The 60,948-nt window shown below is 39.3% G+C and overlaps 1 protein-coding gene across 2 annotated transcripts; it reads left to right on the forward strand.

The window, feature by feature from the left end:
• The first annotated feature begins 27,542 nt into the window (after nt 1–27,542).
• CNRIP1 (cannabinoid receptor interacting protein 1) lies at nt 27,543–60,696 on the forward strand. Of its 2 annotated transcripts, XM_086326289.1 has the most exons (4): nt 27,543–27,740; nt 29,818–29,968; nt 54,397–54,515; nt 58,575–60,696. In XM_086326289.1, exons 1-4 carry the CDS (start codon nt 27,562–27,564, stop codon nt 58,591–58,593), a joined length of 468 nt encoding a protein of 155 aa, XP_086182415.1. In that variant the 5' UTR covers nt 27,543–27,561; the 3' UTR covers nt 58,594–60,696. The 2 variants fall into 2 exon arrangements, with proteins under 2 accessions (XP_086182415.1, XP_086182414.1); XM_086326288.1 differs by lacking the exons at nt 54,397–54,515; nt 58,575–60,696 and adding an exon at nt 51,987–52,983.
• Nucleotides 60,697–60,948: the final 252 nt, after the last annotated feature.

Below are 60,948 nucleotides of genomic sequence, written 5' to 3' on the forward strand. Positions count from 1 at the left end.
CACAGCTGCTTGGAATTGCAGTTGTCGCCCATCCTTCTTACATTTCTTGCCTGTGTCCAGATGAGCTAAGAGGCGCTAAGTGTAGCTGAGGTCACTGAAAAGACTTTTAAATAAGCTATTTTAAAAGTTACTGACATCATCAGCTCAGAGCTGTTATTCCTGGGTCAGCAAAATGTCTTCACTGCAGCAATGCTGATCACTGCCTGACTGCACAGGACCACAGTAGGTACCAGATCTCAGTGGGTGCCAAGAACACAGTGGGATCACAGGCCTTCTAGAAGTTAACCTTCCATAAAAGACAGAGGAAACTATTTCCCAACAAAATTTAAACCAAGTGTTATATCAGATTATGGCTTGGTCCTGAAAATATTTGACACTTTAGAAATAGTAAGTATATATTTCATTCTGATTCAAACTGACTTCTCATTTCTTTAAAAGATGCCTTAGTCTCACAGGGAAAAAAGTTAAAATTGAGGTTTATTTAAATATTTAGTGAATAACTCTGGGAAGGAAAACTGGATCAGATAACATCCAAATTATTTTTTGACACCTAGATTCTGTAATTCTATGAAATGGATAGGATTCACTCACATTTGCTTTGTTTAACTTTTTCAAGTCCCCATTTTCTGATGTTAAGGATGATAGCAAAAGAGAAATAATTCATCTCTTCCTGGGAAGGACAGAGGTCAACACATCTAAGACTTGTATTAACCTTCCAAATGCTATAAACCATTTTTTAAATGGCAAACTTCTAAACATTTGATCAACTTGAATCAATAACAATAATAATAAGCTAAGTTTTATAGAATGCTTACTATGTTTTGGCATTGTGCTAAAGCCTTCATTTATTTTAATCTCGTCTAATCCTCCCAATCTAACAAAGGCAAATGTGATTATTATTCCCCGCTTACAGATGAGGCAGCCAGCACAGAGATGTTAAATGACTTGCCCAAGGACCTACAGATTGTCATATTAAGTGAAGTAAATCAGACAAAGACAAATATAATATGATATTACTTATATGTAGAATCTTATCTGGAGTAGGAAACGGCAATCTACTCCAGTATTCTTGCCATGGACAGAGGAGCCCTATCACTTCATGGCAAATAGATGGGGAAACAGTGGAAATAGTGTCAGACTTTATTTTGGGGGGCTCCAAAATCACTGCAGATGGTGATTACAGCCATGAAATTAAAAGACGCTTACTCCTTGGAAGGAAAGTTATGACCAACCTAGGTGGCATATTAAAAAGCAGAGACATTACTTTGCCAACAAAGGTCCGTTTAGTCAAGGCTATGGTTTCTCCAGTGGTCATGTATGGATGTGAGAGTTGGACTATAAAGAAAGCTGAGCACCAAAGAATTGATGCTTTTGAACTGTGGTGTTGGAGAAGACTCTTGAGAGTCCCTTGGACTGCAAGGAGATCCAACCAGTCCATCCTAAAGGAGATCAGTCCTGGGTGTTCATTGGAAGGACTGATGTTGAAGCTAAAACTCCAATACTTTGGCCACCTGATGCGAAGAGCAGACTCATTGGAAAAGACCCTGATGCTGGGAAAGATTGAGGGTGGGAGAAGGGGACGACAGAGGATGAGATGGTTGGATGGCATCACCAACTCAATGGACATGGGTTTGGGTAGACTCCGGGAGTTGGTGATGGACAGGGAGGCCTGGCATGTTGCCATTCATGGGGTCGCAAAGAGTCAGACACGACTGAGCAACTGAACTGAAATGAACTGAATGGGCTACAGTCCATGGGGTCACAAAGAGTCAGACACAACTGAGTGACTAACACACACACTAACATATATATAGAATACAAAAAAAGATACAAATGACTATTTACAAAACAGGAATAGACATACAGACACAGAAAACAACGTACAGTTACCAAAGGGGAAAGAAGGGAGAGGGATAAATTAGAAATTCAGGATTAACAGATACATACAATTATATGTAAAATACATAAGCAACAAGGTCTGACTGTAGACTATAGGGAACTATATTCAATATCTAGTATTAGCTTATAATGGAAAAAAATGCATATATAACTGAATCACTTTGCTGTACACCTGAAGCATTGTAAGTCAAATATACTTCAATAAAAATACTTAAAGGACAAACATTATTCATAAAAATAAATGAGAAAATACATACATACATACATACACAAATACATGGCTTGCCCAAGGCAGCTCAGCTCATGAGAATGATGGGCTGAGATTTGATCCAGGTCTACCTCTTTCTAGAGCCTAAAGCTCCATACAACACCTGGCATACAGTCACCTTAAGCTCTGGTGCTTGGCAGCCAAGAGAAATCAAGCATTAAATTCACATCAGCCTCCAAAAAGAGCCACCATTTCCACAGAAGGAAAAAAACTTCACTGATTCTTTATTTTTAAAAAATGCTTACTGTGTATTTTTCTATCAGTTCAGTTCAGTCACTCACATGAATCCAACTCTTTGTGACCCCGTGGACTGCAGCACTCCAGGCCTCCCTGTCCATCACCAACTCCCGGAGTCCACCCAAACCCATGTCCATAAAGTCGCTGACGCCATCCAACCATCTCATCCTCTGTCATCCCCTTCTCCTTCTGCCTTCCATCTTTCCCAGCATCAGGGTCTTTTCCAATGAGTCAGTTCTTCGCATCAGGTGGCCAAAGTATTGGAGTTTCAGCTTCAGCATCAGTCCTTCCGATAAATATTCAGGACTGTTTTCCTTCAGGATGGACTGGTTGGATCTCCTTGCTGTCCAAGGGACTCTCAAGAGAATTGGAGAACCAGTACCACAGTTCAAAAGCATCAATTCTTTGGCACTCACCTTTCTTTATATAGAAGTCCCTGAATAAAATATCCCTACAATAAATGCAATCTTATGTTCTGGATAGCAATTTCTTAAAATTTCTCAACAAATCTGAGGTACAGAAATACTCACCTTCAAAAAGGTGTTAAAACAGTAGGAGTTATATATAAAGCTCTCTGCCATAATCCAGAAATAACACTTGAAAACACACACATGCACACACACACATATATAATCTGAAAGGAATATCTTTTAAGCAATTGTGCATGTAAATCATCTTTCATTAAAGTGCTTAAGATAAAAATTTGAGATTTTAGTCTTTGGCAAAGGACTTAGTGTATATATTCTAGTTGGTCAATTAGGAGCAGATGTATAAGCAGAAATAAGTCATTATTCAATAAATCAAAGTGGTGATAGCCATATAGAAAAAAACAGATACATTTAGATTCTACATTTCACACCTTATATCCCAATGACTTCCAGATGGATCAAAAATATAAATATTAAAAATGATATCAATAAAGTCTGATCAGAAAACACAAGATAAAATTATTTTTATCATCCTAGAGTGGTGATGCCATAAGAGATTGATGGATTTAATTACATAAAAGTTTTTAAAAATTGTGTGTGAGAAAAGCATCACATACAAAGCAAAAAGATGTGTCAAGTCAAAAAACATTGTGCTACACATCCCAGACAAAAGACATTTCCTTCAGACAAAGAAATAAAATATAGAGACCACAGAAAATGGGCAGAGAACATAAAGAGGAAAGGGAGTTCAAATGATTTCCTAAACTTATGAAAAATATGTGAAGCCATAAAAGGAATCACCAAAAAGAGATGAGATGCTATTCTTTACCTATCAGATGGCTCAGAGTCGAAACTTAGATAGCAGCTTGTGTTGATAGAGGTGTGGGGAAATAGGCACGTGGCTGGTAGGAGTGTAAAGGAGAGCGAGCTCCACAGAAGGAAATTCAGCTATATTTATGAAAATTCCCCAAAGCATATACTCTTTGACCCAGCAAATCTGTTTCTGAGCAAAAATCCTATGGATATATTTCAGTTCAGTTCAGTCACTCAGTCGTGTCCGACTCTTTGCGACCCCATGAACCGTAGCACACCAGGCCTCCCTGTCCATCACCAGCTCCTGGAGTACACCCAAATCCATGTACATTGAGTTGGTGATGCCATCCAGCCATCTCATCCTCTGTCGTCCCCTTCTCCTCCTGCCCCCAATCCCTCCCAGCATCGGGGTCTTTTCCAATGAGTCAACTCTTCACATGAGGTGGCCAAAGTATTGGAGTTTCAGCTTCAGCATCAGTCCTTCCAATGAACACCCAGGACTGGTCTCCTTTAGGATGGACTGGTTGGATCTCCTTGAAGTCCAAGGGACTCGCAAGAGTCTTCTCCAACACCACAGTTCAAAAGCATCAATTCTTCGATGCTCAGCTTTCTTCACAGTCCAACTCTCACATCCATACATGACCACTGGAAAAACCATAGCCTTGACTAGACAGACCTTTGTTGGCAAAGTAATCTCTCTGCTTTTCAGTATGCTATCTAGGTTGGTCATAACTTTCCTTCCAAGGAGTAAGTGTCTTTTAATTTCATGGTTGCAATTACCATCTGCAGTGATTCTGGAGTCCCAAAAAATAGAAGTCTGACACTGTTTCCACTCTTTCCCCATCTATTTGCCATGAAGTGATGGGACCAGATGCCATGATCTTCGTTTTCTGAATGTTGAGCTTTAAGCCAACTTTTTCACTCTCCTCTTTCACTTTCATCAAGAGGCTCTTTAGTTCTTTTTTGCTTTCTGCCATAAGGGTGGTGTCATCTGCATATCTGAGGTTATTGATATTTCTCCCGGCAATCTTGATTCCAGCTTGTGTTTCTTCCAGCCCAGCGTTTCTCATGATGTACTCTGCATATAAGTTAAATAAGCAGGGTGACAATATACAGCCTTGACGTACTCCTTTTCCTATTTGGAACCAGTCTGTTGTTTCATGTCCAGTTCTAACTGTTGCTTCCTGACCTGCATACAGATTTCTCAAGAGGCAGGTCAGGTGGTCTGGTATTCCCATTTCTTTCAGAATTTTCCACAGTTTATTGTGATCCACACAGTCAAAGGCTTTGGCATAGTCAATAAAGCAGAAATAGATGTTTTTCCAGAACTATCTTGCCTGTATGCAAATAAGAAGTATGCAAGGCCTCTGCTCATTGAAGTATAAAGTAGCACCTTGCATTCTCTCTTTCTCCTTCTTGGTCATCATAACACTTAGTAACACTGTTCTTACAATACTCTAATCTGTTTTGTGTGTCTCCCCCTTAAGTGTGTGCATGTGAAGAAAAGGTGACCAGCAGGCTTGCTTGCAGAACTGATTCTGGGTTTGCTTTCTCACAGGGCTACTTCCTTTCATAAACATGGACTATTACATACTATGTTTTTGTTTTCTGTCTTGTTTACTGAGAGAGAAGCAGGCACTCAAGCCTTGGACTGACATATCCAGAATCATATAGAGAGACAAGAAGGGAACTAGAGCAGAAAAGTTTCTGTTTCAGGATGAATCACACATCTCCTGACCTTGTTCATGGAAACTGTTTGCACTCCCTGTTGGATCACTGATCAACCCGAAGATGCTTTGCGTGTTGCTTTCCATGACCTGTCTCTATGGACAGAGTAAGCTTAACACTAGACTCAATCCCATTGAGTCCAGCCAGTTGGATTGCCAGTCTGAACCTGGAACTTCTCCTGGTAGAAGGACAAAGAACCAAAAAGCAGGCTGTGTGCCCAGCATCTAGAACAGCACCTGGCACATATTAAAGTTTTATAAATAGTACGTAAAGAATAAATGAATAGATGAATGAATATACTGGTAAGTGAAAAAGTGCAGGGTACACAATGGGGACACTGCATGCTGTCCTTTGTGCAAAAAAATTATATTGGTCCCATCTGCACAAGCTAGCTTCTGCATTTGGTGGTTGCAGAATGTTTTAATGTCAGGACAGAGATTCTTCTTGGAAAACAGTTGTTGGTCTATTATTCTTCCAAATATACAAATACGTAAATGACTAATCGAGGTTGTGTATCAGAAGCAATAATGATTTTGAACTAGAAAAGTCTCAAAGAGGATATTACTAGGATAGCTCTGTGATTTGCTTTCAGGAGTATAGTGTTCTAGTTCTCTGAGGGCATGAACATGCCACAGAAAGAAAAATTTTAAAAGGCTCTGAACAAAGCTGGGAGTGGGATGCAGTAGATAGGCAGATATGTAACAACATAAAGTCAAAGTGATCCCACCAAGACAGCAGATTGGAAAGTAATATACCAAAAGTGACTAATCATATTGGTATTCTCTAAGAAATTGTTGAATGTCAGTCAATAAGTTTTGAGGGAAGGGACGCTGACAAAAAGTAATTGCTTTTAAGGAGCTTGTATTAAGCTTTCTGATCATAGAGAACAAAAATCACTGCTATTTCTTAACAACTAAAAGTATATCTATTGTAGCAGAGAAAGATTTTTTTTCTATTTCCTACATAACAAATGGGACAGATGAGGAGAAACTTACAGATGATCCAAGAGTTGTGAGAAAATCATTCAGAAATAAACTTTAAAGATAGGGTTAGAGCATTGCCTATCTTTATATCACTCAGAAAGATCATGTGATTTGATAGGTTCCTACTAACTGGTTATCATAGGATGAGGTCTTTAATCAGGCTCTAGGAATCAGCGAACTGAAATGGACTGGAATGGGTGAATTTAACTCAGATGACCATTATATCTACTACTGCGGGCAGGAATTCCTCAGAAGAAATGGAGTGGCCATCATGGTCAACAAAAGAGTCCAAAATGCAGTACTTGGATGCAATCTCAAAAACAACAGAATGATCTCTATTCATTTCCAAGGCAAACCATTCAATATCACAGTAATCCAAGTCTATGCCCCAACCAGTAATGCTGAAGAAGCTGAAGTTGAATGATTCTATGAAGACCTACAAGACCTTTTAGAACTAACACCCAAAAAAGATGTCCTTTTCATTATAGGGGACTGGAATGCAAAAGTAGGAAGTCAAGAAACACCTGGAGTAACAGGCAAATTTGGCCTTGGAATACAGAATGAAGCAGGGCAAAGACTAATAGAGTTTTGCCAAGAAAATGAACTGGTCATAGCAAACACTCTCTTCCAACAACACAAGAGAAGACTCTATACATGGACATCACCAGATGGTCAACACCGAAATCAGATTGATTATATTCTTTGCAGCCAAAGATGGAGAAGCTCTATACAGTCAGCAAAAACAAGACCAGGACCTGACTGTGGCTCAGACCATGAGCTCCTTATTGCCAAATTCAAACTCAAATTGAAGAAAGTAGGGAAAACCACTAGACCATTCAGGTATGACCTAAATCAAATCCCTTATGATTATACAGTGGAAGTGAGAAACAGATTTAAGGGCCTAGATCTGATAGATGGAGTGCCTGATGAACTATGGAATGAGGTTCGTGACACTGTACAGGAGACAGGGATCAAGACCATTTCCATAGAAAAGAAATGCAAAAAAGCAAAATGGCTGTTTGGGAAAGCCTTACAAATAGCTGTGAAAAGAAGAGAAGCAAAAAGCAAAGGAGAAAAGGAAAGATATAAACATCTGAATGCAGAGTTCCAAAGAATAGCAAGAAGAGATAAGAAAGCCTTCTTCAGCAATCAATGCAAAGAAATAGAGGAAAACAACAGAATGGGAAAGACTAGGGATCTCTTCAAGAAAATCAGCGATGCCAAAGGAACATTTCATGCAAAGATGAGCTCGATAAAGGACAGAAATGGTATGGACCTAACAGAAGCAGAAGATACTAAGAAGAGATGGCAAGAATACACCAAAGAACTGTACAAAAAAGATCTTCAGGGCCCAGATAATCACGATGGTGTGATCACTGACCTAGAGCCAGACATCCTGGAATGTGAAGTCAAGTGGGCCTTAGAAAGCATCACTACAAACAAAGCTAGTGGAGGTGATGGAATTCCAGTTAAGCTATTCCAAATCCTGAAAGACGATGCTGTGAAAGTGCTGCACTCAATATGCCAGCAAATTTGGAAAACTCAGCAGTGGCCACAGGACTGGAAAATGTCAGTTTTCATTCCAATCCCAAAGAAAGGCAATGCCAAAGAATGCTCAAACTACCGCACAATTGCACTCATCTCACATGCTAGTAAAGTAATGCTCAAAATTCTCCAAGCCAGGCTTCAGCAATATGCGAACCGTGAACTTCCTGATGTTCAAGCTGGTTTTAGAAAAGGCAGAGGAACCAGAGATCAAATTGCCAACATCTGCTGGATCATGGAAAAAGCAAGAGAGTTCCAGAAAAACATCTATTTCTGCTTTATTGACTATGCCAAAGCCTTTGACTGTGTGGATCACAATAAACTGTGGAAAATTCTGAAAGAGATGGGAATACCAGAACACCTGATCTGCCTCTTAAGAAATTTGTATGCAGGTCAGGAAGCAACAGTTAGAACTGGACATGGAACAACAGACTGGTTCCAAATAGGAAAAGGAGTACGTCAAGGCTGTATATTGTCACCCTGCTTATTTAACTTATATGCAGAGTACATCATGAGAAACGCTGGACTGGAAGAAACACAAGCTGGAATCAAGATTGCCAGGAGAAATATCAATAACCTCAGATATGCAGATGACACCACCCTTATGGCAGAAAGTGAAGAGGAACTCAAAAGCCTCTTGATGAAAGTGAAAGAGGAGAGTGAAAAAGTTGGCTTAAAGCTCAACATTCAGAAAACGAAGATCATGGCATCCGGTCCCATCACTTCATGGGAAATAGATGGGGAAAGAGTGGAAACAGTGTCAGACTTTATTTTTATGGGCTCCAAAATCACTACAGATGGTGACTGCAGCCATGAAATTAAAAGACGCCTACTCCTTGGAAGGAAAGTTATGACCAACCTAGACAGCATATTGAAAAGCAGAGACATTACTTTGCCAACAAAAGTTCATCTAGTCAAGGCTATGGTTTTTCCTGTGGTCATGTATGGATGTGAGAGTTGGACTGTGAAGAAAGCTGAGCACCAAGGAATTGATGCTTTTGAACTGTAGTGTTGGAGAAGACTCTTGCGAGTCCCTTGGACTGCAAGGAGATCCAACCAGTCCATTCTGAAGGAGATCATCCGTGGGATTTCTTTGGAAGGAATGATGCTAAAGCTGAAACTCCAATACTTTGGCCACCTCATGTGAAGAGTTGACTCATTGGAAAAGACTCTGATGCTGGGAGGGATTGGGGGCAAGAGGAGAAGGGGACAACAGAGGATGAGATGGCTGGATGGCATCACTGACTCAATGGACGTGAGTCTGAGTGAACTCTGGGAGTTGGTGATGGACAGGGAGGCCTGGTGTGCTGTGATTCATGGGGTCGCAAAGAGTTGGACACGATTGAGTGACTGATCTGATCTGATCTGAAATCAGACAATGCTTGTCTATACAAGTTTTCTATAGACTTTGGCCCATTAACTGCTTGCTTCCACAAAGTCAAAGGTAAAGTCCAACCAAAAAAAAGCAGCAAATATTACAAGGTTCTTCCAATCTGGCTGGTAGCAGTGCAAACCACTCCTGCACCCCCGCACCCCCACCCCAACCACCGCCCTTGAGCTCCAGGAATTATTCAGCCTTCTGCTTTCTGGTGGTTCTGTCCTAGTCTCATGGGATTTCACTCCGCACAGATTCAATCCATCAGCCAAAGATTCTTGAGGACTGCCCTGCAGATATCCAGAGTATTCTCTCTCACTCTCTCCCCAAACCTTTCCTCACTGATATTCTGTACTGTAAATTCTAGCCAGTTTCCACTAATTCTGATCTCTGCTCCTCAGTCCCACTGGAGGCCACTAAGCACTCTTTCCATTCTCCTTCCAGCTCCATGGCCTGGAAGTGGCTGTAGACAGCAAGCTGGGACAGCCGTTGAGCTTGCCTTGTGTGTATTTCACAGTCTTATGCTCCCTGCCAATCCACTGTCTGGAAACAGTGTCATATATTTTGTTTAATTTTCTACCTTTTTTTCATTACAGGAGGAAAATTCTTGTTGCAGTTAAATCTCCTTGAGAGGAAGTACATGTCAATTTTATTCTTCATAATTTCTCCAAGAGTATCTACTAGATCAACTTAAATGATATAATGATATTGTGGTCATGTTTTATACACATAGACACACCAATTCTTATCTTTTAGGGCTTCTGACTAAGTGATATAATTTCTGGGATTCGTTTCAAAAATATGGGTGAACGTGAAGTTGCAATGGGGTGAACACTATGAATGGATAATTATTGAAGTTGGGTGATAAGTATGTAGTGTCTACTTTTTAATGTTTAAAATTTTCCATAATAAAAAGTTTTCTGAGATCAATTATAAGAACCTCTATGTTTAAGGCCCACTACACAACTTCTACTATGTCAGCTGAGTAAGAACAAAGGAGCTGAGAGCAAGCCTTTATGGTCAAAAGGGGCAGAACACAAAGGAACATGGGGTGAATAAAAAAGAAACTGAAGGAAAAAGAAACAAGCTAATGGCAGTCTTCAACTGCTGTATCTTATCAGTTCAGAAGAAACCCCTCCTGAAAGGGTATAAATGAACTTATCTACAGAAAAGAAGTAGAGTTACAGATGTAGAGAAGAAATTTATGGTAACCAGGGGATAACGGAGTAGGGAGGGATAAATTGAGAACTGGCATATACACCCTACTATACATAAAATGTGGGCTTCCCTTTTGGCTCAGACAATAAAGCGCCTGCCTACAATGTGGGAGACCCAGGTTCGATCCCTGGGTCGGGAAGTTCCCCTGGAGAAGGAAATGGCTACCCACTCCAGTATTCTTGCCTGGAAAATCCCATGGACAGAGGAGTCCGGTAGGCTACAGTCCATGAGGTCATAAAGAGTCGGACACAACTGAGTGACTTCACTTCACTTCATATACACAATGGGTTTCCCTGGGAGCTCAGCTGGTAAAGAATCCGCCTGCAATGTAGGAGATCTTGGTTCAATTCCTGGGTCAGGAAGATCTCCTGGAGAAGAGATAGGCTGCCCACTCCAGTATTCTTGGGCTTCCCTGGTGACTTAGCTGGCAAAGAATCTGCCTGTAATGCAGAAGATCTGGGCTCGACCCCTGGGTTGGGAAGATCCCCTGGAGGAGGGGACAGCTACCCACTCCAGTATTCTTGCCTGGAAAGGAGCTTGGCAGGCTACATATATCTACACATATCTATATATGTATATATCTATACATGCTGCTGCTGCTGCTAAGTCACTTCAGTCGTGTCTGACTCTGTGTGACCCCATAGGCAGCCCACCAGGCTCCTCTGTCCACGGGATTCTCTAAGCTAGGGAGTGGGTTGCTATTTCCTTCTCCATATATCTATACATATCTATATATAAATTATATATATATATATATATAAAAGATAATTAGTAAGAACCTACTAATACTCTGTAATGGCCTGTAAGGGAAAAAAATATCTAAAAAAAGAGTGGACATTTGCATAACTAAATCACTTTGCTTTGTAGCAGAAACTACCACAACATTGTAAATCAACTGTACTCCAATAAAAACTTAAAAAACAAACAGAAGACAGCCCCTCCTGATCAACCCACACGTCCAGGACCTGGCACTAAGCCAGGCTGACAATAGCTTCCCCACTTTATGTGTGACTGGGAGGTCGCAGAAGCTCTACCCAACACCTTGTTGTTACTGCTGCCACCACTGCCTGGTCCTTAATTTAGAGAGTGAGATTTCACAAATCACAAAACCAATCTGTCCTGTTACAAACTCTGGCTAAATAGAACCTGGATCACCATGGTAACAGCAAAAGCAGGCGAGGGGGTGGAGAAGGGATACTACTTCATTACAGAGACAAAAAGGCTGGTGAAAAGCAAAAGTCAGAGAAAGCATCCCATCCATGCCTGAGGATCCATCCCAGAATTCTGTCCCCCTTTCAACCCTCCATGGCCTCCCTTATATAACTAGGTTTATAAAGAGCCTAGTCCGTGCACCGGGAAGCTATCATTATCTCCATTTTGCAGAAGGGAAAACTGAGGCTCAGTAAGGCCAAGAAATTCTCTAAAGGCTATTAGGTGCCAAAGCTAGGACTGAAGCCCAGATCTATCTAGTGCCAGGACTTATGTTATCCCATCCTGACCCTGTAGCATTTAGCACTTGAGACTGTCCATTTTGAAATTATCCATATAAACCTATAAGTCATCCCTTATTAAAAAAATACACAATGGAAAACAAAAAAAGGCAAAAAGTAGACATAAAAATAATTCTTAAGCATTTAAAGGTCCAGAGTGTTTTCAGAACTCATATTTCATTTCCTTGCTCTCCCAAATTTCAACCATATAAGAATGAAATATTAGAGTATAATAATAAGAGGAAAGTCTCTTTCCATCATAGAAACCTGAAAAGAGACACAGAAACAAAGAGCTGAATTAAGGGTTGGCCAAACAAGCAATATTCTAAGACATTGAACTGTATTTAAAAATCATTGGGATAAATAAAAATTATACTATTCAGTTCAGGTCTTCTCATATAACTCCTCAAAGAGTACAATGTAAGTTAGTCTTATTCTTGTTCAGGGTCTATAATAAATCCTTTATTTAAACATTTGAAAAAGTGGTAGAGAAAAGAATATTTATCATCACAAACTGGTTTCTACAGAAGGTATTTGTATTTGTTGTTGATGTTATTTTGGGGAATTGTTTGCTTGTGGATTTTTTATGTTTTGTTGAGCACAAATACAATTTTTATCTTCAGTATAGTTGCCTTGTCATACATGAAGAGAGAAATCTAGGTGTTCCAGCAGGAATTCCATGGCCAAGAGGCTGCTAATATAGAACATCCAACACCAACCACTCGTACAGCTGATGAATTCTCATCATGTTTTAGTTTTTGCATCATCCATTCTAGATTTAAATCTAGAAAAGTTTTATTTTTTAAGTTTATTTTACTGAAGTGTAGTTGCTTCACAATGTTGTGTTAATTTCTGTACAGCAAAATGATTCAGTTATACATATATATATATTCTTTTTCATATTCTTTTCCATTATGGCTTCTCACAGGATATTGAATATAGTTCCCTGTACTATACAGTAGGGCCTTGTCCTTCCATCCTGTATGTAACAGTGTGCATCTGATAACCCCAAACTCCCACTCCATCCCTTCCGCATCCCCGCTCCCTTCGTAACCACAAGTCTGTGGTCTCTATGTCTGTGACTCTGTTTGTTTCCTAGATAAGTTCATCTGTGTCATATTTTAGATTCCACATATAAGTGATACCATATGGTTAAATCTTGAAAAAAATTAAGACCTATCCCTCACACTTTTCATAAAAAGTAACTAAAAACAGATAACAGCTCTAAACGTGAAGCCTATGGACAGGGAAGCCTGGCATGCTGCAGTCCATGGAGTCACAGTCAGACACGACTGAGCGACTGAACTGAACTGAAAACTAAAAAACTTGCAGAAGAAAAATAGGAAAAAACATTTTGAGACCTTAGATTAGGCAAAGATTTCTTAAATATGGCAGCAAATCATGATCTGTAAGAAAAACAGATTGGAATTCTTCTAAATTAGCAACTCTCCTCCTCAAAAAACACCGTTAAGAAAATGAAAAGACAAAGCTCATAACAGAAGAAAATATTTGCAGAGCACATTTCTGTATTAAGTCTAAAACATGCGAAGAACTCTCAAAACTTAATAACAAATGCAAAAATTGTCCCAAAAAATTTAATCACTTTACAGTAGGCTAAACAATGGCTTCCCAAAGATGCCCACATTCTAATCCCTAGAGTTTGTGAATATGATACTGTTATCTTGCATGGCAAAAGACACCCCGCAAGAATATTTAAATTAAGGATCTTGAGATGGGAGATTATCCTGGATTATTCAGCTGGGCCCAGTGTAACTACAGGAGTCCTTGTAAAAGGGAGGCAAGAAAAAGCGATGTGACAACAAAAGCAGAGACATTGGAAGATGCTAGGCTGCTGGTTGGGAAGATAGATATTGTGTCCACGAGCCAAGAGTGCAGGCAGCCTCTAGAAGGTGGAAAAGGCAGGGAAATGGATCACTCAGAGCCACCAGAAGAAACACAATCCTGCCAACACCTTATTTCAGACTTTTGACCTCTAAAGTGAAAGGCCATAAATTTATATTGTTTAAAGCCACTAACTTTGCTGTAATTGGCTACAGCAGGAAAAGGCAGTAAACACATATGTATACATATATATACGTACACGCATATACATGTATACACACATTCTTTTCATAATTTTTCTTTAAACTGTTTATATGTATTATTCACCATTCTTTGTGGTAATATACACATATATATGTATATATGTATACACACATTTTAAAGAAAAACATTAAAACGTTTGTATATGTATGAGTAAAATATGTAAACAGTTTAGAGAAAAGTTACAAAGTGAATATGTATGTAATCATCACTCACGTCTAGAAATAGAAGATCACCAGCAGCCTAGAAATTGCATACACTCCTCCCTATGGTACACTTCTCCTCCTCCCAGAGATTATCATTATCTTGACTGCTTGATAATAATTGTGTTTTCCTTTGTATTTCCTTATATGCACATAGAAATTCACATAGAAGTGCATCTCTAACTAGTACAGTAATTTTGCTTGTCTTCTAAAATTTTTTAAAATATAGGTAAAATACACTGTTACATTGTAAAATACATGTAACATAAAATGTTCCATCTTAACCATTTCTAAGTGTACATCACTGTACAACAGAGCTCCTGAATGTTTCATCTTGTTAAATGGAAACTTTATACCTGTTAAACAAGGACTCTCATTCTCCCTTTCCCTTAGTCTTGGTAAACCACTGTACTTTGTTTCTGTGATTTTGACCACTTTAAATACTTCATATAAGTGAAATGATACAGTATTTGTTTTTTTGTGGCTAGCTTATTTCATAAATCGTAACACCCTCAAGTTTCATCCGTGTTCAATATGTCAGAATTTTCTACCTTTATAAGGCCAAACAATATTACATTGTATGTCTACACCACATTTTGTTTATCTGATTATCTGTCAACAGGGCATTTGAGTTGCTTTCACCTTATGGTTATCATGAATAATGTTACTATGAACATGGTTGTACAATTATCCCTTCAATACCCTGCTTTTAGTTCCTTTGGATACATACCCATATTGTGGGGCTACCCGGTAATTCCAATTTTTTGAGAAACACCATATAAGATATATGATTTACAAATATTTTCTCCCATTCTATGGGTTGCCTTTTCACTTTATTGTCCTTTGACACAGGGAAGTTTTTAATTTTGATGTAGTCAAATTAATCTATTTTTACTTTAATTGTCCATGCTTTTGGTATTATAGTCAAGAAATCATTGTCAAATCCAGTGTCATAGAAATTTTCCCTTATGCTTTGTTCTACCAGTTCTATAGTTTTAAGCCTTACACTTAAATCTTTGACCCATTTTTGGTTAATTTTTTATGGCTTTAGTTAAGAGCCCAGCTTCTTTCTTTTGGATGTAGAAAGCCAGTTTTCCCAACACCATTTGTTGAAAGACTATTCTTTGCCCCACTGAAAATCATTTGAGCGTGTATGCAAAGGTTTATTTCTGGGCTCACTATTCTATCCCATCTGTCTGTATGTTTGTCTTTATGCCAGTACCACATGGTTTTGATTACTGTAGTTTAATTTTGCTTGTTTGAGAACTATATGGAATCTTATTATTTGTATTCTTGAGGAGCTTGTTTCTTTGATTTGGCATTGAGAGATGGATTTGTATTACTGCTACAGTTCTAGTTTTTATTGAAGTATGGTATTCTATTCTCTGAAATGTATCCATTCTATTGCTGGTGAATATTTGATTCTTTCCCCCCAATTTTTATTTATTTATTTTTTTGGCAATGGATTGCTGCTGCTTGGTCTCAGTGACTTTTAAATTCTTTTTTTTTTTTTTAAGTTTTATTAAAGTATAAAGGAGATAGAGAAAGCTTCTGACATAGGCATCAGAAGGGGGTAGAAAGAGTACCCCAAGTTTTAAATTCTTTTTCATTGCCACCTGAGTCTATTTTGTAGCAGTCTCTTTTGACCTACCACATCAATGTGATTTTATCTTTTTGTTTCTTTAAGCATTTCATCCATAGCTATTTTATAGTTCCTGTCTGGTATTCTAAAATCTGCAGTTCTTGGTGGTCTAAACTTGTTTATTGTTTGTGTGGAATCTCGTTATTTTTTCATTTATCTATGTGGCTTTGGTGATGTTTGATTGTAAGCTGACATTTGGTTGATACTTATCTGCTTGAAATCTGTGGCTCAAATTGAGGATGCTTCCTCCAGATATGGTTTTTATTCATTCTTTCAGGAGGCTGGGACTGCTGCAAACCTGCAAGCATTTCTAACCCGTATTTGGAGCATCAGGAGTCGTAGACATCCCTGCCTTTCCATCCCTCCTCCATCGTGTCGCTGACCCAACAGCTTGGTTTCTGGATTGTAGGACAGATCCTGTCCTTTCATTTGCCTTCTCAGAGGCATGAGATTCATTGAGCTGTTGTTTTTTCCTTTGGAAAGTTCTCTATTTGCTGTGACACAAGCAATATAACAAAACTGTGTTTTCTGTACATTCTAGGTGTTTTGTAAGAGATTATCTGGTCCATTGCCACGTCAAAAGCAGAAGGCTTCCAGGTCTCATTTCTTGATAGGTTGGTAAGGCACTAGAGTTGTGCTTGAGAACAATAAATGGAAATCATTAGACTAACCAAACAAGGCTAATTTTTTTTTAATAAAATAGACAAGAGCTGGCTTGTTCTCAGCTGAGGAAAAAAGCTAAACCTGGAAAACAGAGAGGATTTATAGTAATTTGGGGAAGAGAAGAAGAAAAAGCGGTAACTGGAAAGAGAAACAAACTCTATGGGATGAGTCTGATTTAAGCTTTTGCTGTTTGGTGAGAGATGTGACTCATAAACCAACTGCAAATACGTCTATGTTTTACAATAATGTGAATTCGTATCAACTTTGGAAAAAGCAATGAAATTCTGAATTTGGCTCTGAGGTAGGTGAGAGTGAGAGTCATGGTCTACTACCTACAGTTGATCATATCTGGAGAATGAAACTTACCTTAATCTTCTTATTTTGGTCTCTTGCAGAAATGTCTTCACTATATTAAGATGTAATATAAGTCTCATAGTTTTTACAGAATACTAATATAAAAGTTCATTTGAAGAATATTCTGTCTTTTACAAAAACACATTTTAAGATATCTATTAAATTACTCAGTGTACCTTAAACAGGAACCCACACATACAAAATTTCCCCTCAAATTCAGTGCCAGGAAAAATTTTGCCTTGTTAGAAAAATATGTTTGCTTCTTTTTATCAGACTAAATAACCCATATGTTTCCTGTCTCAATTCATTTTCCTTAACTCCCAAAAAAGTCAGATCTAAGCTAAGCTCACTTGGGTGCCTGGCCCATCTCTGTCTCTGATCCTGCTTGTGTTAAAAGTAGCTTGATTCATATTAAATCATAAGAGTAACACATATTCATTATTCACTGTAGAGAATAGAGACACAGAAAATGAAAAACAAAAAACAATTGCTACTTTTGAGACCTTACTGTAGATTCTCTGGTTATACCATCCCCGCCCCCACCATCCCTGCCCCCACTCCAACTTTATTATTATTATTTGATGTCCAGAAGGAAAAACTGACTTGCACTTATGCGGGGGAAGGAATTTTTCTTTTTCTTCTACCCACTTAGGTTCACTGACTGGGACCCTGCAAATTAGACTGACAAAAGATAAGTTAACAAGGGAAAACAAACAACGGCATATTAACAAGTACATCACAGACTTGGGAGAACCCGGTGAGATTATAAAATATCTTAGCAAAGAACAATAATTTTGTAGAGAAGTGACAAGATAAAACGACTTTTAGTTTCTGGTGGAAACAGATTACAGGAAGGCAAACAGATGGGGAAATGAATGGTGGATAAGAGTTCATTTCAGCCAGGTTCGGTATAGAGGTAACTCTAGTGCCTTCTCTGGGCTGATAAGGGTCTACAATGGCCTCAGTGATTAACTTCTGACCTTTCTGATAGAGAGGAGTGGGGGTACATATTTATGAATTTACATCCTGCATTTAGGCAAATAGGGGAGGACAGAGAGCTTTTCTTGTATCTGCTCTTTTCAGATGCCTTCAGCTCAATGCCAAAGTGGCATATTTGAGGGTGGCAAATCCTGCTACCCTTCAGTTATTTAAACAATAAAAGGTATTTATTAGAAAGATCTGGTAAGCACCGAGTTCAACTGGAACACTCAGGCCTCAGAATGCACAGGAACCATGGTAGTCTTCAGAAAATGGAAATCACAGACAATCTCCCTGGGACTCATCTCCAGACTGCCTGTCAGCCAGCACGGAGCACTGTGTTTGCAATCCCACCAAGACTGCAGGGAATCAGGCAGGGACTAAGAGCCGGTGCAAGTGAGTGTGGGATGCTTCTGTTACCACCAAAGTGAACTGGATAAAAAGGAGTGCTTTCGAACCACCTGTTTTTCCTCCTTTCTGTGGGGTCACAGCCAAGTGTTCATGAATTTATGTTGCCCCACACCTACCACCACTGCTTGTGGGAAAGAAACCCTGGGCTCTCTCTCATTCTGGTGGGTTTCTGAACAGATATCAGTGACTGAGGACTGTGGTTTTCTGCTCCCTCCAGGCTCCTCCTACCCTTTATCCTGCCAAAGACAACTGGGTGATGAGAGGAGTGAGAAGAGAAAGTCCACACTGGACTGGAGGGTGTAGTCCCCGTAAGTACATTACACATATGCATGCTAAGTCGCTTCAGTTGTGTCCAACTCTTTATGACCTCATGGACTGGTCCTCTGTCTGTGGGATTCTCCAGGCAAGAATTCTGGAGTGGGTTGCCATGCCCTCCTCCAGGGGATCTTTCCGACCCCGGGATCGAACCCACGTCTGTTATGTCTCCTGCATTGGCAGGCAGGTTCTTTACCACTAGCACCACCTGGGAAGCCCATATTACACATAATTAAAGCAAAATAAAAGCTGATTCTATTTATTTTAAAAATTATTAGGTGATCGGAGTCTATTCTACACTTTCAACAAATGAGAAATGAAAGGCAATATCCTCAGATGTGCATCTAAAGCAGTACTTTGCAATACTTATGGGCACATTCATTTATAGAATGCTAGTGCACTTGGTGATATTAATATTAATTTTGAGGAAGGAGTTTTGGCAGTCAACTACATTTGGGAAACATTGTATACTATGTTATATTTTTGGATATGCAAAGTGCCCTGTATCAAACTAAAAGCTCTAGGAAATTCTAGAATTTCTTTGCTGTCTCTCTAATATATAAATATATACACTAAAATTATACAGTGATTATATTCCACAGGGTAAGTAAAACTGCAGACATTTTTCTTTGTTTTGCTTTTCCTTTTATTCTGATTTTGATATTATATTCCAATTTTGATATTACATTCTGATTTTTATGTAACACATACATTTTAAAAGTTAACAATTTATACAAAATATATGACAATTTAAAGATTATTTTAAAACTAAAGATTAAATAGCTGTTAAATACAACAAATAAGGAGAATTTATTCTCATCAAACACCAAAAGTGTTTGATAATGTCTCCCATTATCTATTAAAATATAGCACACTGTCCATTAAATATCTGAATTGGATACGTGCTGAATGAGCATAGCAATATCATAATGTCTATAAGATTAATGTAGTATCCCTATATCGTTACACAAATACTCATCCATAAGATATACTGCATTATCAATTTAAAAGGTCTTCATATTCTTTTACCATTATGAGTAACAAGGACATTATTTTAAATATCCTTTGAAACCAGCGATTGGCAAATTTTTTATATAAAGAGTCATATGGTAAATCTTTTAGAATTTGCAGGCTAGAGAGTTGGACTGTAAAGAAGGCTGAGCGCCAAAGAATTGATGCTTTTGAACTGTGGTGTTGGAGAAGACTCTTGAGAGTCCCTTGGACTGTAAGGAGATCCAACCAGTCCATTCTGAAGGAGATCAGCCCTGAGATTTCTTTGGAAGGAATGATGCTAAAGCTGAAACTCCAGTACTTTGGCCACCTCATGTGAAGAGTTGACTCATTGGAAAAGACTCTGATGCTGGGAGGGATTGGGGGCAGGAGAAGAAGGGGACAACAGAGGATGAGATGGCTGGATGGCATCGCTGACTCGATGGATGTGAGTCTCAGTGAACTCCGGGAGTTGGTGCTGGACAGGGAGGCCTTGCGTGCTGTGATTCATAGTGTCACAAAGAGTCAGACATGACTGAGCAACTGATCTGATCTGATCTGAACTGATAGTCTCAGTTGCAGGGCTTCCCAGGTGGTTCAGTGGTTAAGAATCTGTCTGCTAAAGTAGGAGACACAGGAGACGTGAGTTCCCATTCCTGGGTCAGGAAGATCCCCTGGAGCAGGAAATGGCAACCCACTCCAGTATTCTTGCCTGGGAAATCCCATGGACGAGGAGCCTGGTGAGCTACAGTCCATGGGGTCACAGAGAGTCGGACACGACTGAGCATGCATGCACTACCACAATCTCAGTTGCAATTACCCAACTCTGCTGTCTCAGTTAAGTGCAGTCACAGACAATACCTAAACAAGTGTGTACAGGTGTGTTCCAGGAAAGCATATTGATGGACACTAAAATCTGAATCATTTTCTTTTTGTATGTTATTAAGTATAATGACATTTTAATTTTTTTCCAATCATTTGAAAATGTAAAACCATTCTTACTTCACGGGCCATGTGTAATCCCCGCCCATATCACAGTAGCACATGGGAGAAGTGATGCTACATAATGTCTAAGATGCGGTTTTAAGGACCATACGTTTCTGTCTTGGATGCATGCTCTCTCTCAGGTCTCTGCCATGTTGTGTGGTGAGGCCCACAAGGCAAGGAGCCAAAGCCACTACCCAATGTTCACAGATGAACCGAGGCCTCCTGAAAACACACATGAGAGTAAGTTTGGAGGCAGATCTTCCTCTTCCAGTCGAGCCTTTAGATGACTGCAGCCTTGGCTAACAGCTTGCACACAACCTCATGGGAGATTCTGCAATAAAGTCACCCCACTAACTCTCCTAGAATTCTAACATCACAGAAACTGTAAAACTGTGTATTGGGCTTCCCTGGTGGCTCAGTGGTAAAGAATCCACCTGCCAAAGCAGGAGACACGGGTTTGATCTCTGGTCTGGGAAGACCCCATCTGCCACAGAGCAGCTAAGCCAGTGCACCACAACTACTAAGCCTGTGTTCCAGAGCCCGGAAGCCCTGACCACTGGAGCCCATGCACCCTAGAGCCTGTGGTCTGCAACAAGAGGAGCCACTGTAACGAGAAGCCCCTGTGCCACAACGTAAGTAGCCCCCGCTTGCCGCAACTAGAGAAAAGCCCGCACAGCAATGAAGATCCGCACAGCCGAAAAAACAAACAAACAAAAAGTGTGTATTCTTTGTAGCTGCTAAGCTTGGGGGTAATTTTTTATGATTCATAAATTAGTACAGTACGTATATTCGACCAAGGTCTGTTGGGCTCCTAACACTAACCCTTCACATATCGCTGCTCTCAAGAACACTCTGCTCTGACTCAAACCCAACAGCTTGTGCGGGTGCCCAGTCTACGAACCTTGCTGTACTAAGACACTCGCTGAAACCAAGCCTTAACTCCAGCCTTTGGAATGTCTGTGTGTTACATGTGGAAGTAGTAAAAGAAGAGGGGGGGAATGTTCCTACACATTATTTTCCATAAAACACTGGTCAGATTTTCTGAATCTTGTGGTTTAAAGTATCCTTCCCTCTCAAGAAAAAACAAGAAATTTAGTCACTGCTTCTTAACCTGCTATATAAATCTCCAGCTCTCCTCAATCACCCTTTTCAGTATCTTTCCACACAATACATTTTGTCTTTGAGAATTGTGCTTTATTTTTTGATCAGTCACCTGATTTTCCTTTAAAATGCACAATCGATTCCACTGTTTATTGCTTCTTACTTGTCAGTATTAAAGGTCCTGTGATTGTTCAAGATGACATTTTGTAAAACATAAGGCAGGAAAAGCAAGAAAATAATACTCTGCCAAGTCAATCACATGATCCTGACAGAAGCTTGGAGCCAGGCCTGTCGTCATTAGCAGGAAATCATCTTATTGTATTTTGTGGTTTCAGCGCAGTGGAATGTTCATAAACCCCTTCTATACATTCAGAACGTGACTGGGATTGTGCATTCTGTTTCATTGTGAAGGGGTTTGTTAGTCCTGAGCATGTGGGCACGTGTATGCAGGAGGCAACAAGAGACAAGGAGTGGGAAGTGGGAAATACCCAGTTGTTCTAACTTCCCTTGTTCAACGTGTTTCTTAATTAATCAGAGAACTCTAAATTCAGAACAAACATCAAGAGGTCTTTAAGAGGGCTTCCCTGGAGGTTCAATGGTTAAGAATCCACCTGCCAATGCAGGGGACATGGTTCGATCCCTGGTCTGGGAAGATCTCGCATCGCAGGGGGTGGGGGATGGCTGAGGCAACTAAGCCCATGCAGGGCAACTACTGAGCCCTCACACCCTAGAGCCTGTGCTCCGCAACAGAAGGCACTACAGTGATAAGTCTGTGCAGTACCTTCACTGGTCCTTCTTTGGGAAACAGCACCCTTTATTGGGGGAAATGGTTCTCTCTCCAAGCATTCAGTTTTAAAAATTCTAGTTCCAATGATTCCTGAGGTTCAGCTGAGCCTCTCCCTTTGCTACATATGGCTTCATTCACTCTTCATTTTGTTACATAATATACCCAGCTTTCCCTAAACTGGTTAGAACAGAGTTACTTTGCTAATGAATCCCAACTAATTCAGGTGTTGTGTTGTGATATAAATAAAAGAATAAGAAACACAAGGCATATTAAAAAGAAAAAAGTAGCGAATTGTGTAAGAGAGTGTATAAATATAATTACCTGCTGGTGCATCATGTGGTTTTCAGCTAAAGTGAATTTGAAAAAACAGTATTATATTTATGACAAAAATTATTAAAATTGCCATAACACCTGCATGCTAAAAGACATCTATTAGTAAGTAAAATATGCCCAGTACTAAACTTCTTACCAGTCAGATACAACCTATAATACTGTGTTACAGCCAGACATTTTGCCATTGTTCTGTGCATTCACAGAGTAAGAAAGTTTGAACTGGGGATGATGAAAACATTCTGGAGATGGATGTGGGTGATGGTTGCACGAACAATGAATGTGTGTAATGCCACAGAACTATATTTGTTATTGTTAGTTTAGTTATTGTTGTTGTTTAGTTGCTAAGTAGTGTTCGACTCTTTGCGACCCCATGGACCATCGCCCAACAGGCTCCTGTTTATCAGTTTCCAAAAAAAATGGTAATAATGGTTGCCTTGTTGATTAACAACATTTAAGGTCATCAGTTCGAGGTAATAATACCAGACAACTTAAAACTATAGTTTTGTTTCAGACAAAAAAAAAATAGCTACAATGTATTGAGTTTCTATACATGACGGATACTCTTGTGGGTTTTATATATTCTCACTTGATTCTATCATTGAACAAATGATTTTAAAAAATAAGGGGGTTCTGATAGGCTAAATACCTTAGTTTGTTCAAGGTCAGCCAGCTTGTAATCAGCAGAACTGAGATACAAACACATCCATTAAACTCCATTCCCACTTTCTTTGCAAATTTATATCAATGACAAGAAATTTTCCTATTACTTTGACATTTATTAATTCTATCTTAAGAAGTTGCATTTTATTGTTCCACAAATGTTATTCCTAATGCAAGCTGCCCAGCATTTGTAAAACTTCATATTTGGAAAGTGATTTATTTTTTCAAATGCTTTCCCTTTTCTCATTTAATTTTCATGACATTGGGAAGGAAGTGTTTTAATTCCCATCTTGCAAAAAATGAAAAATGAAATGCAAAGATTGAAGTGCTTGTGTAAAAGAAACCAATTAGTGACTGAGCCAGGATTCAAACTGAAATACTCTTACTCCATGTTCAACACCATCTTCAATATCTAGGTGGAAACTAGCTAGAGACTGTGGGGCTATTGAACAAAAAGTTAAGAAAAAAAGTGAAAATTTAAAAAGACTTTCAAACAATTCCAAAAAGTTATCTTCTTCTTCCCAGCCCCATCCACCAAAGTAACTAACATTAAGTTTGCTGTACACCCTCTAATTCTTTAATATGCTAATAAAAGCATATATAAATTTATTTGTGGTTTTATTAGTGTTTTTAAATACTATCATACTATAGATGTTATTTGAAATTATATATTTTTTCTCTTTATTATTCTACATAAATCATATGTATATAACTACTTTTCAAGATATGGAAAAAACATATAAGGACATGTTTAAAATAAGACAGAAATTCAATTCAACAAATACAGAGTACCTACAATGAGCCAGGCACTGTTCTGTGCATTCTGGGGATGCAACAAAGAACTTAGCTTAGTCACTCAGTTGTGTCCAACTCTTTGCAAGCCCATGGACTGTAGCCCACCAGGCTCCTCTGTCCATGGAATTTTCCAGGCAAGAATACTGGAATGGGTTGCCATTTCCTTCTCTAGGGGATCTTCCTGACCCAGGGATCGAACCTACATCTCCTCTGTCTCCTGTGTCTTCTGCAGGAGGATTCTTTACCACTAGTGCCACCTGGGAAGCCCTAGATAAAAATGCATGCCCGCAGGCTTCCACAGTTTGCCACTGTGTAGCTGCCCCATCTTTATCATTAATAGTTTAAAACATATGTTTGCCAATACAACAAGCAATTTATTATGTTAACAGTGGTACAAATTCTATAGTATGGATATATGAGAAGCTTTTTCAGTCATTTATTCATTGGTTAACATTCAATTTATGCTTGGTTTTGATTTTCACAATCAGAACTGCAATAAGCACCCATAACACAACAACAACTACACATATCCAATTATATACAATGATGCCTTTATTTCTTCTGAAGGATAGGTTTTTTAAAGTAGGATTTCTAACTCTATATATACATATATATGGTTTAATAAAGTTGGAATAAATTCATCAGATTACTACTAGGAGGCCTGATTTCCCCACATCTTTACCAACACTGAATTTAAAAGCCTTTAAAAATTTTTCCTACTGATAGGCCAAATAGTTTGATATTACTGATTCAATCTGCATTTTTCTGACTCTTCTACTAGAGATGGTGAGCATCCTTGTGTGTGTGTTAGTTCCTCAGTCGTGTCTGACTCTTTGCAACCCCAAGGACTGTAGCCCACCAGGCTCATCTGTCCATGGAATTCTCCAAGCAAGAATACTGGAGTGGTTTGCCATACCCTTCTTCAGGGGATCTTCCCGAACCAGGGATTGAACAGGATCTCCAGCACTGCAGACAGATTCTTCACTGTTTGAGCTACCCAGGAAGCCCAAATAGTGCCTATTTGCATTTCCACCTAATAATAGTTGTTAATATTAGATTCAGCACTGGAATGTGCATTATCTCATTTGATCCTCACAACACCCATATCAAAGAGATAGCATCTACTTCCCCCTCCCTTATTTTACAGATGAGAAAACCATTTCCAAAAGGTAGTGAAACTTACACAAGGTTACACAACTAGCAAAGTGGTCGAGCGTGGATTTTATGAAGTCCGATTGTAGTGATTCTGGGCTTAATCACTGCACCACCTGCTTCTGCTGCCAGGAACATTTTCAAGCCATTTCCTCCAGCATTACTCACTCCCTTCTAGTGAAGTCTGAACAAGTTGGTTAAATTAGCAAAAACTTGAAGAGTCCTTTTGCCGAAGACAGTATGGTAGACGCTATTGGGAAATCTGAAGAGGCAAAGATCCTGTGCCAAAATCTTCTTAGGGAACCAAAATACACTACATATAAGAAGCATATGGGTTCCCCGGTTCCTCAGACGGTAAAGAATCTGCCTGCAATGCAGCAGATCCTGGTTCAATCGCTGGGAGGGGAAGATCCCCTAGAGAAGGGAATGGCTACTCACTCCAGTATTCTTGCCTTCCAGGCTCCTCTGGGCATGGGGTCACAGTCAGAGAGGGACTAACACTTTCATTTTCACTTTTTTAAACAAATTAATATATATATATGGATATATATCAGTATTTTTAGAAGGAAAATAACAGTAATGTTAGTAACTGTGGTGTGGTGGGCAAATCTATCCAATGTCAGGGAAACAAATGGCCATACCCAATTCTGCAGCTCTACAGAATTTAATAACCTTCAAAGAGTAGTGTGGGGAATATTGCAGACCATCCTGAAATGAGAATTAAAGCTGATTTATTTTTTTTTAGATGACCAGGTTTTGTTCCTTTTAAAAAACAAAACAAAACAAAAAAGCTGATTTATATTTGTAGAATGTAGGAAACAAATCACCTTCGAGATGGAGCTATTTCTAAAGAAAATATTACTACCGTGAGTGAGCAAAAACCACCGAACGGACTCATCCCGCCCCTTCGTCCTCACTAACCTGCTTCTCCATTACCCAGGTGTGCTCTGCGGCCCTGGTACTATCCACGAAGTGGTGCTGAAGCAGGTGATCATTCCTGGCTATCTGAAGCCATTCCCAGTGGAGCCATAACACCCTTGGTCTCCCCTTGCCTCCAAAATCTCGAGCTGTCAACCGACTTATGCATGCTTAATATGCAAACCTGAACTCTGCGGGTGTCGCACCAGATGCCCTGCCAACAATTTTTTTACTGATCCCTCCTCTTGGCCACTGTCACCATGCCTTAGACCCATGCCAGTTCCTTTGACAGGGTTATAATAGCTCATCCTACAAGATCAGTGAAAATGTATGTGATTCATTATACGCTTTCATTCTTGAGACAAGGATATGCATAATGGAAATACACACCCAAGAGAAGATGTAGCTCCTTGAATATGTATTGGTTATTTCTTTTTCTTTTCTTTTTTTTTTTTTTTTTTGCGCGCATTACTAATCCAGGATGGTTTGCAATCCACATTACATGGAATTGCGAGTATCCTCAGCCTTGTCCCCTAAGCTTTGGAAAAACATGTTTCCTGAGATTAAAATCACTAGCTAACGGTTTCCTGCCCCGCTTTGGCCCCTCAGCTTCCTCCTGCCTGGCTGGGGCCAGATCCGCGAGCAACGGTGTCCACAGCTCTTCGCTGTGCGAGGGGATATCCAGATCCCGGAGTCCTGCGGCTGCCTCTTAAACCCAGGATCTACCCTGTCCCTCCCCATCCTCCCCTCCGCCCGCCCCGCGCTGCCCTAGGAGGAGCCTAAATGTCCGCTTCCCCCGCTGAAGGGGATTGTAATGCGTAAACAGGATTAACTCTCTCTCCTCCAGTTGCGCAGATCTGCCCGCGGCCTGCGGGCCGGAGTGAGCCCCATGGGTGCGCGGAGCGCGCGGCTCGGGGAGTGGGGGATGTGGGAGCATCAGACCTCGGAGCTGTCCCTGGGGCCCGCTTCTTCGCCGAGAGGGGCTGGGGACTACAGCCTGCGGAGCTGCTCCTGGGAAGCCGGGGCTGACGGCCGCGACAGCTCGGGCTCCTAGCGGCAGCCTCCGCTCCGCCACCTCCCTCTCCCTCCCCGCGCTTCCTCTCCGCCCACCGCGCTCCAGCCTCCTGGTCGCCGCCGGCTCAGTCCTCCGCCCCCCTGGAGCCGCCGCGCCCGCCCGCCCCAGCCATGGGAGACCTGCCGGGCCTCGTGCGCCTCTCCATCGCCCTGCGCATCCAGCCGAACGACGGCCCGGTTTTCTACAAGGTGGACGGGCAGCGCTTCGGCCAGAACCGCACCATCAAGCTGCTCACGGGTTCCTCCTACAAGGTGGAGGTGAAGATTAAGCCCACCACGCTGCAGGTCGAGTGAGTGCGGGCGCGCGCCGCGGCTAACCGGCCCGTCTCGGGATACGCTGGGTGGAACGAGGTCCCCGGGACAGCCAGAGCCTCTCCCGGGCACCTCTTGCCTCTCACCTCGCCCGGAGGGCCCAGGAGGTTTTGTTGGGGGGAGGTATGAGGTCAGCTGTCTGCTCCCTAGGTCATCTCCTTCGCTATTCTCGCTTCCCTCCACGCCTTAAGGGTGAGGTGTTTAAAACTGCAACTGGAAGCCAGGGGATTGGGGTTTTTTTCTTGTAAATTTCTCATCCCTTCTGTCCAGCCATTGATGCGGACCCTCAGGCGGCCGGGGTGGGGCGGAGGGGAGAAGCTCGCCCTGGGCTTCACCTACCGCAATTCCGGTTCATCTCCGCCGAGTTCTGCGAGACTGAAGGAGGGAAAGAGGCTGAGTTATGAGGTATAAAATTGGGGGTGGCTGATTACTGGGGCTTCTTAAGGATGCTCGCCACTCATCCATCAGCCATTATGAGCCTGGAATCCCGGGGCTGGAAGAGCAAGCCTGAGGGCAGCCTTCCCCACTTAGGCCTAGTTTTCTTTGCCTGGTGTGTTTCTTTTTCTCCTGAATTGTCTGTTTCAGCCTGATGATGGGATTAGCAGCATCCTTACAACAAAAGGATGGTGGTGTGTGTGTGTGTGTGTGGCAGAAACTATCTCGTCTCTGCTATCAGAGGTTGATGTATCCAGTAAACCTCGGGCTAGAAAGTCAGTGTAGAAGAGTGCAGGAACGGGGAAGTATCCTTTACCATAAGAGGTGGAGTCCTTTACCTCTCAGCTTCTGCCTAAGCATGGTGGAAAGAGGAAAGAAACCACCCCGTATTGTATCTACTACCATTTGCTGAGCTCAAAAGGTGGGGTGGAGAGAAAGGGCTGATAGGTTAAGTCTCCCCCAGTACACCTTAATTCAACAAAGTTGTATCGGCCAATAGACTTTAATTCAACAAAGTTGTATCCACCTTCTAGGTGCCAGGCTCCAGTTGAAAGACCTAGAATCAAACCTGGGTTGATTCTGATGCTCTTGGTCTATTTACTTGTCAGCATCCCCAGCAGCTCCAAGCATCCATTATCCTCACATTTCCCAGTGTTCTATGCATCTAGATATGATCTAGACTTTTCCTTTCCCTTTTTTCCTGGCAAACTCTTCTACCAAGTTACCTGGTCTAGTTCCCTCAGGATAGTTCTCTATTTTTCAAGTTAATCTAAAAACAAATTTGTGTTAATGATAAAACTTTTTTTTTCCTGTTATACTTTAATTTTTTCAAAGCGCTTCAATGCCCTAACTAGTGGTTCTCAAACCTGAGTGTACATGAGAATCACCTAGAGGGCTCTTTAAAACACAGATGACTAAAAAAAAAAAAAAAAAACACAGATGACTGAACCTCACCTTAAGTAGATGTAGTAAACTCTAGCACTAGAGTGGAGCTTAAGAATTTGCTTTCTGATAGGTTGGCAGGTGATACTGACATTGCTGGTCCAGGGATGAGACTTCAAGAACCATTACCCTAACATGAGGAATGATGCAGTGAGAACTTTTGGTATATGCCTGGCTTGAGGAAGTGTACCCCCCAAATCATGGACCCCTAATGTTCTATTGTTGCAACAGAAAAAAAAAATTATTAGAGAACTTGTTCAGTGGTTCTGAATTCTACCTGTGCATTAGAATCACCTCTGCAATGTTAAAATAAATTTACAAATGCCCAAACCACACCCCAAGCCAAGTGTTTGAAATAGGCTGGGTATAGCTAGATTTTTAAAAGTTCCACGGATGAGAAACTAAAGAGGAAGACCATTGACAGAATCTGACTTAGCCTTGTACAAGTATTCTGGATGAGAATACTCATGTCAATCCAGAGAGATTAAGCATTGATCTAGGTTCACATGACTGGTTAGTTGGGAAAGACAAGCTCCCTAAAGTTTCAGAACTTTCTATCACACCACAGTGTCTCTGTTAGCCAACCCTGTATGGTTTCTGCCCAGGGTTATGGTCCAGACCAGGACAGGGTGCCTAAGCTAATATCTACCATATATGATCAACTCAAGTCCGTTGCAGGAACATTTCCATTGGTGGTGTGGTTGTCCCACTGGAACTGAAGTCTAAAGAGCCCGATGGGGACAGAATCGTATATACAGGAACATATGACACAGAAGGTGTGGCCCCAACCAAGAGTGGAGAACGGCAGCCCATCCAGATCACCATGCCGGTAAGGTCTACTTGGGAGTGTTGGGGTATGATGCCAAAGCAAATGGAAACCATGTAAAGGAAAATAATCACTATTTTCCCTTAAGAAAGGATATAAAATCAAATATTATGAAATGTTATATCAGCTCATAGTTTCATATATTTGTTCATAATGTCCCAGTTGTTGTTCTAGTCTCTAAGTCATGTCCAATTTTTTGTGACCCCATGGACTCTAGCCTGCCAGGTTCCTCTGTCTATGGGATTTCCCAGACAAGAATACTTCCCAACCCAAGGATCGAACCCACATCTCCTGCATTGGCAGGCAGATTCTTTACCACTGAGCCACCTGGGAAGCCCAGTGTCTCAGTACAGTTAATTAAATAATCCATGCTTCTCCAGTGATCAGTTTTATAGTAATTTCTTTGTGGCAAAAAATGAATTCTCTCGCTACATTTTTGTTATCTGTTCCATTGATCTGCCTATACTTAATGCCACTGCTGCACTGTTTTTACAGTACATGTTTGTGTATTTTATAATTGGCCACCTTACTGAACTTGCTTACTAAAATTCTTCATTCAGTTATCTTGGATTTTTCAGGTAGATAGTCACAATCTATTAATTCATATCATAGTGTCATTTTCTGGGTTTTTTTTCCTGCCCTTATTGCACTGGCTAATGTTTCTAGAATAATGTTTTCTACTAATAGCGGTAATCCTTATCTCCAACATTTCACTATTAGATATACTGTTGGTTTCAAATATTTGTCTTGTTAAAGCATCCTTTTTCTGGTTCATTAAGAGATAATTGGGAGATGTGTTGAATTTCATTTCATTCCTTTACCCATCTATGGAAATAATATAGAATACTAAACTTCTCATTTCTTCAAAGAAACCCTACTTAATGTCACTTATCATTTTTAATATATTGTTACATTGAAAATGCTAATATTTAAGGGTTTTAATTTTTAATTTTATTATTTTTTTTGTTTGGCTGATTTATCAGCAAATATGTAAAGACTTCCTCTATATATCAGGCATTGGGGGAAGAGTGGTGAACAGAATAGATTTCCCTGGCTTCATAGGGCTTCTAATCTAGAGGAGGAAAACATACTTTATACAAGATTATCAATAATAAAGTAAATAATTATTATTGTACAAAATGTACTAAAAAAGTAGTGGTACCCTTGGGACATATACCAGGGGTCTTAGTCTAGCCCAAGATTTAAGGGATGGCTTTCTTAAGAGCTGACAGAAGAGGGAACACTTGAGGAAAAAGGAGCTACAACGATCAACAGCTGGAGGACAGCAAAATGTGTTTCAAGGAATGAGTAGCCCAGCATAGCTTGAGCAGACAGTGAGGTACAGACTGATTTAAGATTAAGATGGATTTAACACAACATTGTCAGAGAAGGCGATGGCAACGCACTCCAGTACTCCTGTCTGGCAAATCCCATGGACGGAGGAGCCTGGTAGGCTGCAGTCCATGGGGTCGCTAGGAGTTGGATACGACTTAGCGACTTCACTTTCACTTTTCCCTTTCATGCACTGGAGAAGGAAATGGCAACCCACTCCAGTGTTCTTGCCTGGAGAATCCCAGGGATGGGGGAGCTTGGTGGGCTGCAGTCTCTGGGGTCGCACAGAGTCAGACATGACTGAAGCGACTTAGCAGCAGCAGCAGCAGCAGCAACCCAAGATTGTAAATCAACTATATTCCAATAAAAATTTTTTTTAAAAAAAGATTAAACTGGAGAGGTAAATAGAGCTTAGATGTTACAGGGCCTGCTTATTGAATTTATCTTCATGCCTCTGGGAATCCATTGAAAGTTTGTTAGTCAACTTTGGTATACAATTTACATAAAAATTTTATGTAAATATATTCACCAGGCTAGATTACTGGAGTGGGTAGCCTTTGCCTTGTCCAGGGGATCTTCCCAACCCAGGGATCAAACCCAGGTCTCCCACATTGCAGGCAGATTCTTTACCAGCTGAGCCACAAGGGAAGCGTAAATATATTAATACACCAATTTAAACTGTACAGTAACATAGATTTTGACTAGTGTATAATCACCACCCCAATAAAAATATAGAACATTTCTGGTCATCCTGAAAATTTCCTCCATGCCTATCTGTAGTCAGTGCCCCCAGTCTTAGCCACTCTGAGCTTTTTGTCTCAATAACAGTTCTAATGGTTCTAGAATTTCATGTAAATAGAATCATGGCATTGTGGCTGATTTCTTTCACTTAGCATTATGTTGTAGTATAATGTTTTTGTTTAAATAGTTGGTTCCTTTTGTTATGAGTAGTATTTCATGGTAAGGATATATAAGAGTTTATTTATCCCTTTACCAATAAATGAACAGCTGGGTTGTTTGCAGCCTTTGGAGTTATAAATAAAATTGCCATGAATATTTGAGTATGAGTCTTAAAGTGAACATGTTTTCATTTCTCTTGAGTAAACACCTAAGAGGAGATTTAACAAATCACATGGTAAGTATACGTTTAACCATATAAGAAATATCCTGATTGTTGTACCATTTCATATTTTTATCAGCAATGTATAAGAATTCTAGTTACTTTACATAGTTAATTATATCAGTCTTTTAAGTTTCGAAATGCAAAAGACCTACAAGAGCTAAAACATTTCATTTCATGATCTATATTTTAGTCTTTAAATTGGATAGCCTAAATCTTTCAGCTTTGTTTATTCAAAGTCATTTTGACTATTCTAGGCCCTTGGCATTGTTATATAGATTTTAGCATGAACTTGTCAGTTCATTCTCCAATTCTCCAAGAACTGGAATATTAATTGGGTTTGCAAATTGGGCAGTTTGGGAAGATTTAAATATTGAGTCTTCGGATACATAAATACATCTGTTTATTTAGGTCTTAAAGCTTTAATTTCTCTATATAATGCATTACAGTGTTTCCTGTACAGATTTTATATATATGTTGTTAAATTTTTCATTAAGTATTTCATATTTAAATACTATTATATATGGTGATTTACTATTTATAGAAATAAAATTGATTTTTTTCTATATTCATCTTGAATTCTGAGGCCTTGCTAATCTCACTTGTTAATCCTAATAGTTGTTTGGGATTTTTTTTTTTATAGAACACTTAAGCTTTTCCATGTTTGATATAATGTCTTCTGCAAAGAAAAAGTTTTTCTTCTTCTTTTTCAATTCATATTCCTTTTATTTCTGTCTTGATGGCAATGCCTAGGACCTCCAGTTTGATGCTAAGCAGAACTGATGAGAGTGGACATCTTTGTTCCTTAATCTCAGGAAGAAAGCATTCAGTTTTTCAACACTAAGTACGATGTTAGCTGTAGGGTTTTTTATTAAATGCCTGTTATCAGGTTAATGAAGTTCCCTTCTATCACTAATTTATTGAAATTTTACTGAGAGGTTTAAAAAATATGAATGTGTAATGTTTTCAAATATTCTTTCTTTACCTACTGGGATGATCATATAATGTCTTCTTTATTCTCTAGTAGATTTTATTGTTTATTCAATGTTGAAACAACTTTGAGTTATTGAATACTAGGATAAATACCAATTGGTCAATGGTATGTTCCCTGTATATTTGACTGGATTTGATTCATTAACATTTTATTGAGGATTTTACATCTGTGTTCCTGAGAAATATTGGTCTGTGGTTTTCTTTTTTTGTATTGTCATTGTCTAGTTTTGGTATCAGAATAATAATAAAATTATTTGAAAGTTGTTCACTCTTCTGTTTTCTGGAAGAGTTTATATTATTATTATTAAAATATTATTTTTATTTAATGTTGGATAGAATTCACCAATGAAGGCACGCATTTCATTTTGTTTAAAGGCTTTTAGTTACAAATTCAACTTCCTTCTTTGATAACGGGCTATTCAGGTTTTATTTCTTGAGTTAATTTGTATAATTTGTCATTGATATCATTGATTTATTTCAACTAAATTGTCAAATTTGTTGGCACAAAGGTGTTGGTAATAATCCTCCACCATCCTTTGATGTGTTAGGATCTCTAATAATGTCCACTCATTCTTTATGTTTACAATTTGCCATTCCTCCCTTATCCCCAACCAGTCTAGCTAGAGATTTACCAATTTTATTGGCTTTTTCAAAAACCCAGTTTTGTTTTCATATGCTTCACTGACCCATTTTTCTGTTTCATTGATTTCCAATCCTATCTGAATTATCTCTTTCTTTTGCGTGCATTAAAATATTTTAATTTAGGTTATACACACAGAGATAGAATTTGAGTCTATAATGTTCTTACCAAATTTGAGTTATTTTTAATTTTTATTTTGCCTCAAATTCTTTCCAACTTTACTCTCTCCTTTTCTTGTAGTGCTTCAATTACACATTGGACAGTTTGGTATTATCCTATAGGTCTTTAAGATCTTGTCCAATTGCTTTTATGGATCTCCAAATTATATACTTTCTATGGAGAAGGTAATGGCACCCCACTTCAGTACTCTTGCGTGGAAGATCCCATGGACAGAGGAGCCTGGTGGACTGCCGTCTATGGGGTCCCGAAGAGTCGGACGACTAAGCGCCTTCACTTTCACTTTTCACTCTCATGCACTGGAGAAGGAAATGGCAACCCACTCCAGTGTTCTTGCCTGGAGAATCCCAGGGACGGGGGAGCCTGGTGGGCTGCCGTCTATGGGGTCGTACAGAGTTGGACACGACTGAAGCGACTTAGCAGTAGCAGTATTGATATATACGCAAGTTCACTGTTTTTTTCATCTGCCCCAATTTACTCATGCTTGTTTTCTGATTTTTTTTCTATCATTATATTTTTCAGCTCTAGAATTTTTATCTGTATCTTCTATAGTTTCCATTTCTCAAGGTTCCTGATCTGTTTGCCCATTTTGACCATATACCCCTTTACCTCTTTGAGCATATTTATAATTGCTGGTCTGAAATATTTATTTGGTAAATCTGGTATCTAATCCCATTTAGAGCAGGAATGACTTTTTTCCTGAATATGGGTCATGCTTTCCTCTTTTGTTACTTGTTTGATAATATTTGATTAGAAACTAAACATTATAGATGGTATATTATTGATTTTAGTTTATTTTATTCTTCTGAGGATTATTCTCTTTTTGAGTTACATTCCTGGACTGAAGCAGCAAATTCTGTCTTTCCAGTAGGATAGCAGCTGAAGTCTCTGCTTACTTTTTTTCAACTTCCAGTTGCTGCTCTAGCCTAGTCCCCTTTGTCCCAGTGGAGTTTAGCAGTCAGGTAAGGAATTGGACAGTTTATACTAAGATTTTGGTATCATCCACCCTCAGGTTCCTCTAAATTTCCAGTTTCTCTGCCAGTCCTGAGCCCTTTGCTTTGGTACTTTCAAGCCATTAAGGCTTCAACTTCTCAGGTTTGGGAATGCATTCAATTAAAAAAAAAAAAAAAAGGCAGCAAACTTCCAAATCTTATTCAGCATAACTTTCTCTTTCAAAAAGAGACGCTTCACTTAGATGAAATCAACCCTGCTAACACCCTGATCTGGGGACATCTGAGGAGCCTGACGTCCTATAGTCCATGGGGTCGCAGAAGAGTCAGAAACGACTTAGCGACTAAACCACCACCAATCTCTTGAACTATGAAACAATAAACTTCTGTTGTTTGGTGGGGGGAAATAGACTCTTTACTGGTTTGTCTGCTTTTTCAAGCAGGAAAAACCCCCTCCCAGCAGCCTATACGTGCGATTAGCCTGTAGAATTATGGCGTAGTCATAGTCAAGATTTTGGGTCTCACCTCTTCTGTAGCTCTCTTGCTTCCAGGATTTTCTCCCTAAATTTCCAGCTGCTCTTCCAGCCCAGGACACTCTTCTCCCTTTTCCAGTAGATAAAACTGCTGTTTCCTTCTGCGAGAACTGCCTGGGATTGGGGAGCACCCTCAGGCAAAAAACCACAGGGACAGTTCTTAATTGTTAGAATTGAGATCCTTCAAGAGGAACTGATTTCTGTCTTGTTTTCAGTTGCTTTTTAAAGGCATCAAATAGCTTTTGTTTGCATTTTGTCAGTTTCTTACAAACTTAACATCTTTGTAAGTTTCATCTAACAGTTCCACTCCACTATTATCATCATTTTAAAAAAACATTTCAATGTAGGACTTCCATTTCCTGGTAACGGTGATAAGATTTGCCAGTTGTTAAAAATCAGTCTAGTAGCAATGTGTAGATTAGAAAGGGAAATGGGCAAAGGACAGAAGGTCTTCACAGTTTAAGATGGGTTGTTAGAGTTAATCGCTTTATAAAATGAATTGGGCACATTTTCATAGTTTGTGCTCTGAAACTGTTTACATGGTGTATGATTTAGCTGTTATTTGAAAGTCTGACAGAATTTCCCCATGAAAGTCAGGATCCAAAGTAAAGATATTTGGAAAGAATATCCATAACTTTCAACTTAGTCCATTAAGTTTGCCTTTGGAGAGGCTTTGAAGATTTTATTGAGTCCATTTTAGTTGGTTTTCTGAGAAAACTATCCATTTCTACAGAAACACATTTTAAAAGGTATTTTTAGACTTCTAAAAAAATATTTGAAGATCACATATCCAGTAAAGGGCTGGTGGATCAAAATAGATTTCTTTTGTATCAAACAAGTATGCTTCTATTCTAGTGTATCAAGAATAGCATATGTATCAATAATTAGAGTTAAAGGAATGATTAACTGGAAGCAGAATTGCAAATGCTTATCAGAATTTTATTTTTGTTAATTTTTTTTTAATTTTATTGAAGTTTAGTATATTTACAGTGTTGTGTTAATTTCTTCTGTATAGCTAAGTTACTCGGTCATATATGTTTATATTTTCCAGAAAATCCTGGAAGACTATATATATATATAGTGTTTTTCATAGTCTTTTCCATTATGGTTTGTCATAAAATATTGAACATAGTTCCCTGTGCTATACAGTATGACCTTGTTGGTTTTCTATCTTATATATAATAGTTTGCCTCTGCTAATCCCAAACTTCCTTTCCTTCCCTCCCCTACCCTCTCTCCCCCTTGGCAACCACAAGTGTGTTGTCTATCTCTGTGACTCTGTTTTTCTTTCATAGATATGTTGATTTGTATAGTATTTTAGATTCCACATGTAAGTGCTATCATATGGTATTTGTCTTTTTCTTTCTGACTTACTTTGCTTAGTATGATAATCTCTAGGTCTATCCAAGTTGCTGCAAATGGCATTATTTCATTCTTTTTGATAGCTGAGTAATATTCATTGTATGTGTGCACCACATCTTCTTTATCCATTCATCTGTCAAAGGACATTTAGGTTGTTTCCATGTCTTGGCTAAATGGTGCTGCTTGAACATAGTGATGCATGTATCTTTTAAAACTTTTATTTTTGTCTGGGCATATGCCCAGGAGTGGGATTGCTGAATCATATGGCAACTCTCTTTTCAGTTTTTTGGGGGAAACTCCATACTGTTTTCCATAGTGTCTGCACCAGTTTACATTCCCACCAATGGTGTAGAGATCTCCGCCCCCTGTCCAGCATTTGTTATTTGTAGACCTTTTAATGATAGCCATTCTGACTGGTGTGAGGTGGTACCTCATTGCAGTTTTGATTTGCATTTCTCTAATAGTGATGTTGAGCATCTTTTCATGTGCCTATTGGCCATCTATCAGAATTCTAATGAGAGCTCAAAAGGCCATAGAGCTGACTTTAAGTTGTTCATTCTTTCACTGAACTGGTACTGAGCCCTGGATTAGGTACAGAGGCAGTCACAGTAGATGAGACTGTATCCCGTTCCAGGTGGTCACCGGACAGGAGAGGAGACCTCCCCTCCCCACCTTCTCCCTGGAGCCAGTATGGGCAGAGCTATAACTTCCTGGGGTTTTAAAAGGGTGTGGAGTCACACTTCTTTTGCTGCAAGTGTAAAAACAACACTAGGGAGAACAATTAACAAACAATTTAGAACTTGGTTAAAAACTTAATTGGATTTGTAAACTAAGAACATCTACATTATTTTGAATGAGACTGAAACACAGTATTTTTTTTAATGTGAGTATAATTTAAACACATCCATAAAAAGAAAGATTTTATTATTCACAGTAAGTCTGGATTGCCTGTCCAGGTACCTGCTAAAAGGCTGGAGAGCTTTTAAGTTACTCAGTGCCTTTGGGGTGTGTTTTGGGGAAAAGAATCTCTACGCTCTAACTCAAGAATCCTGAGTTCCATCTGTAAAGCCTAGATTCTTCCATATAATTTCCACTCTAGAAGAAGCAGGTGATTGATAGTTGAATGTTCCAGCAGTGATCACATAGCGTTAGGTTTGAGCATTGGCCATGCATTTGTGTTTTATTTGTAGTAGGCTGATTCTCAGGAAAACAATGGAAATTAGAGGTTTTCTGTATGTTAGCAGCTCTGGTATTGAATTCAAATGTTCATTCTAGTGGTGAAGCTTTCAGCTAGTTTCATCATTATCCTGTGACATTTTTAAGTTACCATTATTATGACTCAAATTTTAAAAAGTGTAGACATACCATATTCTCATAGGCAACACCAAAACCGTGAACTATCCAGGTAAATACAGTCAGTTAAGCAGCAAGTTCCTGGATTATTAAAATTACATACTTTATCAAGGGAAACATCAGTGGTGTGGGTGCCTGAGGAAACCTCTAGAATGTGAGAATTCAAACTGGAAGTTATGAAGGTATTAGGAGGCCATCTTCTTCTATAATTAACTGTGTGTTAGTCCCTCAGTTGTGTCCGACTCTTTGAAACCCCATGGACTGTAGCCTGCCAGGTTCCTCTGTCCATGGGATTCTCCAGGCAAGAATACTGGAGTGGGTTGCCATTCCCTTCTCCAGGAGATATTCTTGACCCAGGTCTTCTGCATTACAGATGATTCTCTGTCATCTGAGCCATGAGGGAAGCCCCATAATTAACTGTGATTCCAGGCAGTGGGATCCCAGGCTTAACTCAGTGGGCCTGTTTCTTTAATACAAATAGGTGGATTCTACTCTTTGATCACTAAGACCACTGTCAGCCCTAACAGGGTATAAAAATTATAAACTTACCCATAGGGTATGATACTAGTTATTTGCTGAAGAAGTCAGATTCTCAAATACTGTCATTTAGGATGACACCAACTAGGACTGAAACCCAACAAATCCATATAGGATTCCTTCCTGGTTGGGTACAGGCATGCCGGGAAGTGTGGCAATGCATCCCAGCGTATCAGGGGATTTGCATGTTTCTTTAAAAAACTGTGAAATATCAAGACAAGATTCAGAAATGTGAGCAAACTTTTTTTTTTTTTTGACTGAACTGAACATTTATATTCATGTAACATATCCCAGAATTTCAGCTTTTTCAATTATACTTAAAATAATTATGATTAGAATCTGTTCCTGGCTCAGACCTCTACTGCTGCCACAGCCAGACTAAGGCAGGATTCTCTGGTTTACCTATTCCTAATCATCAAATGGTTCTCAGTACATTGTGAACTAAGGCTTGCAGTAACTAAGAATCTGCACTCCAAGAAAGAATAATTTACATTGTTTTATATTCAAAAATATTCTGGAGTCTGAATACTCACTAGCATTCGTGGCTTATCTTTATACATAAAAATGACAACACTAATCCACCACTAGTAGAATAAATAGTATACTGAATTTATCTTTCAACTGCATATAAGATTTGGCTGATGTATTCTTTTTTTTCATCTATCTCCTCCCTTGAGATCAACAAAACTATGCAAATTGGGTAGGGATGAAATAAAGTTAACTAGCCCTCCCAGAAAGATCTCAGTTAAGCTCATACACACACTAACTGTCTTAAACACAAGCTCTCAATTCTTAGTCTGCTGATCTCACAATTTGATCTGAATCTGGGAGACAGAGAAGAAAGTCCATTCTTCCCCTTACTAACACGCTGTTGCTTCAAGTATGCCTGGTAAGCAGACATTGATCAGAAAACTACAAACCTAGCAGAAATCAAATAGACTCCTCATAAATCTACAAACAATGGAAAAATACTAATTTGAATAACATTGAACTCCCCTCCCCAAAAAAACCCCTCTACATTAGAAAAACAGGAAATCTGACAGCCCAGTCTTCTTTACCATGAAATCTATTTCACCTAAATTTCAAGAGAGAGAGAGAAAATAAGGTACATCAAGGATTTCTTCATATCTTTTCGCCGTTCTCTTTAGATCATCTTCTTTCTCTGCAATTTTTTTATATAACTGATTTGTCTCTTCTTGATGGCTTTCTAAAAGTTCAGCCTCCACTTCCTGGGCTTTATCGATGGTCTCCTTTATGGTCATTTCCAGTTCCTGTTCCTTTTGTGCCAGCTGTGTATGAAACTCTCTCATCAGCTGTTTTAATGTGGAATTGTGCTTCAACTCAAGATCTTCCTGCTCCTGTTTGATTTTCTCTTCCATTTCTTTTTCATACTCTTTCTTTATTATATCCAGTTCTTGCTGATGCTCCTTCCGCAGCATTCGAATATCTTTCTGCAGTTTAACCACCTCCTGGCTCAGCTTCCGCTTCTCCTGCTCCGCCCCTGCTAATTTAAACTCCAGGTCATTGTGATCGGCCTCCATGTTACTAAGCGAGCTGGGCTGAACCACGTGTGATGTGGACTTTCCTTCAGCACCTTCTTCCAAAACTTCTGTGGGTTTACTTTTTCCATTCATCTGTTGTAGAGCCTGTAAACTTTCAAGTTTTGAGGTCAGCTCTTCGATTTCAATTCTGTGTCCTTCCCTCTCTTTCAATAAGCAGGAATCCAGCTCTTTCATTTTTTGCTCCAAGATCTGACAGGTCAAGTCCTCCCCCTGGAGCGTTTTCTGGACATTGTCAACCACATTTTCCAAGTTCTGCTTTGCCCCTGTGTTATTTTTGTCTCCTTCTGCTTCCAAATGCTGGGAAGAAACCAAGGAGTGTTTCTTGTTTTTTCCTTCAAGTTCTTCTTGAAGCTGATTTATCATCACTCGATCCTCATGTTGTTTTGCTTCGGCCTGTTCTATCTTTATTAAGAGCTCCTGGTATTTGCACTGTATTTCAGAATGAGAGGAAATTATTTCTTCTTTTTCCTGCTCCAGCCTCTGCACTAGCATTTCCTTTTCAATTAAATTTCTTTGTAAGACACCGAGTTTTTCTTCACATGCATTATGCACACAGCCTTGGGAATCTGCTTCTTCTTGCTCAGTACACACTGCCACATTTTCTGACAATCTGGGTACAACTGACGTTTCAGATTGTGGTGAACTTTCCGCGGACTTCAGTTTTTCTTCCAAGATGTGAATTTCTCTGTCTCTTTCCTGCAGTTTTGTAGTTAGCTCACTCAGATGGCTTTCTTTGTCTTTTCTGTATTGCTGTTCTTTCTCTTCCATTTGTGATAACAACTGCTTCTTGATGGCAGCAATCTTTTGTTCAGCTTTTTTCTCCAATTCTGCTAATTTCGCAGCACCTTCTGTGAGCAAACTTTTAAAGCACCAGGTAATCCCTACATTTTTATTTGGTTCATTTTCAGATTAACTTCCACATAAATACATTCTATAGTTGCAATCATTTTTAATATATATTGTCCAACTTTCTACATATTTTTAAAATTTTAATGGTAATATAAGACTCTATCACAATGTATCACGATTAGATTTACCCAGATATTAGATATATTGATTGTCCCATCATAAAAAGTGCTATAGTGTAAAATTTTATATATGTATATACATATATATCTACCTCAATCTGAGTAAAAATATTTGGTCAAAAGAACTGAATCTTTAAGGCTGTTCTCCAATATGGCATTTTGGTGTTTGTTTTTTTTTTAAGTTGTACATACTATTTTACAATGTTGCTAGCAATGAAGAAGCCTACTGACTTTGTTATAATTATGACATCACCAAGAATCACTTCAAATGTAATAGATTTTCCAGTTTACTTTTCACTATCACAAGAATGAACATTTCTACATGTCAATTTAATTTTGTTTCTTCTGTAGATTGTTCTTTCATGTTTTGTCAATGCTTCTGTTGAAAATTATTTTTTTAAATCACAGACTCCTAATAAAGAAAAAAATCTGTCATACCTATCCTATTTCTCTTACTTTTGCTCTGTTTTATTTTCCATTGTATAGGAATACAATTACACTAAAATTTTTCATTTTTTATTATGATTTCTTCTTTTAAAATGAAGATGGTTATTTTTTCATAGTCAACAGTCTATTTTGGCTTTCCCATAATTTTAGATTTTATGTGATTTAACTTTCCTCTAATTCAAACTTGATTTATGTTTATATTGTACATCATTTCCAAAAGATTTAAAATGGTATTTCACATTTTATGGGTCCAAGCAGTAAAGCCTAGGTCCTTAAATATAATTTCTACTCTAGAAGAAGCAGGTGATTGATTGTTCCAACAATGATCATACAGCTTTTGGTTTGTGCATTAGTCATGCATCTGTATTTTATCAGTCATAGGCTGATTCAATTACAGTTGAAATTAGAATTATTAACTGAAATTAGAAGTTTTCCTGATCAAGTATGCAGCTGAAATGTTAAGTGAAAATTTCATTTTAGTGATGAAAGCCTTGCATATGCTTTAACACTATCCTATGACAAACCTTTTGTCAAGCTTAAATATTACACATTGCTGGCACAACCAATTACACAAGTAATAATGAAGTCTTGAGATGTCCAGGTAAAGTCAATTAATCAGGTAGGTGAAGCTACCAAGGAAAGCTGAATTAAAGGGACACCAAAACAACTTCTTATAAGTCTAAGGTTACCTCAAAATAGTTTCTCAGATTTTTAAACGTTGGATAAATGATGCTAGGATAAATTGGCTATTTGGGAGGCTCTGTTCTTCTTTCCTGATGCCTTTCCTTCTTTCGTGATCAAAAAATATTTCAGATGGATTATGAGATTATCTCTAAAGCATCAACTTTGTAAAAAAAAATCAAAATGAAAAGAATCTATCTAAACCTAAAAGAAATGGAAGAAATTCAAAGGTAAAAATGGAAGAAATCCAAAGATTAAAAATGGAAAACTCTGATTACATAAATGTAGGTTTCCTATTAAACATTGTAAGCAAAGTTAAACTAAATTTTCCTTAAAAGGCAATTTAAACTAAAAGGCAAATGATACTTGGTGACACGTGAAAAGCTTATTTATAACATGGATGGTTAAGCAGTGTTGCCTCGATTTACCACTGCCTGTGCAGACAAATGCTGCAGCCCTGAAGCTGAACTCAGGATGTTATCAAATGCCATCTGACTTAGATTAGTGGCAGTGATCTCTTTATTCACATAATTCCAGAGGCCCTGGTACAAGGAATTAATGAATGATACCCAACTCTAAGTCCTTCGCTGACAGCTCAGTGGTAAAGAACCTGCATGCCAGTACAGGAGACAGAGGGGATGTGGGTTCCATCCCTGGGTGGGGAAGATCCCCTAGAGAAGGAAATGGCAACCCACTCCAGTATTATTGCCTGGGAAATCCCACAGACAGAGGAGCCTGGTGGAGGGCTACAGTCCATGGAGTCACAAAAGAGTTGGGCACGGCTTAGTGACTAAACAACAACACCCAACTCTAAAAGCTCTCCACCCCCATTTCAAAGAGTATTGCTGACTTGTACTTTAATGGGACTAATTCTCCACTTAGTCCCTTCAAGGAGAGAGCTCAAAGGGAGATTCTGTCTGCGTTATGATAGTCATCACATTATTCCCCTTTTGTCTGGCCCTCTTAGACAGGAGACTGGGGGGAGTTTGGAGGAATGAGGCAAGCAGTACATGAGCCTGTTGTGAACCTGTGTTGTGCCGCTTACACATACGTTCCCAAACGTAAAATGTGTTCCTCATGTCAACTCTTTCTAATATTTTGGCACAATCTGTTACTTCATATATAAAGAATTCTTAGAAACCAGTAAGGAAGAGAACCTTACTGGACATAGGAAATTGAAAGAGAAGGACATGGGAAATTGAAAAATAAGCAAAAAGTAAAGAGGCTAAAGGAATGCAAATCATCAATAAATATTAAAAATGACAATTTCACTATTGATAAATATATATATATAAATAACACAAGGCCAATTTTCACCCACAAAATTTTCCAAATAGTAAAAATAATACTACTAATTCAGTGCTAGTGTATTTCTTTATGAAATATGATTTACTCTAAATTGATTTTGGGTCCTGCAAACTTGCTGAATTTGCTTGTTAATTGCTTCATAGTTTTTGCACACATATTTTTATTGTGAATTGAAAGTTTTGTTTCCCTTTTTCCCCCTCTTGCCTTAAGATACTGACTTAGAGCCACTAATACAATGCTGAACAGGAATAGAAGCAACTGCTCTCCTTGCCTTATTTCCATCTTATAGGGAAAGGACTCAGTTCACTTAACGTTGAAGGTGATGTTAGCTATTGTTTTTTTATTGGTGGCCCTTAATCAGACTGAAGAACTTTTCTTCTATTCCTAGTTTGGTGAGAGTTTTTATTATATATATGATAATAAAGTATAAGGATGGTAAAAGGTATAAATAAGGATGGTATAAGTATAAATAAGGTATAAGGCAGTTGAATTACCACATGTTCTTTCTGCATTTATTGATATGATTACATAGTGTTTCTTCTTTATTTTGTTAATATGGCAAATTACATGGATTTTCAAATATTGAACCATCCTTGAGTTCTGAAGATAAACCTCCAATGTAATATCCTTTATTATGTATTGGTGGATTTGATTTACTAATATTTCAAGCAAATAAAATTATATGTAAATTTTATGCATAAATCCATGAGGAATTTTTGTCTGCAACTTTCCTTTACCCGTAATATCCTGGTCAGGTTTTGGTATCAGGGTAACAGTGGCTTCACAAAATGAATTGAGACGTATTCCTTCCTTTGTTACGTAGAATCAGTATTTTCCCCTTAAGTGTATGAATTTATCAATGAAGGCACTGAGCCTGAAATTGTCTTCCTGGGAAGAATTTTAATTACAAATTCAATTTCTTTAGTAGTTAGAGATTTAGTGATAGTTTGTGTCTTTCAAAGAATTTGTACATTTGTACACCAAATGTATTGGTATATATTGTTGTTTAGTCTCTAGGTTGTGGCCAACACTTTTGCAACCCAATGGACTGCACCCTGCCAGATTCCTCGGTCCTTGAGATTTCCTAAACAAGGATACTGGAGTGGGTTACCATTGCTTCTCCCAGGGATCTTCCCAATGCAGGGATTGAACCCATGTCTCCTGCATCGGCAGGCAGATGTTTTTACCACTGAGCCACCAGGGAAGCCCATTATTGGTATACCATTGTTCCTAATCTAAGGATCCCATGTTGTTACCAATATAGGATCAATAGTGATAGCATCTTTCATTCCTAATATTGGTAATTTGCCTTCTTTTTCCTGCTCAGTTTTATCAATTTTAAAGAGTTTTTAAAGAAGATTTTAGTTTCATCAGTTTTTCTTTACTGTTTTCCTTTTCTGTTTCATTCGTTTCTGCTCTTTATTGCTTTTCTTCTTCTTACTACTATACAGTTAAAATTAAAAGAACTGGCAATGTCAGCTTTTGGAGAGAATGTATCAATAGAACAACTGAAATTCATATTGCTGGTGGGAAAGTAAAATGGCACAATCACTTTGGGAAAATTTAGCAATTTCTTATGAAGTTAGGTATACTTATAAGACTTAGAACTTTTAACCCTATCTATTCAGCTAAGAGAAATGGAAAATAAGGATTTACTAATAAAACTTCAAACGATACAGGAATAGAGATGTTCAGAATCCGGTAGGAATTGGTAGATCATACCACAGTAAAAGTTATAGATGCTTATTTACACTGAAATAGTTTACTAATGAAGTAACATCTATCAATACAGTAAGTTCATTCTGTGCTCCTAAGTCAATGAATTTCTGAGTCACTTTATTCTTGATGAATTTCACAAGTCACTGGTGAAATTGAGTAGAATGGTGAATAGAGAGAAGTACTCTGGGGATTCTAGGTCATATGGTTGTAAGACCACCACAGAAATTGTTTAAAACAAATTCTTCAGGACTTCCTTGGTGGTACAGTGATTAAATATCTGCCTTCCAATTTAGGAGACATGAGTTCAATCCACAAATCGGGAAGATTCCATATGCCATGGGGCAACTAAGCCCATGTGCTACAATTACTAAACCCACACTCTAGAGCCCATGAGCCACAACTACTGAACCCATACAACAACTACCGAGCCCAAGTGCTGCAACCCAGAGCCTTTGTGCCGAGAGCCTTTTCTCTTCAACAGGAAAAGCCACCACAGTGAGAAGCCCATGTACCGCAACTAGAGAGTAGCCCCTGCTCTCCTTAGGGAAAGCCTGCACAGAGTAACAAAGACCCAGCACAACAGAAAAAAAAAATTAATAAAATATTTACTGTTTATTAACAAGTCAAGACTCCTCACTTAGTACTGAGGACAACAAATGATTCTCCTCTCCTTAGAATCTGATGGGTTCCCCTTCACATTGGTTGTGAAATTAAAGTGTACCAAGGCTTGTAACTTGTAAGAACACTAAAGTAAATAAAATGTCCAGGTGTATAGTAGAGTGTCAGTTTCAGAATACGATAAACTGGGTGGCTTAAACACCAGATATTTATTTCTCACAGTTCTGGAGGCTGGAAATCCAAGATCAAGGTGCCAGCAGACCTGGTGTCTAATGAGAACACTGTTCTGATTCATAGACAGCTTCTTTCTTAGCATGGGAGAAACAGATAAGGAACAGAGAAACAGATCATCCCTCTCATGTCTACTTTTATAAGGGCACTAATTCTATTCATGAGGGCTCCATCTTCCCACTGTAATTACTTCTGGAGGATCCCACTTCCAAATACCGTCACTGGGGATTTAGGCTTCACCATATGAGTTTTGGGGAGATACAATCAGTCTGTAGTGGCGTCCTAAAACATTCTACACATGACAATTCATAGATGTTCTTCTCATTCAGGGAGGAAAAAGAAACACTGTTCAGTAGCTTATAGCTCATTTGCTTGTACACTGGTTATCAGTGTCTAGATGAAGATGAGGAAACCTAGCTTCTTGACTTGCTCCTACCACTAGCTGGCTGCACAGTACTAGAGCAACTCACGTAACCTCTCTGAATTAGTTCTTTCATCCACAAAATGGAGATGTTAAAACCAGTCACAAGACTGAATGAGATTAAATGATAGTAATTGTGTATTTTAAAAAAGAGAGCTATTAAATGCATAGAATTATACTGTGTCTAATTGCATCACTGGGGAGCTTGCCTGGGTAGATTTTCCTTGGAAGGCACAGATGGGTTGGGAGTGGGTAGAGAGCTGTGTAGTTGTTTCTGTTCTTCAAAAACAATGTCAGCTTTGAAGACCCCATCTGTTCTTAGCCAGAACAGAAGAAATCCTGAGTTAGGTAGAGATGGCCAGGAAATAGAGCTCCAGAAGGAAGACTACAAAGAGCGCTTATGAGAAGTTAAAACAATTAAGATGTGGGAGAGAGGAAAATAATGCCTAGTCACCAGCAGTTAAGTTTACTATAACATGGCCTTGAATCCAACATTAACAAAAGAGAAACAGAGTAGAATTTTTAGCTGTGACTTGCTGTCAACATATTTCTGTTTTGGTGTACTGTGTTACTGAGAATTCTTGGATGGAGACTTTCTTAGTTGTAAGGATACTCAGATGTAAGTGTAGTGCCTTAAGGGCTTTCATTTTTGTTTATTGCCTGTGGTCATAATCATCTTTATTTGTTTTTGTGACTAACTTTTATTTATATCTAGTTCCAAAAAGGCCGCAGTATTGTTTCTCCCACTTACCTAACCTTGTTTCAAGCTGCTCCTGAGAAAGTTTAGTTGGTGTTTATAAAATATTTTTATAACTTAATTCAGTTGCACTTAAAATGTACAGTCTCCTACGTTGGTCAAAAGTAATAGTAAGTTATCTCGGTGATTTGTAAAATGAGATATCAGTTTATTATTACCACTTAAGGGTGGTATTATAAACAAAGTTGTAATGTTTTCATTAGGATATATGTATCCTTAATAGATTTTATTAAATCCCTAGGGTTTGAGGGATATTTATGTTAATTTTTCAGGGGTGATAGATCCATTTCACCATTTAAAATATTCTTTCTGCTTATAAGAGTAACATTTATTGCAGAAAATCTAAGTAGAAAGATAGAGAAAGTTTACTTTGGGAACTGTTGTTAATATTTTTCCTTTTTCTTTTCTCTATACATCCTAGTGTATTTGAGCTCATTTTCAGCCATCTCTTTTCTGTTAACATTGTTTTAATCATCTTCTGTCATCATTAAAACTAAATTCCTGGGCTTCCCTGGGGGCTCAGTGGTAAAGAACCCATCTGCCAATGCAGAAGACACAGTTTCAATCCCTGATGAGGAAGGATTCGACATGCCCCTGGGCAGCTAAGCCCGTGTGCCACAGCTACTGCGCCTGTTCTCTAGAGTCCGCTGACCACAGCTACTGAGCCCATGCGCTGCAACTACTGAAGCCCACATGCCTCAGAGCACATGCGCCCAACAAGGAGCCACCGCAGTAAGAAGTTCGGGCACCACAACCAAAGCATAGCCCCCACTCGCCACAACTAGAGAAAAGCCTGCACAACAGCGAAGACCTAGCAGAGGCAAAACTAAATAAATAATACATTAAAAAAAAACACCTAAATTTCTGTGTGGAGGTTATACATATTCAGGGTACAGATATACCACCATTTCTCATAATACTTTCCTAAGGTTTTAGGCTTAAATTGCTTCTGGTATTTGAAAATATTTGCTAAGTTGATAGGTGAACAAGTTACAAAACTCTGAAAGTTTGTATTTCTTTAATTACTAATAATACTACATTTGAATATTTTTCAGAGTTAGCCAATTGTTTTAATGAACTGTTCAGTTTTATCCAAATGTTCTTAGTAGTTCTTCACATATTTTATGTTAAGGATATTAGCTATTTGGTAAAACTTGTAAATACAATTTGGCTTAACATTTTTTCTGATTATAAAAGTAAAATTTGATCATTAAATCTTTAAAGTACCAATAAGTACATAGAAGAAAATTAAACTTATTCCATCAGCAGTAACATGTATAATTTTTTAAATGTAATTTATTTATTGGCTGCACTGGGTCTGCGTTGCATGCAGGCTTTCTCTAGTTGCGGAGAGTGGGGGCTCCTCTCTAGTTGTGGTGCACGGGCTTCTCGTTGCTGTGACTTCTCTTGTTGCAGAGCCTAGGTTCTAGGGCATGGGGTTCGGTAGTTGTAGCCCCTGGCTCAGTAGTCGCTTCTCATAGTCTCTAGAGCACAGGCTCATTAGTTGTGGCATGTGGGCTTAGTTGCTGCACGGCATGTGGGATCTTCCTGGACCAGGGACCGATCTCATGTCCCTACACTGGCAGGCAGATTCTTAACCACTGGACCACCAGGAAAGTCCGTAACATGTATAATTTTAATGAAATTAATGCTAGACAGTCTTGTTGGTACTCTGCTTAGTTCAGGTAACAATACAGAATAATAGAAATTTTTTATTTAAATATTTACATTTAGAATTGTTACATAGTATCCCACTATATAGATATGCCATAATTAATTAAGGATGGAAATTTAGTATTCAGTTTTTCACTATTCTGAACACTGTGATGTCAAGATAAATTATAAGTGAAATTGCTATACCCAAGTTATGTTCACAGCTTTACTTGATACAAATTACCCTTCCAAAAGGCTGTGTAATTCAGTTCCCACTGGCAGGGTTAAGAATACCTGTCTCCTTGTTGCTCATTAAAAATCAATATTTTTAATTTTTAATCAACATTGTTGTATAGTTTACATTTAATAAATATACCCATTTTAAGTATACTGATCAATGAGTTTTAACAAACACATACATGTGCTCTTGTAACCACCACCCCAATCAAGATGTAAAATGTTTCCGTCACCTGCAAAAAGTTGCCTGTGGCACATTTTCATCAATCATCTATCCCCTCCTCCTACCTCAGGTAGCCTATGTAACCACAGATATTTCCTCTCAGCATAGATTATATTCTGGGGCTTCCCTGATGGCTCAGCAGGTAAAGAATCCACCTGCAGTGCAGGACACACAAGAGATGCAGTTTCAATCCCTGAGTCAGGGAGATCCCCTGGAGTAGGAACTGGCAACCCACTCCAGTATTCTTGCCTGGAAAACTCCATGGACAGAGGAGCCTGGCATTCTATCACTATAAACTATATAGATACACATATATATGTACAAACATATACGGAATCATATAGTACATATATTCTTTGGGGTCTGGATTCTTTTGCTCAGCATGACTTTGAAATCCAACCTTATTGCTGCCTGAATCAGTATGTTCTATTTTATTGTTAAGTAAAAAGCCTTTTTATATTAATAGATACACCAAAATGTGTCTATCAGCAGGTAAATGATGGAACATTTGGGTTGATTCCAGTCTAGGGCTTTTGTGAATAAAGCTGCATATTTGTGCACAGGTCTTTAAGTCATTCCTTTCTAAAAAGAGAGACTTCATTTTCTTAGCTGAGAGAAGATTTGTGGACTCGAGGTACATCATCCACTGTTACAAGTCAAGCAAATTTTCCAAAGGCAAGCCAAACCTTGTTTTGGGATCAGATTAACAAGATGAGGCAATGGTGCAGGATATAATTTTGAAAGCATCTTGGAAAGCTATCTGGGAAGCACCTGATCACCCTCCCCCTGTGGCAGCCGCAAGCAGAAGGCTCCTATTGCTCCCTGCCCTCCCCCCTCCACGTCTTCTGGCTCCTGACAAGTCTAAGAACCCTACTAAGTCAGTGCCTGTCTCCTCCCATGACAAGGGAGGGTCAGAGGAGAAAATAACAACAGGCATCATGCTATTTAATGCCAGGTCCCCTAAATAGCTCCAGGAGATGGCGGCAGGGTCAGGCTACCCTGCAGGCCACTTGAGCCCCTGCCCAGTGGCCTCTAGGGTATTCTGTACCCTCTTCTCAGCTACATGAGAATTGTGTGCTCATGACTCTGGAGGATTCTGTGCAGTGTTTTCAGGGCCTGTCTTCTGGAAGAAGAAGGCAAATTTCTTGGGAACAAGGAGCATCCCTTATACAAATTTTTCTATGTGCAAGGCACACAGTAGGTACTCAACTGTGGCTTTGGATAATGTATAATCAAAACCTGAGGCATGGGCATGGCTTATAAACAATAGTACTTGAAAGTTAGCGTCTTTAACAAGGAAATGCTTTCAATAAAATAGGTTTTCCTGGAGTTGAAATTAATGATGGGAGGGCAGTTGTATCTTATGTTTAGTCATGTTGTACACACGTTATTTTGTACAACTGTTTTTTGAAATAGAAACCAAAAACAATCAGTAAACACCATTCCCTCTCTTCTCTTCCCAATCTCCCTTCTGTGGCAAGCTCTGAAATTCTGAGATTCTAAGAGTCATTTCCAGAACTTAAATTTGGGAAACATATACATTTGGGGAGTTACTTTTATTAAAGGCAATATCATAGCAAATGCAATAAGTGTAATGTGAATATGATTTTATAGAGAAATAAATGACTTACAGATAGCTTTTCAGGAAAATCTCTCTTGTAACAAAGGAAGATCCTTCGTTAGAGTAAAAGGCCTAAGCTTTTATCACAGGAGCCTGGAGTAATTATACTGGTTACTAAAACGCAAGGGGGCAGAGTGTAGGGAGGAAAGTTAGTCGTTGCAAACCTCTTGGCGCAGGCTTCCTTTGTTCTTGCAGCAGTCCACATCCGTCAGGTCACAACGTTACCGGAAACCTCCAACAAGATGAATGTTACTCTCTGTTCTGCAACATTTTACCTCCATATGAGTAGAAAAGTGTACTCTTAAAAGTCAGAACCTTGAAAATGGGCTATCCTGTGTATTTCAGGTAACATTCTTACCTCGAAGCAAAAACAATAGAATGTGAAGGTTAAAGTAAAAGAAACAGCTCTAAAATGGAGTCAGATTTGTTCTTCCCTATTAACACCTCTTCCACGAACATCAGCTGTCTACTGCTAGTGGCAGAATGAGTTTTTGATGGGGTGTGCTTCTCTTCCCTCAGTTCACTGACATTGGGACCTTCGAGACGATGTGGCAGGTCAAGTTCTACAATTACCACAAGCGAGATCACTGCCAGTGGGGAAGTCCCTTCTCTGTCATTGAGTATGAGTGCAAGCCCAACGAGACCCGCAGTCTCATGTGGGTGAATAAGGAGTCCTTCCTCTGAAGACAGCACTTTCTGATGCTGCTGGACAGTCTCTTCAGAGATCCACTTTTAGACAACCCAGCACAAGCCTTCACCGAGGCACACCACACCACTGCTGTGTCCCGTCGGGTGCCAAGGACCCATTAGCCCCGATTATTTTTGAAAGTGTAATTCCCTTTGATTCAGTATCCCTGACACAAAAGATTGTGATGTTCCCTCCCTACGGGGCTCTCTTTCTGTATTCTGTACTGATATCCCTGCCTCCAATTGTTCCTGGTCACCCTGGTGACCTCCTGGAGGAGCTTCCTGGAATCTTCAGGCCCTGTCCTGCACTTAACTTCTCCACTGAAGACTGTGCTGTTTTGTTTCCAAGTTGAGTGCTTCCCTCTTTTTTGTTAAATGTTAAATAAAAAATAACAATGTGTGTGGGTTCCATCCCAAGTGTGCTATGGTAACATGTAACTTGCAATGTTTTCCAACTCTCAAAGCAGGCTTTGTGAAAATGTGATGCAAACAGCAGTCAATGGGACTCAAGTGTTGTGCTTTCTACAAACAGCTTAGCTTTTTCAGGGAAGGATAATGACAGAAGAAAAGGACAAATGTTTAAAGATTTATAACTTAGTAAAACCCAAGTAATGTATTGTGCTGTGGCCTAGTGAAAGTGGGAGAGAGCTTGTGTGGACCACTGTTAAGATGACCAAAAGTGACAAGGTCACCTTTTTGGTAAGTGATTGTGGTGTCCAAACAGGCATACTGATGGCCTCCCTACATTCCCCTCCACTTGAACTTTGTAAAAATGTGTATGGAAATGTAATCAACTTTTGATATTTCTTAATAAAGATATTGAAAATCATCCTTGACTTACCTTCTTAGTTTGGGCAATGTTCAGCAGGTAGACCTCTGCTTCAGGTCAGCTCTACTAAGACTGTTCCCGAGTCCAAACTGGTACTGCTAACTGCGTGACAGGTCAATAAATCAAGAGACGACGTGTCGGGTCAAAGAATAGAACTTCATTTGGAAAGCCAGCAACCCAAGAAGATGGTGGACTAGTGTCCCAAAGAACCATCTTACCTGAGTTGAATTCAGGCATCCTTCAGAATACTAAAAAGGGAGGACACGTGGCTGATTGTTGCAAACTTCTTAATGTCGGAGTCATTTTACTTGCAGCTGTCTGCATAGGTCAGGTCATGGTGTTCTGCAAACCTCCAACAAAACAAATGTTATTCTCTATGTTCTGCAAACTTTTAATCTCTCTATGATTAGGAAACTGGTACACTTTGAAAGGTCAGAGCCTTGAGAATGGGCTTTCCTGTGTATTTCAGACTGTAGGCCACGTTCTTTTACAAAAGGTACAGAGCCAGCATGACAAAGCACAGGCAACAGAACACAAAGATTGGAGCTAAAGGAACAGATCCAATATGAAGCCAAGTTTATTTTTCTGTTACAAGATCTCCACCTATGTTGCAAGGCCGGGGGGATATACCTGGAGTAGAATTAGCACACTTACTCATTGATCAATTCTGACCCTTACACAGGGAATACTCCAGCTGGCTCCAACAAAGCAAACGCAGGCTTGAGTTCTTGGTGAACAATCAAAAAATGTCCCTCTCCTTGTCTCCATTCCTTCTTCCAGGGTGACCAGTCCCCCATCAGCCAGCCATGTAGCTGAGCTGTTTGAGGATGTGGCTCTGTAACTGTGCGTGTCCATCAAGGTAGAGGCCTCCTTGCCTGCTCCCAGACACTGCAAAACACCTGGCACAAAGCCAATATTCCATGCAGGTTGAGGATAAATCTCTAAAAGGCAAAGAACCATTCTCTGGAAAAGTGACTTAATGGAAATTCCCTGACTGTCCAGTGGTTAAGACTCTGTGCTTCTAATGCAGGAGGGCTTGGGTTTGATCCCTGGTCAGGGAACTAGGATCCCACATGCCATGCAGTGTGGCCAAAAAATTTTTTTTAATATATATAAATATATTTGCACATAGATGAGGGAGAAAAGAAAAGTAACTTACCACTTGGTAACAATATGTAATGTTCACTTGGGAAGCACAAATCCTACTGGGTTGGAAAAAGTTGGGGATTTGTTTCTTGCTGCCTGTGAACCTTCCATGTAAGAATGAAAAGTGAAAGTGAAATTCACTCAGTCGTGTCCGACTCTATGCAGTCCATGGAATCCTCCAGGCCAGAATACTGGAGTGGGGAGCCTTTCCCATCTCCAGGGGATCTTCCAAACCCAGTGACTGAACCCAGGTCTCTTACATTGCAGGCGGATTCTTTACCAGCTGAGCCACAAAGGAAGCCCAAGAATACTGGAATGGGTAGCCTATGCCTTCTCCAGGAGATCTTCCCAACCCAGGAATTGAACCGGGGTCTCCTGCATTGCAGGTAGATTCTTTACCAACTGAGCTATCAGGGAAGCCTGGGACTGTTGTAGAAATGAATTTGGAAGACTGGCCGCGGAACTTCTGCACCTGTATGTTACTTACCTGCAATGAGGCTGGACTGCCAGCAGAGCCCAGCAATGCCTTGGATTTGGGCTAATCGTGAGTGGTATTAGAAGAGTATGCTTCTCAATTCTCTTGTTTTTCAAAAATGGCAGTGTCTATTACAACTGCTGCTACATGTTAGCATTAATCCATTCCTAATTACTGTGTTTTAAAAGTTAACACTTGACTTCAAACATTGAGATATTTAAAGTAATAGATTTACTACAGGCAGAGGCTTAAGTTTTCTTCCAGAATATTCAGGGGAAATGCAGAGTTATTAGAAGGTGGAGTAAATGTGAAAACCACATATCTTAGCCTGTTGAAACATTTGCTGAGTCAGTATTCTCATTTGGGAAACAAGCTAGTGACTCATTCATCAGAGCCTTAGTATTTGTTTTGAGAGGTAGAAGCAGTATCGTGACTTTGGTCATTTTCCATGTTTTTGTTTTTTTTCTAACTAGAGGCTTCCAGTTTTGAGTTTGGAATGACTTAAGGTAGGGCTGGGGGAAATATGGCCCATATCACTGGACACACCCTCCCACCAAAGAGAGAGAAGATGAACTCCGACCCAGAAGCTGGGGGGTCCGAGTCCTAGAGACATGCTGGGTGGGTTTCAGTGTTCACCATTATTCTGCTTGTGACTAAAATGAGCTGGCTAGTGGAATTCTAACACACATTAAGATTCATGGTTTATACCACTACTTTGTACCCCTTATTTTGTTTAGGTGTGTGTGTGTGTGTGTGTGTGTTTCCCTTGAGGCTAGGAGGTAAGGTTGAATCAAGGGAGGTGAGGAGAGGATGAAGATGAAGTAAACAGGAAATCTTAACAGCTAATCTGCCACGTTAAGTGATCTCTCCTGGCATCTCCTGTTCTACTTATGATTGGACTCAAGCCCAGTCTCTCTGGCTACTTCTCGGCATAGCTCGCCTCCTACTCCTAAATTCAAGTGCTCAGCTATATCAAGCTGCTGAGTTGTAACTTTGCCCCTCGACCATCTGGAAGGGCTATTTTTATACAAGTTGTAGCCACGTCTCTCTACTTCTAAGCATCGGATGGCTACCCAGAAGCTTGAGGAACTAGGCCATCCTTCCAATTACCATGATGACTGAAACACTTTGGAACAGGTGGAAGAGTAGAAATGCCTTGGATTTCTATTTTGTGACACCTTGCTTATTGAGGAGTCACTTATCCAGCCATCTAAACCATCCAGAATCCCAGTTGAGGACGGAAAACATGCCCCAAAGTGAAGATCTCCATCACAGGTGTCACAAAGTCCAATCACTAAAGGCTTAGGTCTTCTCTCAAGACCTCATGACTCATATTTTAAAGACAGTTCTAACTTAAAGGGTGACCTGGTCTCTGGCTCTTAGAAAATTGGGAGCAGAATAACTAGAGGAAAGATGGCAATTTGTAGGTTTATATACTGAAAATAATTTTTTCACAGAGAGAGGACAAAGAGAAAAAATATTGAAAGAAGGTAAGTCAAAAAGCATAATAGATAGGGACATAGTTCTGAATTAAACAATAGTTTCTGTGGATATCAATAAAAATTGATATACATAATCATGACTCTGATTTATTTAGGACGGTGATCCATTATCTTCAGAAATGTTACATCGTGACCCAGTGTTTTTTAAGAGTTCAGTCTGGAGCCAAGATGCCTCGATTCATAACCTGACTCAGCCTCTTATTAACTGTGTGATCTTAGGCAAGTCACTTACTATCTCTTTGCTTCCATTTTCTCAGTTGGAAAATGGAGATAATAACAGTATTTACCTTAAAGAAAGAGTTGTTGTGAAGATTAAGTAAGTTAATGCATATAAAATTAACTGTGACGGACACATAACATTATTACTTGGTGTGTTTGGGCCCAGTCATGTTCAACTCTTTGCGACCCATGGACTGTAGCCTGCGAGACTCCTCTGTCCATGAGATGTTATTTTAAAAGACAGGGGAAAAAATACATTTTCCACTAAAACCATTAAAATGCAAAGAGAAAAACTGAAGGTGTTTAAAAAGATGCTCCATAGATGGGTAATGGTCAAAGTTTGTGCTTTGATTTTATATAAAACATGAAGAAGGAGAAGGAGAGAAGAAGGAGAAGAAGAGGAAGAAAGAGAAGGGGAAGAGGAAGAAGAGGAGGAAGAAGAAGAAGGAGAAGGGGAAGATGAGGGAAAGGAGGAGAGGAGGAAAAGGAGAAGTAGAAGAAGGAAAAGGAGAAGAATGCATGTAAAGACAATATTTTTAATTACTTAAAAACAAATAGTTTGAATCAGTATATTTTCAGATATATTAGGGAAAGACTTTCTCCACCAACAGGCTTCATAGAATCTCTTTTACAAAGAGCCAGTTCTTAATAATATGTAAACATCAGGACCGAATCAGAAAACTTAAAACCAGAGAAAGGTTGAGATTGATGTCAAAAGTTCTGTTTGTTATTTCTTTTAATCCTCCCAACAGCTCTGTGAGGTAGGCAGCACATGTCAAATCTCTGTTTTATAGGGAAAAAACAATGTCTCAGATGTTGAAAAATAACGCTCACGCTTAAACAGATGATTTTATAAGAAACTATTTGTTCCTCAGTTTTCTCATTTGCAAAATGGTGATATTACTATCCACTTTCCAAAGTGTGTTAGGATTAAATAATATGTCCCATGCAAAAACCTTCCTCCTGACACATTGTATTTAAAATGACTTCATCATGTGCCCACATTCCTGCAGTGTTTACTTTTTTTAACTGGTGGTTTTGCCTTCCTTTATTTGCAGTCTACTAGGTCAATGCTTTTCCCTCAGAAAAATTACTGTGGATTGATGAAATCTAGATAGCATATTGAAAAGCAGAGACATTACTTTGCCAACAAAAGTTCATCTAGTCAAGGCTATGGTTTTTCCTGTGGTCATGTATGGATGTGAGAGTTGGACTGTGAAGAAAGCTGAGCGCCGAAGAATTGACTCTTTTGAACTGTGGTGTTGGAGCAGACTCTTGAGAGTCCCTTGGACTGCAAGGAGATCCAACCAGTCCATTCTGAAGGAGATCAGCCCTGGGATTTCTTTGGAAGGAATGATGCTAAAGCTGAAACTCTAGTACTTTGGCCACCTGATGTGAAGAGTTGACTCATTGGAAAAGACTCTGATGCTGGGAGGGATTGGGGGCAGGAGGAGAAGGGGACGACAGAGGATGAGATGGCTGGATGGCATCACTGACTCTATGGACGTGAGTCTCAGTGAACTCTGGGAGTTGGTGATGGACAGGGAGGCCTGGCGTGCTGGGATTCATGGGGTCACAAAGAGTCGGACATGACTGAGCGGCTGATCTGATCTGATCTGATATAGATGACTCTAAATTATTGTCAATAAATAGAAGTATTCCATTCCTAGAAACTCTGTATTTAGTTAGAAACCTACAGTTCTCTAGAAACAGATTACTTGGAGAGAAACTTTACTCTTAAAAGTCATAGGAACTACTGTTAGAGCATTCAGTTCAGTTCAGTTCAGTTCAGTCGCTCAGTCGTGTCCGACTCTTTGCGACCCCATGAATCGCAGCAAGCCAGGCCTCCCTGTCCATCACCAACTCCCAGAATTCACCCAGACTCACATCCATCGAGTCAGTGATGCCATCCAGCCATCTCACCCTCTATCGTCCCCTTCTCCTCTTGCCCCCAATCCCTCCCAGCATCAGAGTCTTTTCCAATGAGTCAACTCTTTGCATCAGGTGGCCAAAGTACTGGAGTTTCAGCTTTAGCATCATTCCTTCCAAAGAAATCCCAGGGCTGATCTCCTTCAGAATGGACTGGTTGGATCTCCTTGCAGTCCAAGGGACTCTCAAGAGTCTTCTCCAACACCACAGTTCAAATATTTTCTTAGCAAGTATGGTATTTATTTGGTATTAATACCAAATAAAAGTATGCTATTTTATTTACTGACAAGTGAAAAATATGACAATATTTTTGGCCCCAGTCTCGTTATAGAACAGTAATCCTGACAGGCACTCCAGCCTCTGGCCATGTGGATCTCTGATTCTCCTTCAGATAGTCAGAACTGGTTCAGTTTCCTTGGCACCACACAGCCTGTACCCTCTGCTTGGAATGCCCTGCTCCATTTTCTACCTAGCAGATGCCTTCGAGTGCCAACTTAAATGTCATCTCAGCAATGAAGTCTTTCCTGACTCCTTTAAAATGTTGAGTCCAGAATTTTTCTGAAATCATCTTTATTCAAATGCTTTATTTGATGACCCCATTTCTGAAAACTGTCACCAGCTCCCATCTAACTCCTGATTTTCTGAAGTTCCCTGGATGACTTCCATGTATTCTGACTAACTTGGTGAAAATGAGCTGACTCAATAAAAAAGCAATGAGATTCTAGAAAGAGCTAGCTGGCTGGCTGACTGGCTGAAAAAAAAAAAAAAGCAGGAAGTTTGGGATTTACTAGCCTTTAACAGATTAGTTCTGCTCCCTTTAAAGGAGACTGAAAGTAGGCAAGTGGATGAGAAAGGAAAAGCATCTGAGTTTTCTGTCCGACATTTCTTAAAGTGAATATGTCTTTTCATGTTAGTATCATTAATGATGACAGGATTAAGGTGCGTGGTTCTTGGAAAGAGTCTATTTATGTCAGGGTCGTCATTTTGTGCTGCCCACCACGTGTTTATAGCTCTTTGCTCTCTAGGCACGTGACAGGATTGCACTCTCATGACGGGGGTAGGGGCATGTGAGAGGAGTTCAGGTCAATGAGCAGAAATGACATGAGTCACCTCCAGGCTGAAATAGCCAACTGTCTGCACAATATCCAGCAGAGCTCTCTTTCCATCGCCATGGCAACTGGCCACTTTCAAGATGGTACATCATCCTGCATCCTGATGTGAGAAGACACAGAGCAGAGCCCTAGCCAACCTTTATTGGACGTGGAGCATAAATGAGAAATAAACTGTTCTCCCTAAATTTTTATTGTGAAAAAGTTGAAACAGAAAATGGAAAGACCTGGACAACAAAGACAGCAAAAATCCACATACCCATCACCTGGACTTTGTAATTAACATTTTGCTATGATTACTTTATCACTCATCTATCTATCCATTCTATCTATCCATCCATGCATCTTTCTATGCTGTATCAATCTCTCTTTTTGGAGGGGGAAGAATGAGAAACTATTGCAAAACACTACTGAGATTAACTGCTTGTTTATTATCACAACATAGTCCAGGCTTTCCTTGGCTACAACATCTGCAGAGCCCTGGCCAGCTACTCTCTCTTTCTGTTGAAGATGCTGTTAGTGGCAACCTCACTCCTTGCTTGAAGAAGAATTTAAAATGTTAAAATTACTTGACAAGAATATTGTTGAATGTTCAGAAAAATTGCAAAGAAGCATTGTGAATTTCTCAAAGCTGAAATAGCTGGGTTTTTTCCTTTGGCTTTATCAGTCACTTTCTCTTACCAAAAGATATATATATATATATATACACACACACACACACACACACACACAGATTCTATAATACCAAAATTTTTTTCTTAAGCTCAAAGCCTGGTTGGAATCTTGACTTTCTGACAGTTTGTTCTTTGTGCTTGTATTTTGTCATGGAGCAAGAGTGTATTGGTATATAACTGTGCTGGATATCCCCCCAAATCTAGAGGATTACACCTTGAAATTGAATAAATATGATCACACTGACAGCTCATTTTCAGAAGTCTCATGACTCTAGCCTAATGATTGCAGAGTCATGTGAGTTATACTCAGAAGAACAGGTATGATGGGTGTAACTTTAAATCATCAAGTTCGCATTACAAGAATGTTTTTCCTGAGCTAAGTAGCTCTTGCTCGTCTGAGTAGGAGGGAATAACTGAGCCAACTTGCCTGGGAAGACAGCCTAAGAACCCACTTAGAACTTGAGATCGTGAGAATTTGTCCTCATCCTATAGAAGTAATCTAACCTTGGATGAAGGGATGACAATTCCATTCAAATATTGCACACAAATTATCTTCTTTAGCTTTTCTATGGAGTTTATTAACCACTTCCTGGTTTGTTTGTTTGTTTGTTTTTTAATGTGATTAAGGCCTTAAAATAAACCTTGGATATTCAAAGGGAGTTTCTTGGGTGATGGAATTGTTCTGTACCTTGTTAGTGGTGATACTTGCATGAGTCTATAAAGGTGTTAAAACTCATAGAACTGTATGCAAGACACATGCACACAAACATAAACAGATTAGTTTTACTAAAACACATTAGTTTTACTGTATGTTTACTTTTTAAAAACCTGAACACACTGATGCAAAAAGGCCCAGGAGATTAGAAATCAAGCTGTCACAGTCAAACCGTCTCTACAAAGCATCAGGGAAT

The sequence above is a fragment of the Bos grunniens genome, chromosome 11 (assembly GCF_055505025.1).
Source record: "Bos grunniens cultivar Pamir isolate PY7600 chromosome 11, Bosgru_T2T1.0, whole genome shotgun sequence".
Lineage (NCBI taxonomy): Eukaryota > Metazoa > Chordata > Mammalia > Artiodactyla > Bovidae > Bos > Bos grunniens.

Coding starts and splice junctions, on each gene's coding strand:
- CNRIP1 (XM_086326288.1), top strand. CDS start 27,562: ATGGGAGACCTGCCGGGCCTCGTGCGCCTCTCCATCGCCCTGCGCATC. Junction 27,741..29,817: donor CCCACCACGCTGCAGGTCGA/GTGAGTGCGGGC, acceptor AGTCCGTTGCAG/GAACATTTCCATTGGTGGTG. Junction 29,969..51,986: donor CCATCCAGATCACCATGCCG/GTAAGGTCTACT, acceptor CTCTTCCCTCAG/TTCACTGACATTGGGACCTT.